The sequence below is a fragment of the Culex pipiens genome, chromosome 2 (assembly GCF_016801865.2).
Source record: "Culex pipiens pallens isolate TS chromosome 2, TS_CPP_V2, whole genome shotgun sequence".
In the NCBI taxonomy this organism is placed as follows: Eukaryota; Metazoa; Arthropoda; class Insecta; order Diptera; family Culicidae; genus Culex; species Culex pipiens.
The window spans coordinates 178,054,085-178,126,173 of NC_068938.1; the positions used below are offsets into that span (position 1 = coordinate 178,054,085).

At 40.1% G+C, this 72,089-nt stretch overlaps 1 protein-coding gene across 2 annotated transcripts; it reads right to left on the reverse strand.

The window, feature by feature from the left end:
• Positions 1-16,112: 16,112 nt before the first annotated feature.
• Positions 16,113-45,841, reverse strand: LOC120414951 (MOXD1 homolog 2-like). Of its 2 annotated transcripts, none has more exons than XM_052708747.1 (7): positions 45,251-45,841; positions 35,981-36,431; positions 23,032-23,187; positions 21,582-21,860; positions 20,285-20,470; positions 17,636-18,463; positions 16,113-16,986 (listed from the first exon to the last, which is right to left on the reverse strand). In XM_052708747.1, exons 2-7 carry the CDS (start codon positions 36,242-36,244, stop codon positions 16,678-16,680), a joined length of 2,022 nt encoding a protein of 673 aa, XP_052564707.1. In that variant the 5' UTR covers positions 36,245-36,431; positions 45,251-45,841; the 3' UTR covers positions 16,113-16,677. The 2 variants fall into 2 exon arrangements, with proteins under 2 accessions (XP_052564707.1, XP_039432215.1); XM_039576281.2 differs by having other exon boundaries at positions 35,981-36,439.
• Positions 45,842-72,089: the final 26,248 nt, after the last annotated feature.

The following is a 72,089-nucleotide window of genomic DNA, read 5'->3' on the forward strand; positions in this document are numbered from 1 at the left end:
TAACTTCCCCACCAATCGTTACAGAATACTTTCTCTTTGCTCTCTCTCTCTCACTCCAATCGGGTAGTACAGCGAATGGTTCAGAGAGACCAATTGCGTTATGTCGCTCAGTCGCTGAGTCGAAATAGTTTGCGATCGGCTTTGTTTTGCTCAGTTATTAAACTGCTTAAAATCTATGTTATCAAAAATGTTTTGCAATTTTGTTGATAACACATACATTTACTAGCAATTTCCATCGAACTGGTATGTTGATAGATTCTCTCCTCTCTGAACGTATTCGTGTGTGACTCGGGTCGACGGACGGAGTGGACAAAGAAGCTGGGAGAAGCGATTGAGCAAGTCGCTGGCAGCCTGAGTGAAGTGTTCGCTCGCGAAAGGTTGCGAGCTTCAGTCGGCAAAGATTTACTCGGCGATGAGTAAGTGATTTGTGATCTTTGACCGAAAATCAGGACCCCATTTGAAAATCAGACCAATTGTTTCTCAGCTTTTCGAAAATACATTTATGCAGGGGTGCTTTTCCATCATGAAGTTTTTTTTTAATTGCAAAAATAAACTGAACATTTTCCAAAGCCTATAACTGATTTTAAATTTGATTTTGCATCTTAAAACTTATGAATCTTTTTGATATTTTATTCGACAGCATTTTTTTTTTTTTCAAAATCCCTTTTACTAAAATTTATATCTCCGGTACAATATTTTTCATCATGCTGTTGTGCAAAAAATGTTTTTTTTTTTTGTCCCCTAAAACTATCAAAAAATTCGAAAATTAAAAAAAATCACATCAAACGATACAGATTTTCGGATATTCAGATGATGAAGATGAGATGATTCTTCTAAACCAAAAAATGGAGAAAGAAAAAATAGTTAAGAGTACAACTCTGATGAAACTGGATTTGCTAGTATTTAATAATAAAAATACAGGATATAAATTATTTTATAACTATGTCATTGATCGCAAATAAAATATGACAGTACAAACAGAAAACAGTTAACAGGTTAGGATACTTTGTGTCAATCACGATCGAAATATTTTCTTTAAAAAAAAAAATATTTCGCTTTCTTACAAAAAAAAACATGTAAATTTACTTACGTGTAAAATGCAAGCATCTTGAGCTGGTTACATTTTTATACTGTATAATTTTACTTTTTTTTTGCAAAACCGTAAAAATCTTTTTTCGCAATTGCATCGTGAAACTCCTTACTTTTCCTGTCATTCTCGAACGACGAAACAGCCTACTTATCTTTACCAAAAAAAACAGATTCGAATAGAAACACTTTTCAAAACAAATGCCGAAAAGTTTTACTTTTCAGCACTGAAATGGATGCTGAAAAAGTTGAACTTTTTTGCACTTGTTTTTAAAAGTAATATTTTTTAACATTGTTTTGATTTAAACGGTGGATTGACTGAATACATGGACTTTGGCATACAATTCCATTCAAAGAAGTTTTTCGGAATTTGCATTAAAACTGTATTGAACTCGTTGTAAAACTTGATTTTTTTTTTCAGCAGTCGTCGTATTTATCCAACTCGGTGAGCCTTCTTTAATAAATGTACGACTCGTGATGGAAAAATCTTTGTGATACTTGTTGCTTGTTGTTGCATTTATATGTAAATTTTGCTTTAGAAATCTTATTAGGCGTCATCCATAAAGTATGTCACGCTCTAGGGGGGGGGGGAGGGGGGGTCTGAGCAAGTGTGACATTGCGTGTTATAAGTATAGGAAAAGCCTGACAAAGGGAGGGAGGGGGGGGGTAAATTTTGGCTGATTTTAGCGTGACGTACTTTATGGAGCCTTAGGTATGCGATAGGAATACATAGATTTCTTCTGTATAATTGAATAAAATATTTAAAATTTGCTGGTTTTTTTGTTGCATAAATATATAAAAGGTTAACAAATTACTAATCTAAAACTACTCCTCAAAATTACACACTGATAACCAGTGAAATCACAAAAAAAATACATTTTAAAAACCCTCAACCACGGTGCCATCATCCTGTCTGTCCTAACCTTTAGTGCGACCCTAGTAAAAACAGTCCCAGCTGTTTAATATATGGAAACTAACTAACTGCAGCTCCTCCGCTCCTGACTTGTGGTGGGTGCTTTCTTTTGCCATTTTTCAATAACAGCATGGATTTTGTCGTCGCGTCTCAGTTGGGAGGGGAAGCAATTCACTCACTCTGAGGTTTTGGCACTTTCCCGAGCAGGAGCAGGACGAGCCAGAGCCACTATACAGTGAGCACTTGAATTAGAGGTCCAATTTGCGTTTCAAAAATGGGACTTGAAGAAGTTTGCTAGTTTGTGATTGTTGCATCTTCAGTTTTGAGAGGTCTCAGGTAAAGAACACTCAACTGTCGATTGTCAATCAAAAGTTTTCAGTTTTGAATTTCCACCAGCCACTGTACTGCCCCTGATCGCATAAATGTCCCATATGCATTTTCATCGATTTTGAGTTATTGATGCAGTTTCGTTCAAACTCGTGTGCTCTTTCCGAAAAGCCTATAACATCCAGTACTTTGTTCTAGAAATCAGGAGGAAATCCAGTTTTTCCGTGAAAACTTAACACGTAGCCTTATGTGTGGGACAAACTTCAAATGCGTTTTTCTCAGCTTGCTGTTTTTGCATATGGGACATTTATGCGAACATGGGCAGTGTAGCAATTGACTGTGGAAAACCTCTGCTTCTTGTCAACCAACTCCCGCTCTAACTATTCCGCTGTGATGTTTGAAGTGTGCACCGGGGGAGAGACAACACGGGTTTTTTGTCATAAAATATCATACATGATGAAAAACCACGACTGCTGAATTGCGTCGTCGGCGACGTTGCATTCGGTGGAGCTTTTCACATCCAGACAATTGTAATGGGGAATTTCGTGTGCAATAACAGAAAATATTGGTTTTACAAATCTCGAGTTTTTTTTGAAAAGGTCCTATAAGCTATTGTGTTTCATATGTTTATAGGACCTTATCAAAAAAAAGTCTGGAAATGTTCCCGTTGGCGTAGATCCTCGCAAAAGACTCGGCGACAGAAGGGTATGTTTTTCTGGGAGTGTTTTGAACCCTCAGACTGAGTTATGTTTTTGTGGGGAAAATTAACTCCAGCGTGCTTTGTTATTCCAAACCAGCGATGATTTTTGTAGAAAAAATATTTCCCTGGGGAGCAGTTGGCAAAAACGTCAAATCGACTAAGGAAATCTCCTTAGCGAATCCACTCGCTAAGTATCCTGAGCAAAGTTGGAGCACATTTCAAAAGTTACACGAAACATTCAAATTATTTCCGATGTGTGCAATTTTCTGTGCCAAGTTTTCCATGTGGAAACCCGCCACTATGGAAAGGGTTGGGAAAATTTGAATGGTTGCAATTTGACCCCTTATGTCCAACAGTCCCACGGCAAGCATCACGGGCGAAGACGTTTCGTCAGCAGCTCAATTGTTGAAAGTTTGAACAACAGTTTGGAAGAAGGGGTTGTACTACGGGGAGTATTCAAAATGTAGAGATGCTCGAAATTAGGGCTGTGGAATCGGAGTCGGAGTCGGAGCCTGAGTCGGTGGAGTCGGGTCTTTTTGGGGCATGGAGTAGGAGTTGGAGTCGGAGTCGTTAAAACTTGAATAGCTGGAGTCAGAGTCGGCTAAATTTTATGAGCAGGAGTTGGAGCAGAAGTTGAAAATTTCTGATATACCCAGAGTCGGAGTTATCTAAAATTTAACAAAATTTATGAACTTATATATTATTCAATATTTGTTAAAATGCAGGTCGATTAGCAGAACTTTTATATATTTTACATTTACTTTTTGAATCCCGAATTGGCTCAAGAAATTTTTCAGATGCCATTATATTTTTAAACATTTTTATTTTGATTGAATACCTCAAATTGTGAAGTCTCACTATGATCACCAAATGACAACCTGTTAATCCTCTATTACCCATGTTTGTGGTGTCATAACTCATAAAATAGTAAATAATTTTGGTTTTGAAGTCAAAACTCAAAAAAATATTCAATGTATTATTGACTGCCTCATTTTGCCTGCACCAATTCAAATTTGACCAAAAATTTATTAAACTCTTGCTAAAAAAAAGTATACTCACTTTTTAATATTAAAGATTTGAAATTTAAGAAGTAACATTATAAAAGGACCTATAAAACTTATTTTTTATATTTTATTCTTAAAATGATTACGAACATTTAAAATAATAACATTTGAAAACCAAATCATTCCAGAAGATTAAGAAACTTTAAAAACGTTATATTCTTATTTTTTTTTAAATTTTCTTGAAATAATTATGCAAATATTATCAAATAATTCTCAACAAATATAAAAAAAACTATAAATTTTTAATTTCCTTAATAATTTTTTTTAACCTATTAAAATTTTAAAAAATAAAATAAAAAATATAATAATTTTTGCCAATTTTTTTCAAAGGAAAAAGGTTATGAGTGCATAAAAAAGAAATTTCTAAGAAAAAATTAGAATTACTGTTTTTTGTGAAATCGTGAAAAATTAAAGTACTTAAAAAATTGAAAACGTTTTTAAAACATTTGTTAAATTGACAGTATAACTACAATATCAAAGTATCAACATGTTCATTTTTTATGTAAATACAAAAAAAAAACAAAGTGTCGTTTTGAACATATTTAAAACTGACAACACGTATCAAAAATAGTTGCAACTAATTTTGAAATAATCATTGAATATATTAAATTTTTCGATTAACTCAATGTTTACAATTTCTCTGCAAAAATCTATATGGTTTTGATTTTTTAAAAATGTTGAACAAAAAATAAATACCATAAATCGATTTTTTTAAGTAGACTTTTAGTCTAAAAGCCGGCAAATTTATTTGATATGTCAAATCGAGCATGAAAGCTAGGTTTCTTTTAGTGCTTAATTTGAAAAAAATTAACAATTAAATATTTGTTTATCTAATTTATAATTTGAGGTTACTTAATTATTTTTCAAATAGCAAAATCTACTGAAAATGTGTTTGAATCTGAAATTATTTTTGATTTTTGTTTCAATAACGCTTAAAACATGGAACATAGAAACTTATAATGTCTAAGAATCCGATAATGCAGTCCGTTTTGGAGTTTGAACTTATTTTAATTGAGAAATACATGACACTTTGAGATTTTTTAAACAGTCCGAATTATCAATGTATTCATAATTATCTGTAGTTAACGTTTGAAAAATTTCAAAATTTGTTGGAAACAACTTCTTGAGATACTCTGAACCAACGTTGCCAGATTATTTTATGGGAAATCTGTATTTTCTTTAAAATAAATCTGTATTTTATCTGTATCTTGTCAAATTCCAAGCCATAGAAGCTTTTTTAGACTTTTTACAACAGATTTAAGCTTTTTAATCATATTAAAGCATAATTCAATTACTAAATTATTGAAATTTTCAAATTAAATTATTTTAAAAAATCTGTATATACAGATTTTTGTGATTTTCGGGTTCAAAAAATCTGTATAATACAGATTTATCTGTATATCTGGCATGGCTGCTCTGAACACTTGTCTACCAAGCATAGTATGATTCCATACCATTATGTTTGTATTTAATTCGTATTTATCATTTTGTAAAATTAAAGTTCAACCTATCAATGCTACCCCGAACTTAAATTTTACCCCGGTTTACGATGTTCGTGAAATTGTGAACTGAACATGTGAGTGATGTTATTAATAAAATTAGATTAGAGATATTCTTAATACGGCGTAGGTGTTCGAGTCGGAGTCGGAGCCGGAGTCAACAATCTGATAAAAGCTGGAGTCGGAGTCGGAGTCGTTTGAAATAAGCCCTGCCTTAAAAGTGTGTGATACAATCGAAAAAATGGTGAATTAACTTAGTCACTAGTAAATTCAAAATTTAAGAAATAATTACAGACATTTTCAACAAAATGGCCATCCCCACCCCCTCACTAACGAGCTTCGCCACGAGAATCTTGGCGTTTTCAAGTTTCTGACACGTGTGTTTCTGGTGTGTGCGTTGTTTCCGCCGAGTGCCAGGTGATTTATGCTCAGCAATTTCGTCGACCAAAATCGCAAAGCATTTGAATCAGAACTTCGATGAATGCCCTGTTCTGTGTTCGAACTTTTTGAGATGTGCTCTCAAAACAGCTGGAATCATCATCAACGGTTTGCCGAAGAATAAACATCGAAACTCAGCACACACATATAAGTTCGTCCAGAAAGTGTCCCGAGGGGTCCTGAATCAAAGTGCGAACTTTGGTAAGCAAAAGTTTTTCGGTGAAGCATGTTGTCATGATGAAAACATGGCCGATGGCCGCTGGCGGCGGGAGCGCCAGCAACATCAGAGCATGCTCGTAACGAGCGTTGGGAAATTTGGGCGAACTTGGGTAGGGAAATGCATTCTGTGGAATTACAGAGCATTCAGTTGCATCGTGGCGTAGAGGGGAAAAGTTGTTGAATGGTGCAGGAAACAACTTGATTCAACCGACAAAAACTTGATTTGACATTTTTTGAGGAAAATAAAATCCTAGAAATCATACATTTTATTTTCTCAATTTCCATCATTTTTCAATCGGCTATCACCGTATCGAAAAATGCTCCGTTTCAAGTCATTAAACGCACAAAACATCTACCACACAAATGCCGGTATTTTCGGAAAAATTCCCCCCTCCAAACGAAAAGTCATGAAGAAAAATCCCCTTTTCCGATAAGAAAGCTCATTTATTCTTCACGCGCCATCAGCATTTGCATAGCAAAGACATCCATTTCCAGATCATTCGGACGAAATCGTTTTCTTTTTCCCCCCGTTAAGGTAACTGTAAGTGTACTAAAAGTTAGCGGGAGCTTGGTCTGTCAATGGAAGGTTGCTGCTGGGAAAGTCACATGAAAAATCGACAATGGCAGTGAAAAGTGTGAAAATCACTTTACACCTAACATTTTTCTTGCTTATCGACGTCATGAGCCAATCCATTTGGTGACTCTACAACTTGGTTTCAACATCAAAATCACTACGATTTACTAGAAGCTGATGTTCATTAAACAATCTTCTTCCCACCACAAACAAACAAGATTTAAGCCCCCATATCTTGATTGAGTAACAGCTATTACAAAATGAGCTGTGGAGCAGGCCAACCGCCGACAGTGCGGCAATAAAATTAAATTGAAAAGAAGGGGAAAAAAGTTTGCGGAAATCTCTTTTTAATTTATTTTTATATCCTTTGCTCAAACTTCAGCTGTTGAAAAACTCTTCTGGTCACTTGGTACACACCACTTTGCATGCTGGTGGGGGAGAATCAACATCCACTGGATGGTTTAACGTTGAGGGAAACATAAAATCTGCTGGAAAATGAACGCGAGGATATCGATGGTCAGACTACAGAATGGGAAAAAAGGGAAAAGTTACTGGCCGGGAAATATATTTTTCCATTATCGTGTGCGATAAGGAAGAGTGGTTAACTTTTTGAGGATTATCCTATGATGCTGAGATAAGTAATTAGGATTATGAAATGGTATTGAATTGTGATTAACTGGAGACAAATAACACACCATTGTATGTGTTTAGTGATTTGATTTATTTTAAATTCCAATCCTACTTAAATTTAAAAAAATCAAATTTCTAGAAAAATCTAGAGTTTCACATATGTTTAAAAAAATAACTTAATCCACCTATGTGGTTGGTGCCTTCCTCACTCTTTACCAAAAATGTGTGATATGATGGGTTTGGACACAAATTTTATATGAATTATTTTAGACCTGGAATAAAAAGTACACAGATATTTCTTAAGTGGTCATTACCTGAGACAGTGTTGCCAGATCTTCAATAGACTCTTGGGAAAGGTCTTCAAATTACTTAACTAGCGCTGGAGTGACGGATCCGGACATAGTTTACATACATTTAAGCGAGATCCAGCTTCAAAAAAGTACATAAATATAACTTAAGTGGTCATAACTCAAGACAGCATTGCCAGATCTTCAATGTTTTGGACTCTTTTAAAAGGTTTTTTGATTACCTAACAAACTATGGGTCGGATGACATATCCGGACATTGTTTACAAACAGTTAAGTGGGATCCGGCATCAAAAAGTACGTAAATATCACATAAGTGGTCATTATTTGAGACGGGGTTGCCAGAACTTTTTGAAAAGGCATTTTGAACGAACGATGGGTTGAATGATTGATCGGGAAATTGCTAACACAGTTAAGTGGGATCCGGTTTCAAAAAAGTTCATAAATATCACTTAAGTCGTCATAACCAGAGACAGGGTTGCCAGATCTTCAATGTTTTAGACTCGTTGGAAAGTTTTTTTCAATTACCTATCCAGCAATGTGTAACATGATGTTATTTGAAACAATTTCTAATCATTTATCAAACATCCGGATATATGAGAAAACACATTGTTATGCAGAACTTTTTAACTACTTATCGAAACTTCAATTTGTATAAAACTCGATCTATGGGACCCTAAAACAACCGGTTTTGGTCAAATAATTTCAGCCAGTGTCGAGAAACATGAGCTAGTTTGTTGGTCACATACATACATACACACAGACATTTAGTCAGCTGTGTGCTATCTTGTGACAACGACCATTTAGTACTATTCGAGAAAATCGATTTTTAAAGTTTGATGATAAATATTTTCAAAACTATGAATGATAGAACCAAACCTTATGAAGCAATCGGTTCGTATACTATCGCTTAACAAACGCTCCAAGTTGGTTCTAATTTGGTTACACCAGTTAAAAGATACAGTAGATTATGTAATCAAAAATCTGCAAAGCACGTGTCACAAGTGTGTTTCGAAAGTTAAATTGTACTACGTGTCACAAGTGTGCACAGAATTCCCATACAAACTAAAATAGACATAAATCAATAGTTTAACCAACTTAATCAGTATATTTTCAAAAACAGAAGATTGCAATGCTTTTAGAAAGTGTGTATCAACATAAATTTGTGAAAAACAAGACAAATTTTCCACATTTTCCAACAACATGTATGACGTGTCACAAGTGTGCACGACCATTTTGATGATAAATTGGTCTATGTCACAAGTGTGTATTGCGATATCCGGGAAACGGAAGCGAGTTTCCAAATTCGGGTTAAAGCATCTTGTAGTGTTTGTTAAGTATAGCAAAACGTCATCATTAACTCATTTTCGACCAAAATGGTTCTGTGTCACAAGATAGCACACAGCTGACGATTTGTTCAATTTTCGATTCTAAGTCGATATGTATACATGAAAGTTCATTTTTCGAGCAGGATTATCGCCTTACCTTAGAGAGGAAGGCAAAACTAAGTTAAAATATGTTAACAAGATTTGACAAATTTCTTCAAGTTTTGGTCTAATATTCATATAAAGCTTGATATGAATAAACAAAACATTTTAAATCTTATTTTACATAAGATAAATAAATTTAAATAAGTAATTCTCCGCCAACTGCAATGAAATCAGAAAAAGTTGCCGCGACCCCACTTCAGTTTGCATGAAACTTTTTCTTAGGGGACAACATTTGTTCCTGATCACGAATCCGAGGTCCGTTTTTTGTTATCTCGTGACGGAGGGGCGGTACGACCCCTTCCAGTTTTGAACATTCGACAAAGACGTGTATTTCAATAATTTGGTGATGGTTTTGGTGTCAAAGAGACAAGACACAAAAATTGTTTCAAAATTCTGCCATTTTACGTTACTCGACTGTTAAAATGTTGTAACATGTCATTTTAAGGTAAATTTGATGTATTTTTCTAATCTACAATAACCCAGAGGAATTATTTCTTTCATTAAGAACAAAGTTTTTAATTCTAAAATTTTATGTTTTTTCTTACTTTGTAAGATAATTTTTTAGATTGTAATAATATTCTACAAAGTTGCCGAGCAAACAATTACAACAATTTTGATATGCAAACATAAGAGGTTTGCTTGTAACCATCCACGATTTATCGCAATTTTATGAAAATAGTTTGTAATTTTGGCCTAATTTTAATCATGAGTAGTTTAAATACAATTTGAGCTGTAATTGGGACTGACATTATTTTTTGAAAGTCTTGTAATTCAAAAATAATTTTACAATATAAAGTTGCTTTACTGAAAATTTAAATTTTAGTAAACTGTCAATAAACCATGAAGTTCTGTATATTTTCCTATATTTTCAAACTAGTTTCCTCCCACTTTTGACCAAAACTTTGTCAAGCAAAATCATTATATGATCTTTCCAAAAATAATACTTCAAAAATATAATCCAACAAATACATTTAATTTAATGGAAATTGCTTGAAAATCTACGTGGGCAGTTTAAAGATAAAGGATTATTTTCATTACTTCATCATCCTAGCAATGGAAATTCCATCTTCTGAATGCGATTAACTATGCTTTTTCCTGCGTAAATAATTCAAACATTTTTGGACTCGATTTGAAATATCTTGGAAAAAAACTTACTTACAACTTTTATTGATCGACTTTTCGCACAAATAGATAACCGTAAAAAAAAAATTCTCAGAATTCTCAAATCTAATAAAATTAACTTACAGTGGTGCATGAATCCAACTAATTACAATTTTCTTTAGTGATTTGTAGACCCAATTGGCCCAAAAACATTTCTTAAAAGAGAATTCACCAAAACAACGATTTCAATATCCAAATCTTTGCTATTTGTAGGCAAAAGGGTATGCAATTCGCAATCTTTATAAATTTTTTCCCTTAATTTTGATCACTTTGCGTGCTTCAGGAAAAAAAATCTTGCACCCAAAATTCAGAATCGATATAATCGTTCTCTCAAAATTTATTGAGGGCTCAGTGCCAAAATCGATAGAATAATGGTACCAACTCACACCATCATAACAAATGAGTTCATTCGTTAGTTGAATCAATAAATCTCCAACAAGTGTCATACATCGACTTCTGACTTCTCCTTGGTCACCAAGCTGTGGTGGCCGAGGCAGCTAAGTCATTGGATTGGTTTGTCAAAGGTCTCTGGTTCGATTCCCGTTGTCGACACTTTTGGTTTTTTGTTTGACGGATGAACTTTTTTTGCAAATGAACCTCGAGAGAATAGTTCTATCGCCCATCTCGAGCTGTGTTCTCTGCGTCCGTGAATGGTACCACTATTCTCTCGACTCGAGACCATCATTCTCTCGGACTAGCGCTGCCAGTTTTGGGTGTGCATTTCCCATTAGAAATGTTATGATTTGAGCCATAAATCCTACGTAGACTAAAAACAATTCAAAATTACTACCCTAAAAGAATAATAATGTAAATCTTTTTTGAAAATTGTTAATATAAAGCATCTTTTCTATTATTTATATAACAGTAGTAAAAGTAATATAGTATGCAATCAATACTTACTTGGCATTTGTGTAACAATTGTCATTGTAACCGTATCCATCCTTTGTCGTCTGCAAAGTTTATCATTTTCTACTTAGCAAACATTTCCAAAAGTAGCCATTAATCTACCAAAAAGCAATCAATAACATTTCCTTCCTTCCAACTTCTCAGAATCGGCTTACAAAACCTCCACCAAAACGAACACGACGGAACTTCGCTCCGCCATTTGAATGGAACTGTCAACAGATTGGAATTCGATTTTAATGGCAACAAATCCAAGTCGCGATTGCTTGCCGTTTTTTCTACGCTTTTTTCCTCCGCATTTTCCCCCCTCAAAACTTGGAACAACACAAAATAAACTCTCGAAAGTAAGCTCCCGAACACGACCAAACTACACAAGTTGTCGTCGTCGTCGTCGGCAGCGGGAAGAAAAAGCATCCACCAGTTTGAAAATTGCAAATTGAATCAGTTTTGATTATTCCCGATTTCCCTCCAAACAAACTGATGCCCGATTCGGTGTTTTCTTTTTTTTTTCGCCAAGAAGCGCGCAGGAGACTCTTTTTCATCCGCGAGGAAAACTCCCTCCTTAAAATGCTTGGTGGTGGGGAGTAGAGAAGAAAAAGAAGCAATAGTTTTTCCCTCCCCAAACCTTAATCCGCTCAGCTAAACAAATATCGAAACATTATTTGACTTGTGCGATGTTTTCACGATTTTTCTTTCGTTTTCCCAGCATTTTCCTGTTGGCCCAAGTTTTCGCCAACGGTTGGCAGTTTTTTTTGTGTGTGCCGGTCCTTTTCCAAATGGTACATTTTAGTTTCTCCCCATTTTCCCACTCCATCAACAAAAAAAATCCCAGGATCTCAGGGAAAACTCCACTTCGCTCATCGTTAGCACTCAGGCGCACTCCGGGACGAGTTGAGCGCCCAAGATTCCACGAATAAACTCGCTCTCTGGTGTATTTATTTGGTCGGAAAATTGCATCACTCGGCAAACAGCCAGAGCCCGGGAAAAATCGCTTCTGACAGGGCGGAAGTGAAAATTCAAATCTTCAGCTGGCATCGCACTTCTTTCCTTCGCTTCAGAGTGACAAAATTTGAGCAAAAATGCCGGCTGCCAGCACATACATTACATTTGCCAGCTGGGATCGCAATGTTTTCAATCGACCGAGGAAAATTTTTTCTTGCCAAGAGGGTCCACCGCAAGTGGAAAATCAATCGTTTTTTTCCCGGCGCAAATTTGTTAAGTAAACGCGCCGCCAGTGGGGAAATTGTGTTTACCCACCACCTTCGATTTTTCAAACGCAGCAGGACCTCGGGGAATGTTTGTGTTCTGATGGTTCACCTTCTACTTAGAATGGGGGAATGCAAATTGAATAAATTTCAATTAAAGTGGATTAATTTTGAACGATGTTTCTACCCAAGAGAAGGAGTGTGCGAGCGAACTTACTTCATCAATTTTGTATTGGCATTTTTTTCTTGTGGGACATTGTAAGGTAAAGATCAAAACTCGTAGTGGTATTTTCTAAACTGCCATGGAACCAGATACAGCCATGGAAAAGTATGAAATAATAATTTAATGTTTTTTAAGTCACATTCAAACAGCCATTTTTGTACAAATATCTCAGAAACTACATGACTCTTTTTTCATTGTTAAAAAAATAAACAATTGTATATTTTTCTGATTTATGTTTTTGATTTGATTTTTTCTGAATTATGGAATCAAGACTAACATTTCAAAAAGGTCATATAATCAATATTATACAAATTTCACAATGTTTTTTTTTTTTCATTGAGAATAGAACCATTAGTTTTTGAAAATTGGCATCAGAAAATAAGGAGCTGTTTGAATGAGACTAAAATAACATATTTTTTTTGTTTTTTTCAAGTTTTTTTATCCGCTGCATTTTAGAAACCAGAGTTGTAAATGTCACTTACTAACTGAAAACTTTGTTTTAAAAATCGAAATTTAAGTGATTAAATTTTGAAAACGGTCCACCTTATCAAAAAATCTGTGAAAGTACTATTCAACTGCAAATTTGATTTTGCATTATACATTGAGATCGAAAAATATGTTCCAGTAAAATTTTTATTTTTTTTTCCAAAAACCATTTTTTTTGTCAAAAAATCTAGGCGGCAAAAGTTTTGTCCATATTTTTCTATGGCTCAAATTTCAAAATGGCGGTTTTTTGTCTCTGGAACGTGTCAAATACTTTCAAAATTATGGATTTGGGGAAATTGTTTTTTTAACACCTAAACTCCCAAGCTCAGGAAAAAAGGGGGAATTTATATGGAAATTCCCCCTTTTTCTCGAGCTTGGGAGTTTAGGTGTTAAGGTGATTAAAATCAGCAAAAAAAAATCCGATGTGCCATTTTCCTGGATAGTCATCAGTACTTTAAACTTTGCCAAAGACACCAATTAGTCGCAAAATTCCTTCAAAAGATACAGATAGTACATTTATGTACCATTTCTGTATGGAAGTTTTTGGACAGTAAATATCCATGCTCTACAACAATAAAATAGCTTTTAAATTTGCTCAGTGCGAAATATTGTTAAAGAATGACATTAACGCATAATTGAAAAGAAATAACAATCTTACAGAAACAATGTTTTTCCTGGCAAACAACTTATTCCAGAGCAAGTCTTACTGAGGTTTAATACATTTTTCAATGAAATCACAATTCAAAGTTTTCACCCTTGGTAGCTCCAGTATAGTATAAATATTTAACATCAAACTGTAATTTCTCAAATACTTTTGAAGAAATTCTCTTTAGAAAATTTAATGATGTCAAATCAATTTTCATTCAATTAGATCACGGTAATTAAACAGGTAAAACATATTTGATTTTGAATCGAAGAAATTAATGTCTAATTTTAAAATAATAACAATCATTTTCGTTAAAAAAGGTAGCCAATCATAAAATAATTTATTTTCATTACATAATTGCATTATTTTTTATGCTCAACAAATAAGCCAATTGAATAATATTTGAAAAATTAATTGAAATCCTATCAATGCCACCCCGGTTAACGGTTCTAAAGTGAGATTATATGCTTTTTAGGATTTAAATCTCAGTTATTTCGATAAAATGATGTCCGGACTTCGGATCTATCACGCGACCTGGTTGGGATTGGGGCGACAGAAGGCCCTTTTCACTGATTCTTCTATTTTGAGGAATTGTCCATCATATCCCAAGTTCAAGTAGTTTTTTGAAGTTGGATCAATCATGTAAATCTAATTGAAAAGCTAAAGTTTTTTTTCATTGAATTTCGAAACAAAAAGTATCCAAAATTGCTTTATACATCATGACAGTTAAGCTCCTATTAAAAATATGAAAATTATCAATGAATTGATGAAAATATTTGTATTCCTGAACTTCAATGTTTTGTACCGCTATGTGGTCCTTAAAATTCAAAATTTGTAAAATGCATAAAAAGCGGTAAATAATGTGTTCTGAATTATTTTTAAATGATTTTAAAAGTTTTTTTTTAAATTTGAATATTTTTTGCTGGGAAAATTAAGAGCGATGGACAAGAATTACAAATAAATTTTGCAATGGTATAAATGTAAAAAAAAAGTCAAAAAAATGTTAACCAAACAGATCTGATAATCACGGATGGATATTCTTTTGATATTTTTAAAAAAAATTGTAATTAATAAAATGATTGACATCAGATGTTATGGCATTACAAAAAAAACCCCCCTTTAGCTTTCTTATTTTGTATCATCAACATTGATAATTACATTCAATTACAGAAATATCCCTAAAATATTTAATGAGACTTAACAAAACCATTTTTTACAGTTCTGTAAAATCTTTTAAAACTATTTTTACACAATTAAAAGGAGCTTTGATTTAATCGTTTGAAAATGTCAAGATTCAAATACGTGACAGTGCGAAATCAAGCTCCAGACTTACAAATGAGACTATTTATCATATTACTTATGAACTTATGATTGATGAAGTAATAAAGGCCAACAAAACAAAACAAAATGGAAAAGCAGTAGCAAAAGAATACATACATATAAATATTTGAAGAATTTCTTGAATTTAAAAGAACGAAAGAAGATTTATTACTTGATAAGATTAATTGCAAATTGGATTAATTTTTTCTTCATTAAAATTCGAGGATAAAAATATGCACAAATATTTCCACCAAAATAATAATTCTTTCATTGTGATTTTGATCTGCTTGAAAAACGATTGTCATCTAAAATAAAAATAAAAATCAATGTTTTGCCCATATTATACTGCCGTTCTACGCATAATTGTCCCATGTTCAAAAAAGTGCAACCGAGAAAAACACGATTGAAATTTTTCGACCGAATTCAGTGTTTCTACGCATAATTGTCCCGGTGGTCCCCATTCACTCTACATGTCCCTAATTGCCCCAGTTAGCTGTATACCACTCTTATTGTAATTCTCTTGCTATACAACAGGTAAACAAGACAAAATGTTTCCGTTTAATTAATGATTCCGTGAAAAAAAATTCTTGGTGGGATAATTATGCGTAGAAGAGCAACGATGGGACAAACAGACTTGGTGTTGTTTTTAACGAGTTTCCGAACAAAGTACTAAATTTTATGTGTTTTACTTAAAGTATACGACAAACTGAACTTAAAAATGTCAAAAAGTCAAAATCGTCCAAAAATTGCATGGGACAATTATACATCGAACGGCAGTATAGGACCTTAAAAAACTCTTGGTATAGAATTTTGGAATTGTGATATTAAAATAAAAAATATAAGAGAGTGTTTAATATATTCATAAGTTTATTGCATTATTTTAGGGGAAACTTTTCGGATTTGTGAAATAAAAAGATGGTAGGTTCATTTTTCAATTCATTTTATCATCAATTTATTATTAGTCCTATTTTTATTTACAAAAATAATACACCGATTTCATCTTCTATTTATGTTTATGTACATAATTTACAGCGTTTAACAACTGGCTCAAATGTGTTTACTAATAGGTTTCAAAAACAAACCGAACGCCCCTGATCCGTCACAAGGGCGTCCACGTTTCGATTTCTAATACTAGACCGTTTCACGTGCTGAATTTTCGTCTGAACGTTCTCCTATAATTCGTTTCTCTACGCCCTATCTTCGCTTGCGTGTTTCTTTTAAATACACGTTTTTAAATACTATGCAACAGAATCTGTTCCTCAAATGACTAGCGATTCCCTTTCCCCCGTTCGAGGGAAGAAGAAATCGAACAAAACTACCTGCGTCTCTCTGTACAACATAACCTCCGTTCCTCTTTTTGCTACCTTTCTCTCATTCTCTTTCACTTCGTTTTCACGCTCACACACGCACAGTCTTGTATTTTCTATGGTCTCTCCGTCCCGTCATATATCACAACACTTTGCTCCGTCCAGCACCCTTGCGCACGCTTTACAGCCGCCGGTACCACCCTAACCTGACCGTGTTGATGAAGATCACGAACAGGGCCACCCGCGAGATGGACGACCCGGGTGCGGCAACGCCGGACGAACTCCGGATCGATTTGCTCCGGGCGGCGCCCTCGATGACGTTGTTGCTCTCGGGGTCCTCCAGCAGCGTCCAGCTCGGGACGTTTGACTCCGACGAGCCGACGAACCGGTTCACGCTGTTGGACGCCGGCAGGCCGGGGGCGCCGCAGGTTGGCGTCGGCCGCCAGATCCGAGTGAGGTTCGGGGCGTACGCGTCCATGTTGTCGGTACCCTGGAAGGAAGGAAGAGAGGGAAAGGGAAGCGTTAGTTATGTTGTGAAAGGTTGTTGATCTCAATTACGGACTTCAAGTTTGAGGTAGCTGATGTAATTATCTTATCAAGAGGAAGTGAAGTGTAGTTATCGTGATTTTTAACATGAATTGAAGGTAAGTGTTTATTGAAAATTCATGCAAATCCAGAAAAAATGGTAAGTACAGCTCTGTCAACTTAGTAAAATTTAATCAATTCTCTTATTCAATGCTTGAAGAGACTAACATACGTCAGAAACTTTCCTGGAAAGCGCTACCATCGGAAAAACTATTGCCCGTTTCTCGTCGGATCGAGGGGACGAGCAAACCTCAATATTTGCATAAAATTGATTTATAAAGTACTTTGGCAAACTATTGTATAATAAATAATCCTCTTTGGCCAAGTTTTTTGCGCGGTTCCAGCGCAGGCAGCTCGGGGAACAAAAGGAAAAGTTTGAATCCGCCCCCCTTGAAGCGATTTTGTGCGATTTCCGATGAGATTGAACAAAATGAGGGGTTAAAAGTTACCGAGATAGAGCGAGGGGTCAACCCCCGAATTAGGTCAATGTGCTTCCGGAAAGTTTCCGGACTAATTTATTCATGTTTGATCTGTCGAACAGATTGGATACCTACCGGGATGGGGGTGTTCCGGGCGCTCCAGCAGAGTGGCTTGAAGGCGCCCTTCCGTATCACGTACTGGAACGCGTTGAAGTTGACCCGCCAGTCGTAGGACAGGAGGCGCTCCTCCAGCGTCATGCCGGCGATTTCCGGTGGGGACGCGATCCGGATGGGGTTCGCGCCCTGGGCCAGCTCGTTGATCCCGACGGCGTGCAGCACCGTCGGTAGACTAGGAATCGAGTGGCACGAGGTGAGCTCCTTCTGGCGCGGGTAGTACAGGCTGAGGACCAGGCAGGTTTCGTCCCTGGAGGTGTAACCTCCCAGGGCGATGGTCTTCCGCGAGGTGCTATCGTACGTGCACTCCGCGATCAACCGATCGCCGGGCAGCGCCTTGACCGGACTGTGCAGCCGGCGGAACTCCTGGTAGTTCGAGTCCACGTTCAGGTCGTGCGCCACCGGCGGGAGCTCCTCACGGTACCGGATCTGCCGCAGGCGGACCTGCTTGCCCATGTGGCTTGTCTGCATCATAACGGCAAAGATGTTAATTCCCGGACGGGGGAAGGCTCGCTGGGTGCACTCTTCGATGCAGTGCCCTTCGGAAACGACCCGCTCCTGGCCCGGTGCGATGATGTGGCGCCAGTTGGGTTGGATGCCCACCGATAGGACTCCGGCGTCGTGCTTTCGCAGCGTGGTCGTGTAGTACAGACGGAGGCCGGAGTTGTCCATGCGCGGCCGGGTCTCGATGGCGTTGCTCTGGAAGCCCATGTAGTGCGTTTCCATCATGTAGAAACGGGCCTGGTACGAGTCCAGCGGGTAGCCGGCTTCCAGCGGGAAGGTGAAGCCCTGTTGGGTGAGAGGAGTTTGATGTTAGTATTGCTCATGAAACTGTAGCAGAAGACAAATCACATATTTTTACCCAAAATTTCTTTTTCTGACAAAAATAATAAGAAAAAATGTTGACAAAACGATAAGGTTCAGAAAATGTTATCCAAAATTCAAGTTTTAAGAAATTTGAGAGTAATTGACTCAAATTATAAGTTTTGATTTCAATCACGGACGTCCAAATAAAGATGATGTTTACGAAACAAAACAAAATGAAACAAACATAAGATTTCAATTACGGACTTCAAATTTGAGCTATCTGGAATAGAAAGCTTGTTGAGATGAAGTGTAGTGTATTGGTGATTTCGATTACGGACTTCAAATTCACGGTAGGAAAGGAAATTTCTTGAAGTGATTTGAAAAAGGTAAGTACAAACTAAGTTAAGGTTGTGAAGTGATAGTTCCAGTGATCTGGTAAGTAAAATTCTGTCAACCCTGTCAACTGTTTATCAATTCAGTCGAGAAACCATGCTTAACACATGTTACGGATGTTTTCTCCTCCGAACAAATAACCTTTTAGGTCAGTTGATCTGTACTACTGAAAAAAGGGGTCAATTACATTACGTATTCAGAGAGAAGTGAGATTTCAATTACGTACTTCAAATTTAAGCTTTCTGAAACAGGTCATTTGTTGAGATGAAGTGGTAGTGTAATGATGATCTCGATTACGGACTTCAAATTAATGGCAGAAGAGGAAATTTCTTGAATTCATTTGAAAAAAAGGTAAGTACAAACTAGGTTTAAGTTAAGGTTGTGAAGTGATAGTTCCAGTGATGATTCCATCAAGTCTGGTAAGTACACTTCTGTCAACCCTGTCAACTGTTTACCAATTCAGTCGAGAAACCATGCTTAACACATGTTACGGATGTTTTCTCCTCCCGAAACAAAGATCGCTGTAGATCCGTTGATCTGCGCTACCGAAAAAAGCCCATCCCACGTATTTGGTATGCGGTGCGCGGTCGCCGGAATTCATATTTTAAAAGGATTTCCGCTGCGCTCGCGCGTCCAAATAATTAAATCCTCCTCCAGGTGAATTATTAATATCGGCCGTGGTCACCGGCGGCGGTCTCCAACTGAAAACCCATTTCGGGAGCCGCTCCGCGGCAACGGGAAAAACTGTATCGGAATAATCCATTTATATTTCATGGTGCAACAGAAGTCCCACAAACTCTAGTGACAACACAAAAAAAAGTCCGCGCGTTCTACCCCGCTCACAGACACAATGGGCATAATGGGCATCAAAACAGAAAAATTATTATTCCAAAACAGTTTTAAGCAGCGCACGTCTGTCATCTTCTCCCGGGCTTTCGACGACATCGACGCCCATTATATTTTTACAGCCGAACGCCCCAAGCTCCGCAGGTTTGCTGTGTGTTTGTGTGATTTGGGGTGAGTTCGTGAATGTATGTGCCCCGCGGCCATCGCTGCGTCTCACTCCAGTAGCTCTGCCGGTAGCACATTCCTTCAAACTGGTCGTCGTCGTCGACGACGACGGCTGACAGATTGATGCTTTCTACTGCCGCGTAAAAAGCGACACACACACAGATGAAATAAAAGCATTATAATGAAGAATTCATAATCGTGAAAAAAGCGACCGCGCTGAATGAAAACAATGATAAATTCTTCAAACGGTGCGCGCACATTTGCGCGTTATTTGGAATTCTGAATAGGTAATCTCTTCAGCGACTCACAAAAAGCTGGGACATTGTCTCGAACCATTCGTCAGGTGACACGTGATTTGTCTTCCCCCTCTTCCCCTTGAAGTACCCTCACGACACTTACCTCCGATCCACGTGACCAGGCGGCCACAATCGAGTTGCAGGTGAACAGTTCCTTCTCGGCCTTCATGCAGGACCGACCGAACTCGCGCGACATGATCTCCAGCTCCGGCGTCGAGCCCTGGCACTCGTACAGGATGATGTGCTTCATGAAGGGGAGGTTCGAGCGGGACTCGATCACGGGTTCGTACTGGAAGAAAGAGGAAAGAAACAATCAGTTTGAGCGTTGATGCAAAAATTTCGGTTCGGTTCGAATCTCCCAGTCTTGGGAGACTTGGGAAATAAAGATTGTTTTTAATTGTTTCGAGATTCGTGAGAATCGACTTAATTAATGGCGCGAAAGGGTGAAACACGGTGAAGCTGCTGCAGTAGCGTAAACTTCTAAACCTCGAAGAAGCAAGAGGAAAAAAACACATAATAAAAACGATTAAGGTTTATGTTTTGGGGGTTCGGAAGTTTTCCCCCACTTCTTGCAGAGTAGCCACAGCGCACCCAGCTGGGCAGTGAAAAATGCCCTCCCCGTTCGGATTGATGGTGGGAAAAGGTTCGGAGGGAAGCCAGTTTTCCCAATGGGGAGTTGTTTTTATGAAGTTGTAAAAATTAAATTTTTAAACAGCGTTGGACCCCACATTGACCGCGGAGTGGGTGTGCTTCCGGATCGTTAATCGTTTGATGGATGCGGAGTTGGGATACTTCCGGGCAAGAATTGTTTAAGGAATCACTCCAAATAAGGCATTTCAGCATTGGATTTTTTAATTTAAGAAGAGTTGAAAGTCGTCACTTCAATTACGGACTTCAACTTTAAAGTACTTTTGGATCTAAACCGGATCAAATTGATAAGGGGTAAGTACGTAGTGAAAATGGTGTTGCTGGCGATTCTTGAAACAATATCAGGTAAGTACAACTCTGTCAACCACAAACCTTTGAGTTTGCTGGATTCAACTCTGTCAACCAAGTCATGCTAGGGTCACCCTTACGGCGACTTTCTCCCCACCGAGACTGTCTGTGCAAAAACATGCTGATTCAGCTTCTGCTGCAGCAGACTACTGTGCAACGAAAAACACGACCCGTGCTCTCTTTCTCCTTTCGTCGCCATTGTCGTTGATGATAGATCATAAAATTTATTGTTTTCGTACTTTGAACCCCGCCGTTCAAGACGACCCCCGCTTCTTCGAGGCTAGCAGTCTTCCAGACAATTGTGTTTGAATTTCAAACGGTCCCCCGCAGGGGGCAAGTAACGTGTCTTCGTCGTGTTCTGATTTGAATAAATAAAATCCGCGCTTTTATTGTGGCCAACCTACCCGTATCATGTGCTGCTTCCGCACGAACTGGTCCAGCTTGAACATCTTGCACCACCGCAGGTTGTCGTCGCCCATCGGGATCTCGACGTCTTTATTGCGAAGCTCCAGCGTGCGCGTCCGCGAGTCCAGCTCGATCGGGACCTGGTTGACGCGCTGCGTCAGGAAGATCGGCACCGAGTCCTTGAACGCCTCGGCCGGATCGGGCAGCGTGCCGATGGCCTGGGCGCCGTTCTTCGGGTCCCGGTTGTGGTACATGTAGATGATCCGGATGGTGTCGTTCTGCAAAGTGATTGGGAAAACGGAGAAAATTGAGTATACATTGTCAAGAGAGTTCGGAGTTCTAGGCGGCGCTAGAATACATTATCCGACGACGACGGTCTGTGTGTTCCGGCGCTTTTTCCCTAGCCGGCACTTATTTCTTTCCAATTATCAGCTTATTCAAATGTAAATTTATTTAAATCTCTTCTCCCTTCCTGCAACATCGGCATGCTGCCGACACGACGAATGCTGGCACAACTAGGCTATAAATAGTAGATGATAGACAGGCCATCATCCTTCCGGAGCACCGACGAGTGCTCAATGAAGCGTTTATTCTACACTCCGGTTCGTGTTCTGCAGGTCGGGGTGGTTCTGGTTTGTTTCAGTCAAAATTAATTTCTGCATTTCAAGTACAGACTTCAAAATTGAGGTCCAAACTTGGTCAGTTAAAAGAAGCTGATATCTCAGGTAAGTACAAGTACAAGTTTATTATTGACATCACAAGTACGGACTTCAAAATTGAGGTTCTAAACAAGATCAGTGGAATGAAACTCATATCTCAGGTAAGTACAAGTAGCAGGTATGCTGATGTTCATTTTCTGGTAAGTACAAATTAGTTGTTAAGCTGTCAATTCTGTCAAAATATCGTTCAGAAAAATGTCTGTTTACATTTCTCTGAACGAGCTTCTTGTTTTCAGAACAATACCTGTTTGTATTGCTCTGAACACAGAAGATTTCTGGCTACAAGTAATTTTTAAGAACCACCCTACCCCTAACCGGATGACCTGCACACTCGAACTGCTCAAAACTTTTCCGTTTTACATCGTCCGGACTCCCCCACCACCATGATCTCTGCGTACACTGCAGAGATTTATCATCTTCCCCCCTCCCGGGCTAGGAAACCGCGCGATTTACGCTCGAAATCAAGCACTTGAGCGCGAGCGATATCTCTGGAGGCCTGCTACAAGGGGTTTCTATAATTTAAATTTGCATTCATAACAGCGCAATTTTGATATTTGCATAAATTCATCACTCCGACTCCAGCTGTGCGCGAGGAGTCCCGGCGGAGACTCCTTTGCAGAACTTGGTCGTCAGCGCGCGAAGCGCTGACCAAAGTTAGTCGGACCGATATAGATATCTCCCACCGCTGGAACACACAGACCTAATTACGCGTCATGAGCCCGAAACTTACCGTGATGGGAACGTCCTGATTGGTGTCGCAGGTGTCCAGCTTGCGCCGGAACCGCAGCACCGTGTGCGTGGCGTTCTCGTAGCCGAGAAGGAGGACGTAGTCCTGGGACGGGTCCACGTGCGGTTCCCCGTTGCTGTTCATCTTGAAGTGGCGGTCCTGAAATTGGATAGAGAGAGAGAGAAAAAAAACTTGGTTAGTTGGTACGTCCCTCAACTTTCTAAACTAGTGTCGGTGTCAAGCGGTAGCAAGTTATTAGTTGACGCAGCAACTTCACCGAGGAAGGGGGCGGAGCTACGGCGGTGCTAATTAATTCGCACCTTGCCGACGCGACCAACCTGTGGGAAGCCCGATCAAGATACCGAAGTCGTTGCCGAACGCGGTAGCGTGGGAGGTTCGCCAAATAATTATATGCGTGAACATGGCGAAGACCCCGGCCGTAATCTTGATTCCCGGTTGAAATTGGACACTTTTTGCTGCAGGCCCGCAACACGCGGTTTTTCGTCTATTGATGGCTTCTGGTGAAACATAAATCGATCACTTTATCGATGGTGTCTTAATTAGACGTTCGAGTTTATAGCTTTTTGCCTCGACGACTTTGTTTCAAGCAGCGAAGATGGCTAACGAGAGGGAATGGCCGTCGTCGTTGGGACAGCAAAAAATATGCACATAATTAAAAGCTGCCTCAATGATAATAAATTGGCGCGCTTAATTTGCACGCGCAGCGCGATCGATTGCAGCTTCTGATTTTGCACACCCGGCCAGGCACTGACAGTGACACATGCTAATAATTAGTACGGCGAAGGAGCAGGGCGATAAAAACACTCTGGCGGTTGCGAACAGGTCGTAAAGTGGGCCTGATTGAGGTTAGGCCTTTCACTGGGTGAGAATTGTGCGTTTTCAACACGGACGATGATGCATCTGCTGCGAAAGGTCAACCAGGTTGCGATGAGCAGTTTAATTACGACTGACCTTTCTAGTACGGACTTCAAAGTAGAGGTTCCAAGCAAACTAAGTACCAAAGTGACTCGCAGGTAAGTCCAAGATGCAGGTTAGCCGATATCCATTAACTAGTAAGTACAATTGTAGTGTTTAAGCTGTCAACTCTGTCAAATCACTCATTCAGAAAAATGTCTGTTCACATTTCTCCGAAACGAGCATCTCATTTACAGAACAATACCTGTTTGTATCGTTCTGTAATGATTAATCCCCCACCTCCTAAAACATCGCTCCGTAATCGCGGGCCTTAAATTTCCATCGATCCATCATCGGCCCGCCATCCACCAAATCGATCCGATATCCGTTCAACAAACCGCTTATTATTCATCGCCGGGTCGTCGACAGCAGTCATGTCACCGCTGACGCGACTCTCGTCAGGCAAAAAAACGAGGTGATTGATTGGAAAAATATCGATTCCCGGGTGTCGCGCGGGTTTCGAAGAAGTAGTGCCCATTGTCTTTGCGGCGGACAATTATGAAGCGCAAGATGCAACCCCGTCGGCGGATATTGGTCCAGCTTGTAATGAAGAGGAAATTGATTTCAATCATGGCGATTGTTTTCTCCCACATTTTCGCTAATCGAGAAAGGGATCCGCTCCCCTTGCGGGGAGAATCTTGCACTATTGCACCCAGCGCAAATTGGTTCTACACGAAATTGATTGGCTTTGGCTCAATCAAGGCTATCAACTTTGTGTTTGCCTCCGTGGTAGCTGGAAAGTGTGAGTTCTCAATTTCCAGACGATGTTTGCACATCGGTGGCCCCATCGGCGCTAATCTCACTCCAGAAATCTTGTGGGGAGGATTTCGATTTGGGTCGGCATGGGATGATGATGGACGATGTCCATTACGTGACCATCGGGGTACCGTCGACACGCAAGGGACGGCAGATAGTCGTAAATTGAACTTCTTTCTTTCCCTGAGGGTGATACCGTGTTAACGGCCACCACACTGTGTTTACAGCTAATAATCAAATATTAAATTGAGTTTTGGGGGCTAATACGGGCTGCTTTCACTCGCAGCTGGGCTTTTTCCACCGACTGTGGTGAAATATGGCGCTTCTAGTGCGGACTTCAACGTGGAAATAACTGGTGACTTTCTGAACTTCTCTTCTATTACGGACTTCAAATTGAATATGACCCCTGACTTTTTTAGATTTTAACGAACATCTTCAGGTAAGTACCCTTAGTGATAGTGTAGCAGAAGTCGTGAAACAGTGTAATTCCAGGTAAGTACTCCAAGCTCAGTCAATCTGTCAAACAGCGCTTCTTCAGAACACTACCTGTTTGTAGTGTTCTGAAATCGTTGCTCAAAGTAGCTTATCACTCTGGACCCTTTCTGAACTATTTCTCCTATTACGGACTTCAAACTGTAGCTATCTCTGGTATTTTTAAGTTACTTTATGAACTGTTTCTTCTATTACGGACTTCAAATTGAATATAACCCTGGACATTTTTAGGTTTTGACGAACATCTACAGGTAAGTACCCTTAGTGTAAGTGTTGCAGAAGTCATGAAACAGTGTAGTTCCAGGTAAGTACTCCAAACTCGGTCAATCTGTCAACCTGTCAAACAGCGCCTCTCCAGAACACTACCTGTTCGCAGTGTTCTGAAGACGCTGCGCTAATCACCCCTGGACCCGCTAACCAAGCCATTAACGGGCCATTTCCACGAACCATCATCTTAAAGCTCGCGCACAAATCGCTTCCCGCCTGCGGCACCGAAACTCTAAAATTAATCACAAAACTTGCGCTCGCAAACACCTCCCCTCACTCTCTGCCGGCGCAAAAAACCGCAAAAGCTTCGCGTAAGTGCCACACTCATCAACGGCCACTACAAATAAGCAAGCACAACCCGGTGGCGGCAGCCGCGCGGTGGCCACGGATAATGATAATGACCGTGCGCGGCAGGCCAAACTTGGCCAATTAATCTCTCGCGCGCGCTCGTCTAGCTTGAGCAAGGTGGCTTCCGCCAGGACGCTTAGTCTTGAAAAGCGCCGCCGCGGATCAGTCGGGCTCTCAAAAGTGACAGTTTGCTTCTCCTTGTGGCTTAGAGTCACAAAACTTCCGGCTTGTTGGCGGCGATGACCCGAGACGACCCTTTTCGGAAAGAATTTTTATTATCTCCCCGCTCGTCATCTGGACGCTCGACTGGATGATCGGGGTGACATTCCGTGGAGCCGTAGTCTTGTTTAGGTCCCCGCTGTAGTGGGTATCGCATTCCACAAGGGAGAGAGCGAGATATCCAGCGGTTTGGGATTTTAAAGTCCAAAGCTATTTAAAGTATTTCCAAGCTTAATTACACTTTAATCCTTTTCTTGTGCCATCGTCTTCTGAGTCACACCAGCGAAGGAGACAAAAAGCCGGAGAAAGGGACATATTTCATTCGGAAAACGAGAACGTGGTTTGGGCGTTGAGTTATCGAGCTTAATCCTGCGTCCGAGGCTTCGAAATCAATTTAAGCATCGCTTGATGGGTGCCGGAATGCTTTAAGGTAATTTTCGATTCACGACTCCGCAAGTATTCGACTTTAATGTTCCAGCGAGTACCTCGCAATGCGAGCTATGTGCTGATCGGTTTCCCAACCTCTGAAGAAGCAGCAGTCGAAAGAAGCGGATACAGTAATCTTAATTAAAGGTAATTATTCTTCGGGCACCCCGAGCAGCAGCAGCAGGTGTATGAGTGCCGACCAACTTTGCTGGTATGTGTGAACCCCTCCACAAAGCAGGAGCCATCTGGAGGCGCACATCCACTTAATCTAATAATAAAATTGTTTTAATTGAAATCTCAGGTACGCCCTGCGCAGAGGATGCTCACTTGAAGCTTCCTCCAAGTGGCCTTTTCACGATGACTCAAAAGAGAGCGAGATCTTCAGTCCAGTCGTTATTCATCCTCTTCTTCAATTTTTCAATTTATCCATTTAATTTTAATGCCACTGTTTATGTGAAGCAGCGCTCAACGGACACACGTGAAACGCACTTGACACAGAATGCTGGCACTTTTTTTTACGGACTCAGTGTGTGGCGTTAAACGAGATTTAATGGCTGCAATGGGGTGAAGCTCGAGTGTTGAGGTGCCACAGGAAGCGTAATCTAGCCGGTTGAATGCGGGAAATGGCACTGATAAGATGGGTTGGGTGAAATGTTGGCCTGTTTAGACCAACTGTGAATGGGCCTTCCAAGTACGGACGTATGAATTGGCATACTTTGCATAGTCTATGGACATTATGAACAAGGTAAGTAAAATAAGTTTATTAGCTTTCTATTACGGACGTAGGATTTGATATACCTAGTAAGAAAAGACGAGTTTTTCGAAAGTGTGAGCTGTCAAATTCTGGTAAGTACAAATTTAGCAAGTAAGTTGTGTGGTGCTGTCAAATTCTGGTAAGTACAAATTTAGCGTGTAAGTTCTGTCAATTTTGTCAATTCTATCAACTCTGTCAAGGTAGGGTAGATGTCCTTCGGCACATCTACGCTGCCCAAATTACAAATCTCTTAAGGATTGTGTAACTTACGAAAACGACCTTTCAATTACGGACGTAAAAATTTGACTGTTAGCTTTCTATTACGGACGTAGGATTTGATATACCTATTAAGATAAGACGAGTTTTTCGAAAATGTGAGCTGACAAATTATGGTAAGTACAATTTTAGCAAGTAAGTAGTAAAGTGGCTGTCAAATTGTGGTAAGTAAAATTTAGCGTGTAAGTTCTGTCAAACCTGTCAACTCAGTCAAAGTAGAGTAGATGTCACACATCTACGCTGCCCAAATTACCAATCCCTAAAGGAATGTGTAATTGACGAAAACTGCCGAATCAAACGAGCGCCATCACCATTTCGCGATTCAGCTTGGTTCAGCATAACAGAAACATTAACCCGACGCCAAAGGCGTCCCTTCCCCTACAAAAAAGATACTCACATTTGCTCATCTGTGCAAGAAACTACTCGGAAGAATTCCACCAACCAGAGCAACACACAAGACGCGCTCCGGTTATGATTATTATGGCGTCGAGCAAGTCAACAATCACCGAGAAGTTGCTCCTCAGGACGACGAACTTTTCCGCAGATATTTGTTGTCGCCCGACGAAGCATTTTTGGTGAGTGGCAAATTATTATTACCCCCCGTCGTAATTGCGTCTGTCCCGTGAAGTAAGTTTCGTGTGCGTGGAAAAAGTTGTAAATTAATTACGATTCAAATCTTTTAACTCCAACTGCGGCGAAAATATCCATTTCCTAATTGAAATCCCTAAACCCCTGCGCGCCCACTCTAGATCCCTTCATTAGACGGGAAAAGACGTGTCTTGAACAATGTCGCACGGGACTACAACGCTCGGGATTACTTGAGTTTTTCCCCCCTCCCAAACTCTGAAGTCTTGGCCAGACGATGCGAGCTTAGTACCGGAATCAGATTTCGTGTCTAATTTATGGACACACGAAACCGACTTCTATTGTTGTTTACCTGAGGGACGCTGCGGTTCTTGCGAGCCAGTGTGTCTACACGACAAAGTTAAAGTCGTCTTGAAGTTGGTGCTCCTACACGAGTTCGATCTGTTCAATTGGTTTCGCCTTCGACTGCAATTACAAAATGGACCATTAAGGGCCCATCGAGTGTGTTTGCTAGCGCGGAAAATCAAGACAAATGGACCGAAATTAGCCTCGTGTTTGGAATCGATTCGGCCAGCCAAAAACCGTTGGATGACAGCGTTGGAACCGCTCTCCCCGGAGAATTGATGTAACCGGAGCGCGCGCGCTTATCTGGCTCAATTTATTTACTCTTTTGCTGGTGTTCTGGTTTTATTTCGAAATACCGTCCCCCTTCAAGATCCATTGTTTCCAGTGAGTGCGTGTGTTTTTTTCGGGGTGCCCCAAGTTAAATCGCTTCTAATAAAAATCATGATTACGGCAATCAAGCTTCTTCGCTTCACGGACAAAAACCTATGCCGCTGACACACCCCACGAGAGTGCGACTCCAACGCAACGGTCGTAAACGGCAATTGAGTTGAATTTCGGTCGATTCGATTCAATTTAAACCCCTTGCTCGACCATCTAGAGCAAAAGGGACACCTCGCCCGAAGGTCGTGTGTTTAATCAATTATGATAAACGCTTTCGTCAAACTTGTGCCGAAAATCATGCTAACAAGATCGTTAGTCCCCGGTGAGAGGGATAAATGCGTGTTTTTCGAAATTCTTGTTCTTACCCCTCCTTTTAGACCAAGAAGTTTGCCGCCAAAATGGGGAGGAGTCATGGGCGCTTCGCGACACGTGTGCGACAGAAAGAGACAGACACTCCTCGTAAACAACGCGCCATCGTTTGAGTTATAATTTGCATAACTTGTTATTCCATTTCGCCCGTTGTTTTCCTTTCACCAAAAGAGAGTTCTCCGCTTCCCAGACGCAACGTTTTTTGCTGTTTTTCTTTGTGATTTCGATGAGTGTTTGATTTTTATTGTTTTTCTTACGCCCGAAAGCAGGCAACCGGCTGGCGCGTGAAACGCGAGTTGACGGTTTCTAGTACGGACTTCAAGTTTGAAGTACCTTGTGGCAAACTGGTGGATTTTGAACAGTGTTTAAATTCAGGTAAGTGTTGAAATTTATTTTTTCGTGAAGGTAAGTGATGTTGTAGTAAAGATGCTGATGAAATGTGGTAAGTAAATTTATGTAAGTTCTGTCAACCCTGTCATTTCGTCAATCTGTCAACCAAAAAAGGGCTTCCCGCACCCAACTCATGACCGATTTTTCCGCGTGGCAGCACACAACCAGCTGGTGCTTTCAAGTACGGACTTCAACTTTAAAGTACCTTCGGAAAAACTGGTAAATTTTGAACAGTGTAAAAAGGAACGAGTTCAGGTAAGTGTTGACAATTTTTCTTAAAGGTAAGTGTTGTAGTGAAGATGCTGATATAATCTGGTAAGTACATTTTAGTCTGTTCAGTCAACCCTGTCATTTTGTCAATCTGTCAACCAAAAAAATCGCTCCCGCACCCAACTCATGCCCGATTTTTCCGGGCGAAGACACACCTTTAACGTCGCCATAATCTTCCCCGGAACGACGCTAAAAACAGCGGAGAATGAAAACAATAACGACTCGGAAATAAAAAGTCGCAAACATCGCGCTTCTCAAATATTTATGAAAATCCTTCACGATCCTGTCGCGCACCAGCTGTCACGTCCTAAGCCTTTCGGTTTTGTTTTTCGCGCGACCATCAGAGTTTTCCGGGGGAATTTTTAATAAGGACGAGCGTCGTAAACGGCGTCGTGACCTAGATTTCTACGCCAACACCTGAGAGCATTTCAGAAATTAAAAGTGTCCCCCCCTAAAAGCGAAACTCCCCCTGGAGACAAATAATCGTTAAGGTCGAAAAACTCCATGGTTTTGGTGGCGCCATTTGCATTTAGATTGAGTTCGCCAAGTGAGCGCAAAAAGTGTGTGGGGTCCGGATTGTGAAACAAAGGAATTCAATTGGAAAGCCATTCAAAGTGGAAATTACTTAAGCAACAAGTTTTTCCGACGCTGCGCGTCAGGTTGGAAAGTTACGAAACGAGAGTATCCTTTCGGAGCCTGAAGGGTTCCGGAAAAACTTCATTGTTCCCAGTTTTTCCGACATCATAATTTGACAGCAACAGAATGTCAGGGGGTTTGGGCTGCTGATCCGTTCCGGCTGCCAACCGGACGATATGTGTCTGTCTGCCGAGCTGAACGAGGATATATCGGTCCGGACGGTTTTGCCGACCCCTTTCGAGTGAAAATTGGAAAATTCTTCGAAACGTGCAAGAATAAGCATTGCCTTCCTGTTTTCTTTCAAAACAATGGCTCACCCTGACTGAGGACGATCTCAATTGACATCGACATGTGTGAGTAGCGTAGCACATCGTTCGGCAAGACCTGTAGCAATCCGGACCAGCAAAGGTGCAAATCGAATTTCGTCCATTATTCCCGGGGACCCGATTGTGTGGACTCGGACTTCGTCTTGCTGGCCAAGTTCGCGCGGATCAACGCCAATCAGACTGCACACAGAGCCGAGGACCGTCATAAAAGTCAAACCGCACACGGAACGTCCGGGCCGGAAGAAGCCAAAACGAGTGCGGGCTGGCCACAATTTGCATACTACACCGTTCATCTCGTCCGACGAGGAAAAAACCGTCTGCTCTCGAGATATGGAAACCCCCTTTCTCATTTTAATACCTCCCCGTTGGCTATGGGGAGAGGGTGAAAGTACGTACACTCTGATGGGTGTCTGGCCATGACTGCCAGACTTGGACGAATTTACAATGAAGAACGCTTCGTCGTGCAAGTTCTGAAATCCTCGCGTAGAGATTCACCAGGTGTGTGTACTTCCGTAGAACGACACACGTACACGGTAGTGTGTTGTGATAGCAAGCTTTTTTGCTGCGTTACGTTGTCCGGAATGTACACAAAGGACGCTCTCTCGGTACGACGGAATTTTTAAGCAGTCTGACGATGGTTTCTCTGGTTTTCCGTTTCCGGCAGGAGGTTCGGGGAGCCACCGGAAGGTGGCAGGGCTGTGAGCTTCAAGATTTGTTTATCCATTTCTGGGGTAAGTGTCGGCGATATTAAATTGTTTTAGCAAGTGGTTGCCGGGGTGGTATGCAGTGACGCCTCAATTACGGACTTCAAGGGGTACTTGTACGGGACGCTTAGTTTAGAATTTTGAGTGAATTTCAGGTAAGTACGAGTGAAATATTTAAGTTTTTTCTTAGTGACACCTCAATTACGGACTTCAAGGGGTACTTATACGGGACGCTTAGTAAAGAATTTTGAGTAAATTTCAGGTAAGTACTAGTGGAAAATTTAGGTGTTTAGTGTACAAAGTAACATTCGGCGTGGAACTCCAGTTGAGGTAAGTGTTTCAAAGTGTTCTGTCAATCTGTCAATTCAGTCACCTTGCAAATTGTAAGTTGCATACAGGACTTACAAAGTCTTGCATGTAACCCAACAAGCTGCCCATTACATCATGCACCACCTGGTACTCCAACCCGGCTCCTCTCGCCGTAAATTTAATATATTTTAATCTCTAAAATGGCTCCATCTTTTTCGCTTTCCCGCAGGGATAGCCCTACGAAAAACACCGCTCATCCAGCGGGGATAAGCGTGTCTCAAATGAATTTACATGAAAATACTGTGTGCAGCAACGATAAACCCCTCGGACCACTTCCGAGTTGCCGGAAATTGCACCACATCCGGAGGAGATTTACGGCTGACGTATGTGTAAAACAAACCAGAAATGGGCGGCAGCTTAAGGATTACGCCGCCGCTGGTGGTCCCCCTAACTGATGGACACTTCTCGCGACCGCTCTAATTAATTCGGTAGTGCCTCCAGCAATTTCGGCCGGGGGTTATTGCGAATTTCGTGACCCAAACTACGCTCGCGAACCGGAGCATTATCATCGTCATCGCTTCGCGATGGTTATGATTGCCATTAACATTATTATTTCAAATAGGTTGAGCCTCCCGGAAACTTGAAAAAGAGAGCGCGAAACGCAAACTTAATCCGCTTTGCCCGCGGTCGGCCAGTTTTTATTAGTTTAGTCCCGAGGCCCGCTTATCGGACCGCGGAACCATTAGCCTGGGCAAAAATAAATATGAAGAAAAACGACCGCGGAGTTGGTCGTAAAAGCCACGTAACATTCCGGCTACCGGGCGTCATCTTTCTTCTTCTTTTTCTGCGCGAGAGCGCTGAGTGCAATCATAAATGCAGTTCTGCATGAGGGAGGGGCGGGCATTTCACGGTCATGTGGGACTGTTGAAAAGCTGATGAGAAAGGTAAATAATAAATGAGAAATGGTTCACCCTGGGAAGGCTCTGTTTTAATGGGAAAGCGATTTGTAAGTTTGCTTTTAATGCCTCTGCACAAACTTTACGAGCTGGAGCAGGTTTGATTGGTGAGCGTGTTAATGTTGGCATAATTCTGCAGATGCACGCGAGGTTTCACCATCGCCGAGAAGTCGTGTGTTGAAGTCCGGTGTTATGAGCGTGAGTGGGTTGGCTGTCGTGATGTGCAGATCAAGATGCAACTGGGCTCCGTGGACTTCAATCACAGGAGGGCTTTCGGAAGCCGTGGAGAAAGGTTTATTGACTTATTTTACTTCTGTCATCGGGTGCTGCTTACTGGTTTGATCGAGTGTCACCAGTTGAGATTACTAATACGGACTTCAACTCGATATAAGGAGGGTTTTAAGCTGACGCTACTATTACGGACTTCAAGTAGTAGCTAAGGCTTCCACTTGTGGTTGCGTTCATTTTCAGGTAATTGTTTCAGCGTATATTGTGATTACTATTACGGACTTCAAGAAGTACTTAAGATAATATCTTGTTTGAAATTTCTGTAAATATCAGGTAAGTGTTTCAGTGTTCAATAAATTTCACGATGCAGCAGTTCCAGCTAAATATCGAAAAGTGTTTCAGTCAACTCTGTCAATCTGTCAAATCTTCGAGATGTTGCTCAAAACCCGATTGATTATTCAATGTCGAGTTTTGAACAAATACCTCAATGTTCAAGAAAATACTGTCTTCCGACGGTCATTTCTCGCAACAAACTCGCAATTCCAAAAACCATTCAGCTCAATTTAACTCCAAAAAGCCACTCAAATCGAGTATGATTTATGACCCCCTCCCAGAACTAGAGAACAGTTCACTACCTTTCCCAGCGTATGACCCGCCCGGTGATTTACGGCGGCAAATATTGAAATTTACTGCCAACCGAGCTCTAAAATTCAAATTCCTCTTCAGGGAGTCCGGTCCGTGGTCAGACCTACGCTTCCAGGAAGATCCCGAAATGCACATTATTGCAAAAAAGAAGGAGGAAAAGCGGATCCCCAGCACAAACATTACCGGGGTCTTCCGATTTATGATCTGTGTGAGTGCGAGCCCAAAACACATCCAGCGGGAAGCCGATAAACAGAGATTCGAAGAGGCATTAATTTGGGAGGAGGGTTTTCGGGGTTTTTCGGTCGGGCTGACCTGCCTACCGACATCGGTAATCATAAAGTAGGGAAAACGGAAATTTTTCGGCGAACCTTGCCTCCAGGTAGAGCGGTGGACTCGAAAATGTGTGTCTTTCGATTTTTTTTCTCGAAGACCTTGAGAGTGAATGCAAATTCTGCTCTGGCTCTAATTTGTTTGATTTATGGCCAGAGCAATAAATGCGATTTTTTTTTTCGGAAGGCCCTCCGGCAGCTACCGGGGACCTCTCTAATGATAGTCGTCGCAGTTCTTTATTTTTCCTTTCGATAATTGCAGCGTACGAAGGCGGTGTGTGCGCGACGAATCGATGATCCGACCCATGAAATGACCCTTCTTTTCAGAGCTGGGGGACACACTTGAGTCGATTTGGGACGGTTTCTCTTTGTGTCCTGCAACGGAGAGCAACTTTGAAAACGAATCAAATCAGCATTACTAAGCGATTGCCCCGAAACAGCCGAAATCAGCAAAAGTAAATAAAAGTTCGACCTCGACAAACTTTCCAAGCGGGCATCAGGCAGCAATCAGGAAGTTTTCCTTTGGAGCATTTTTATTGTTCCAGCAAATGTTTGCACTTGGCATTAGCGATGGTAGTCGAACATTCCGTAGTCGGCAATTAGTGGCGGTGCCAATCCAGCACCATTTCTACACGGTATTAACACGAGCCAAAGCAACAAACATGCATAGCTAATCTACGCGAGGTACACGCTGTTCGACAAACTCCCACAGTCCTCGCGTGGAACTTGGGATCGATCATCGGAGAGTTCCTCCAACCCCCGCCATCACCAAGAAATATCTAAGCCATGTTACGTTACAAGTGTTGATTTTTCCCCTCCCCATCGCTTTCAAATCTCCCAACGAGAAAATTCCTTCATTTTGCAAGCAACGTGTTCGAAGACATTTTAGCGTGGGCGTCCGCTATCCGGAGATCGTCGGAGCTAATTTATTTCATGTTTCTGCCGACACACTCGCGACAACCATGTTGTACATTCAGAGGGGGGGTGCCAAACGGTGTTCAATAGCAACACTGGATTGCCGGCGCGCTTTCAATTACGGACTTCAAAGTTGAGGAACCTCTGGCATATCGGGGCAAAGTTTGAGGTGTTCCTGAGGGGTAAGTACAGGCATTTAAAAGTGATGTTCCAGCAAGTTTGTAAGATTTCTGGTAAGTACATCCTGTCAATTTCTGTGAACTCTGTCAAACTAGTCAGTGTAAACCGTCAAAAGCCATCAAGATGCGATGTTTGCCGAAAAAAACAAAAAGTTCCGACCCCAACTTTTATCGCAAACATCCAATCAAGACTGATGAGCAAACGTTGAAATAGCGGGAGCAAAATAAAGTCACTTGTATCTGGGCAGATCAGCCGAGTGCTTATGAATCTTCGTTAGAGAGGCATTAATTAAATTATAAACAGAGCGCCAAACGAGACCGCAATCTTGGCCCTTGCTCGCCACTCATAATGGGCTCATAAGTTTTTATGAATAAATTAATTATTTTTCTTGGCCCATTTGGCACTGCTCGAAATTATGCCAAGTTTTCTCGAGGTACTCGCGCCCCATTGCGCATAGTTTCTGGAGCGCGACAATTAGCGAGAGATTTCAAGATTTTGGCGCAGCTTCAAGCGAGCAGCCTTGAACCACTTTGTCAGAACGTTGATCCCAAGTCACGTTTCGCGCTGTGCACGCACAGGGAGGGCGGGTCTCGTCTGAATTAGCTTCAACCAACAAGCGCGACCGCGAACGAGGTCTCCTTAAGGGATTTCGATAACAATCTTCACGTCTAAATTATCTCCACGAGATCGCGCGCTCGATCTTTGGGTAAACGGGGGGGTCGCCGACTCAAAATTTCGGGGTGGATCCCCTTTAGCGATCCACTCGTCGTCGTTTGTTTTTTTCTCCTCCGAGGTAGAAACTTTCTAAACCCGATAATTATCTAGGGTTCTCCACCCCCCGAAAAATGGTTAGTCTTAGCTCGTCACTCACCTGAAAGTGAACCTGTCCGTTATCGACCCAGCCGATCACGACGTCGGCGCCGTAGATCGACCCGTCGGTGGAGAAACCTAGCCCGACGTAGCCGAGCGTCCGGGCCTGCACCTCGAACGTGATGTCCTGGTTGTTGATGCTCCACAGCAGCCGGTAGTTTTCGTCCAGGTCGACCGCGTGGTCCCAGTGGGCTCCGCTGACGGTGGTGGCCACCAGCAGCAGGACCGCGGCCAGAATGGCCGCCGGCACTTTGGTTGAGCTCATTTTAGAACTTTTTTGTTTCACTTCGTCACTGATTGATAGATCGAGATCTTCTGATATCACACTTGATTTTTTTGTTTTCCTTCTCTATTCACTCCGTCGAAATAACTCAATTTTTGGAGAACCAATTGGGATGGTCTCACCGTTTTGCACTCATACTGACGGTGGCATTTAGGCACTGTTGTTTGCACTGGTTAGCTGGAAATAGAGAAAAATTGGCGTTAGGAAAAGCTGTCTAAAAAAGTGACTTCAATTACGGACTTCAAAGTTAAAGAACCTTCATGAGTCTAGTTATAATTTGATTGCAGGTAAGTTAGGATAGTGTTACGTTTCTGTTACGGACTTCAAGGTTCAGGAAGCAATTCCTTGAAAGGTTTTACTTTGATGGCAGGTAAGTGTGTGTTTAGAATAAACCGGTAAGTACACTTAATTGAAGTCTGTCAACACCTAAAACTTCAGAATGATACCTGTTTGAATCGCTCTGAAAGTTTTAGCCTTAAATCAGTTTAATGTTACTCTAAGCTACGTCTTTCCGAGTTCAACTCGTTCCCCAAAAAACTCCGGATTACGCGAAAAACGACAGCGACAATGTGCTTATCCCCCTGGTGCTGACAAACAACCCGCGGGGATGCGATGACGCACGGTGATCAGCACCGTCGTTACATGCGTTTCATTGTAGAGGGACGGAAAAGCAAAGTTTCTTTTCAAAAGCAGCAACTTTTTCGCGCACAAGAATAACACACGAAACTCTTTTCTTCCGCATCAAAAATTTTACAATCTCACGTAACTTTTACGCGTCCTGGCTGCTGCTTTTTTTTCGAGGGGGGGTGGAAATTTTAAAGCTTCTCAGAGGCAGAGAGGTGCCAAAAGATAATTTGTACATTTTGTTGAGTCAAAAGTTGATGTGCTTTTTTTGGGTGAGTGTGTTGTAAAATTTCCGAGCGCTACACATAAGGGGAAGCTTTCGGGCGAGACTGGAACGAGCAAAGTTGGTCTTTTTGGCAGAACGCGTGACGCGTCGTCGAGGATGTCGAATTAATGGAACCGAATTAAGGGAAGATTTTGTCTGCCGAGAGTTGGATTAAAAAGTTTGCTCCGGCAAATTCATTTCGTCGTTCCGGCTTCCCGGATCAGGGCTCTGATGGGAAATAGATTAGCGAAATTCCAGCCATAAATTTGCAGCCCTCGGTAATTGCTTCGTGTGGTATGAGCTATCGGGCGCGTCTTCGACGCGGGATTGCTCAGATTCCCGTAGATATTGAATTTCCATTATCTACCGCGTGAATCCTTCACGAACACCTTGTGGGGAATCTTCACCACTTCAAAAGCGAGGTGGATATCAAGTGATTACATATCTTTCCCGTTTTCCCGCCATTTAGTCGGAATTTGCAATGCTAATCCTCGTAATGCCGGGTGGTATCGGTTGAATCTACGCAAAATCCTCGCACCCGGTTTCCGGTGTGGCCCCCGGCAGTAAACGGCACATTCCGCGTCGGTGAAACTCCGGAATGCGTAAATATGTGCGAACATAGATTTCCACGTGGTCTGGCCACCCCCGACATACGCTCCGTTCTTATTAACGAGGAAATATTTCCGCACACACCACAAGGCTGAAAAGGCCGGGGATGCCCCGATAAAGTATTGATCGAGGTTTCTGGTTTCCGGAGCCTGAAAGGCAATAAAACCGAACGATAAGGGTTCAAATTTCTCCCCCGGGTGAGACTCACAGGACCGCTGCTTCAAACAATGGTTGAAGAGCTGGTACGTGCCAGCAGGTACGCGCTACCGGTTAGGGGGTTTGCAAAACCACTTAAGTAGATCTCGAATGATTCGCACCCGCTGAAATGGTAATGAAATGCCTCTTTGGAAAATCCTTTTCGGATTTTTTTTGGCTGCTGACGCCTACGCAGTGGTTCTTGAGGAGAAATTGATTGAACCACAAGGTGGTCAGGTTCAGTGGCGCCCCCACGTGCCAGGTCAGTGGACGGTGGGCGTTGGGATTCGGGGCATGTTTAATCAGGCGGTCTAGACTTCATTAGTTAAGAAATTACTTTCTTGGAAGGGTCTTTCAAGTACGGACTTCAGAGTTGATTGGTATTCGCTGAGCAGTTGAGGTCATTGACTCACAATGCTGATGTGGTAAGTATTAATTACGGTGAGCGTTCAATTACGGACGTAAGAATTTGTATACCCGGTTGAATTCCCCGTGAAAAATGATGTGTGAAGCAGCCCTTTTCTGGTAAGTACAAGTTAGAGTGTAAGGTGTATGAAGCAGCTATATGAGGTAAGTACAAATTAGGAGTAAGTTCTGTCAACTCTGTCACAGATAGAATCTTGTCAACCCATGGCCAAGGTGCTGACCGCAAACGTTAATCGACCAGTGACCATTAGCGCTCGCTAAATCGATCCGTTTGCTACCAGCACTAGAACCCCGAAGTTCTACCGAGCCATGCCTAGCCATCAATTAGTTCAACGTGGACGGCCCACATTGTCGCGGTGACAACCGCGTCGCTCGGGCTATGTTAATTGGATTCAATCCCAAATCTGTCAAGTTCTGTCAGCCTGTCAACTGCAGAGACGACCGCAGGTCGTCGTCGTCGCCGGCCAGTGCCCCTAATTATGTAACGGATACTTTTGGTCGGTCCAATTTCTCGAAAACTGTACCTGCCGTTGCTGCCGGCAGGTCTAATCGATTCGCTGGAATCGATTCCCCATTCAAAGCATCGTCTTCGACGGACCTCGGAGAGGTGATCACTTCTCGCAGATAACACAGTGCGAGGAGGCCTTTGTTCTGCGTGGAACCGAGTCCAATCTGCGTGACCATAAATGAACTAGTAAATGTGGCCGTCCCGCTTTCTTCAGCGCTTCGTCTTTCTCTCTGGGTATTGAGTTTCTCCTGCGTTCAGGTATTTGACCAAAATTAACTCCGGAATAACGAGGACCCCGGCGCGCTACGCAAACACAAAATCTGGTCAGCTTGTGCGTTGGAAGAATGACCGGGCCAAAGCAGAACCAGGATAATAAAACAAGAAATATTTTTTTACATCAATATTCCGGGGCCCCTTTTGTATTCATAATTCTTTTGTGTGTTTTGACAGCGTTCATTCTATTATTTATAGAGAGCAACACGACGTCGGGAAGAAGAGATTGTTTCCTTCTTCGAAGTGGCGGAATGCAGGATGCTGACGAACCAACTTTGGTTCGGTCCAAGGGAAAAACCTCAACATGTCAGCCCCGACTCGTCGTCCTGTTTGTTTATGTAAAATATAAATTTCTGTTTGCACACATTGTCCCGCTAGCAAAAAAAGAAAAGTCTTATAAAAGCAAAGATGATCATAAAACTTCACACCTTTTCTCATTTCCTTCGGTGTCATTTCGCACGGATCTTGTTTTGTTGTCCAAGTCCTGCCAGCCCTGCCTCAAAATATTGTCATCTGCTAGACAAAGGCGTTCGCCGTTTCTTGCTCTTTTCCGGGGCCCAGTAAAAGATGTCCTTTTTGGTCCGAGGGCTTACAGGGGATTGAGGGCGGAGAAGTGCCAGAATGATAAATCAAACAAACATTTCAGAAAGAGTGCCAAAAATCATGTACCCTCTGTCACACGTTGGCAGTTTCATTCAGAAATTGAGTTTCGTTCCGAGAAATTTAGGTAAGACCCCTAGACGCTCACCAGACACAATGGACCTCGGTGCCATAAATCCTGAAGGCATCAGGAGACACCCAAGCCCAAAATATTTATATTAATGAATCGAAGAAGAGCGAACGACCAGAATCCCATAAAGAACGTCAGAGCTGTTGCGCGCTCGAGAACTTCATTTGACTTCCACGGAAATTTGCTGGGCGGTAACCTGGGCTTCGGGATGATTTATCGGGGCCGAGCCCAACCGTCTTTTTTCTTCCCCCGAAACGAGTTCGAAATTTATGAAGTTATGAGGAACTCCCAAAAACCGAACGTTGATTAAATGATTTCTGGTATGTGTGTAGTTTAATTATCTTTCGGACTCGGCAACCTCCTCGTTAATGGGTGTAACTAATTTTTGGGTTTTTTTCTCCCGTCCAAACTCCAGGTCGAGACTCGACTTTGTTGTGTTTAGACAGCCCTCTCCTTTCTTACGTGTGATGATGTTTTGTGTGGGGTAATTAAATGCACGAAAACTCATCTCTGGCTGGGTGGAGGTGAGCCACTTTTTAATTGTAAAAGCAATTATCCCAGATCGTTAAATTAGTTTCGACCGATCTCGGGCCGGGGCACCTGAGCGCTGGCGTGAAACCCCTTTAGGCTTATTTTTTGGGTTCTCCTCAAAATTATCCTATTAGAGCGATTAAATAATTCACCGGCTTAAAAGCCAACGCGACGGCGACGACGCAGTCGTCGAAAATAGACGCAATAAAGAATTTACGACTGGTTTCAATAATTATCTAGCGGAGAAAGAGTGCATGGTGCGCTGAGTCACTTCTTCGACGACGGTGTGAACGAGATAATTGAGCTGCGCGCGCGTAGAATTTTTCCGATGGCGTCGCACTTATCAACGGTCGGGGTCCGTCCATTCATGAACGTTCTGTCTGGACAGATTGAGATAGCGCAAACTGGTCGGTGACGCCACTTCGATTACGGACTTCAAGTGGGAGGTGAGGGAGTGAAATTTTTGGTTGAGACAAATTAGCTTTCTTTTACGGACTTCAGGTTGCTGGTAAGGAAGTGACATTCAGTGCTTTTTTTGAAGATCATCGGGTAAGTAGAAGTCATGCAGGTAAGTCGACTTCCAACGGTTCCGGAATCTTCAAGGGTAAGTACATTCCACCTTCTAACACTAACACTCTGTCAGCTGTCAACTGTCAACGTACTAACAATTAAACCAGAAAACAGGAAATCGATTTCCATTAGCCATATACCCACATGTTCCCAGCTAATCTCGACCAGCCCGTCCTAGTCACGTAACCCAAGACTCATTTGCAACAGGGAACCATCTCTCACTGCGTGAACCACATGTTGCCGCCGCCGTGAGTCACCGAACCAGAAAACATTTCCGTCTCTTGTACCCGCTGACACTAAATGGTGATTTATCAGGAAATATTTGAGGCTTTTTCTGAATATCTCTCCGGGCTGCCTTTCGGCCGTCCAAAAAACCAGTTTTGTTTGTTCGCTCGCTCTCTCTCTATCCGGCATCGATCTACATTAGTAAAGTTTTTAACTTTTTTTCCCTTCCACGCCAGTTCCATGCCGGATTCCTTCTATCCCACAGCATCCGAAGCGAAGAAGACGATCAGCTCGAAAGAATCCACTGGGAAGAAGCGACGAGACGAGAAAGCACTCAAGTCCGGATCACGTTCACGAGATTTCTCCGGCTCTCTATTCTGGTCGGTTTTAAGACGGTCAGAAGAGGTAGCAGCAGCCTCGGAAGGTCGAGGCTGTGCTTTGAAATATGATACGTTTTTTGGACCGGCTTGAGATGCTCGAGAGAAATTGGGCGAAAAAATGTGGTAAATAAAATATGGCGTAAGGTTCAACGAGAGCCTGCTAGAAGTTTCAAGGTTAATCCGCGTGGAAAGGCTCCCGGGTATACACATTAATTTTCTATAAGTCCCCGTTCTGCGGAGGTATTGGATTACCGCCGTTCTGGGCAAGTGTCTGCGGTGGCAAGAAGCTGTCAGCCTTAAAAATGGTCCTCGCCGTCAGCAGCGTGGCGTATGATGTTTGACGTGCCACTCGCATGCTTTCCTTTTTGTATGTAAATATTTATACCAAACAAGGACCGCGGTTGCCGACGATCTCGATCTCAACCGGCTCAGCTTCCGACACCTGAGAGCCGTGGTGAAGCGAATAATTAAACCCGTTTCGCCGAAAGGCGAGGTGTCAAAAATGTTCCGATTAACAGCACTCACATTTGCATAGCCTGGCAGAGCATGTTGAAATGTTTTCATTAATTGAGTACGACGTTTTTGAGAGCGGGGTTTTCAAGACGTGAGAACGGCTCGCGCGAGAAATCAATCACACAGCAAAAAGTGCGAACGACGATAATTAGAGACTTGTCCGGTAATACGATCCGCGGCTGGAGGTTGCCAAACCGCAGACTATCTGCGGCAGCCGGTTAATTTAGTTAATAGCTGTGGCCAGCAGGACGACCTTGCGATCTTGGCAGCACCTCGAAGGTGCTAATTATAGCGCCCCGAAAGGGCGTCTAATCGAATTGAAGTCAAATTATACACAGTGACTGCGATTTATCGCGTTGAACCGGATTTGTTGAACTCGATCGCTCGAGAGAGCGAGGAAAAAAAACTGGAACGCAGCGTATTACGAAAGCCTCGCAATCTGACGTTCTGATCTCGGCGCGACGCGGACACTTGTTGTGAGAAGTTGTGTAATGCGATACGCGAGCTTGGTGGGCTTGGGAAGCTTGAGAAATGATGCAGTAGACCGCTGGATGGAGTGGAGCGATCAGTCAAAACTGAAATTTCGATTGCGGACTTCAAGTGGCAGCTAATGACCGCAGTGTTGACGCAACTTTTTAATTTAATCAAAGTTTGTGAAACCGAGCCTTCAAGTACGGACTTCAAGTTGCAGCTCAAGCTGCAACGATGTTCCGATACTGATCAGTCTCAGGTAAGTACGTGAAAAGTGTCGCAGCTGCTGCAGTATCTTCAAAGACCCGACCGGGGTAAGTACACATGTTCAAACCGCACTAACCACTGTCAATTGTCAAATCTGTCAGCTGTCCGTAAATTACTAACACTCAAGAATACGGCAAGCAAATTGGGCCGACTGCGTGCGGCCCCGAACCACTCGAGCAGCCAAACCGCTCAATTAGTCCGCAGGGAACATCAAGGACACAGTCATCGGCGGCCCCCGCACTGAGTCACTTTGAAGCTGCTGCTGCACCGGCTTCTGCCTGCTGGTTTCCATCATCCGAATCCACTTGAGGCTTAAGTCGGTGGTGCACAGCAACGACAAAAGGAAGTGCTTCATTATCTTTATGGCCTCCAGATATCCCTGCGTTAGTGGTTTGCCAAACAGGCAGCGATCTTGCGCACGATCATCGGAGGTCGCTTAGAATAACAATCATAACTTAAGCTGTGTGTTGCGCTCTGAGAAAACCATATGGCATGAGATCACCGAGCACGTGAGGAGGTTTCAACTTTCTTGAACAGATAAATATTTACGCTGCGCTGAAGATCCGGGGATCGTCGCACGGCAACGCCCCAAACTCCTACCCGTGTGACGAAGTTAATCCAATTTCCGGCGGAGTTGAACCTTAGGGCTTCGCGGGTCACTGTTTGTTTCTAAAACAATCGGGGCTCGTAAAAAAGACTGGGCGCTTTCCGTATGACGCGCACGTAATTATGGATGCAGAAGGGTGCGGGCGCACTTCAACTAGAATAATTTATAGAATTTTACGATTGCCGTAAAAAATTGTGAAGTCGTCTTCAGTAGACGGACGTGCGTCCCTAGATTGGACGCGAAATTGAATAGACGAACGTCGCCGTGCGGAATTAATTGAGAGCTCGCACAACGGGGGGGAGGTGGGGGTTGTCAGGTCGGTCTTCAAAAGCCACTTCAGCGCAGATGACTTTGCGAGAGGGCGTAATGAAGATGATGATGTTGATTTGTCACACGCGTGCGCTGGACCACGTTCTATTTTTAATGATCGATATTAGTTGGAGCTAAGTGGCGAGGTCGACACCTACTCGCCAGGAAAAAATGGCTTGCAGCTGTTTCCCGGTGGGGTCAGCTCGACGCCGAAAAGCGCGTAGGCCTGACGATTATCGACGGATATTTACGACGCCCGTCTCCGGTGTTGCCGCAACAGCTTGGCTCGACTCGGTGTCATAATCCATATCTCATCCCGGGACATCACATTTCGAGTTGATGGCGGTGCCACCAACGAAGATGTTCAAATTAATCTTGCAACGCGGACGTCACGACGGCTAATGGAAATGTTCTACCTTGATGGTTCAAGGTACGGTCGATCGGTCCATTAGGCGCAACCGCGGTAGCTGATCAAGCTATCAACACGTGCGTGGAGTCGACGGGCCGCCAACGCGCGCCGTTTGTTTACAGTTTCTCCCTGAAGGTGTCACCACATGCCGACAACTGGAACGACGCGCGGACCACTTGGCGATTATGAAAACATAAATATCTCTATTTTTAACCGCCGAGGGACAGACCGTCTGACAGTCTGAAGCTGCGCGAAATTTATACTCCGACAGCTGCTGGCGTTGCCAGCGCGGTCCACCCACGGGCAAATTAGCGATCTCGATGTCCATAAATTACCACCTTCGGAGGACCTCGATTAACCTCCAACGTTTCGGGGAAACATTCCAAACTTTTTTCTGTGGAATGTGCGTTTCCCAACCTCAGCACAATTATTCATAACGTTAACTCGAAATTGATTTCCTAGATCTCTCTCCATCGCTGCGCGATGAGCTGAAGATCTTCAACGCGCTGCTTCGCGAGCGATTGAACTGTGTTATTACTTTTGTTTGTTTGCTTCGTACGGAGCCCTCCTTGAATCATCCAGCTAATTTTCATATGATTCATCATCTTTTCCAACTCCACAGCTTCACCGTGGAATTCTTCGGCCGCGGCGGTTCCCATTTCTTCGTAATCTAATTGAATTCCACCAAAATTGAGCACAATTACGCTCCCACATGGAGTTGGAGCAGCTTCGCTGCTCAACCTTTCAATTGTTTCCGAACACTTGGGCTGCTGCTGGTCAGCAGCATTCCTCACAGTTTTTCAAGTAGCACTCTCCAGAGTTCCCTCTGGGAACGAACACACTAGTTTGTCGAGGAAGGGGTCATAAAACCACAACCCCGCTTTTATGGATTCGGGGCCATCATCACGTCACGTTACACACTAACAGGAAATGCCAACCAGACAACATCGCCACAGTGGACTCTTTTTATGACGTCCGTAAATTGTTTCCGATCTCGTTTTTTTTTTTGTTTGATGTGTTCTCTTCACTGCCGTGAAAACGGAATTAGCATAAAAGGCACTTTCTGGAACACCAACCTTGATAAGAGACTGGAACAAAGTAGTGAGGGGAAGTTTTTTCCCAGTAAACACAACAGAACTCAGCACGACGTGGTCTTGAGCCAATATTTGCCAGCGCACTGATAAGCTTTCTTCGCTAAGCTGGAACACTCGAACTCTGGGTACACTTGAACTATTTGCTTTGATAAGCTCGTCTTCACTGCGGCTTGCAGAACACTGATATCACATCTTTCTTCCCCGTGCAACCACTGCTTATCACCCGTTGCGTAGTCGTAATCCGTAATCGGTTTAGTCACACCACCTGGGCACCGGCCCACCGGCTCCAAAATCCATCAATCATCCAGGCCCGGGACAGCTCCGCGTTCCGCAGCGCGTACACCAAACTTCGATCCACACCGCAGTATCGCAATTACCGCCCCACAGCTTCAAACAGATCATGCACGAACACGTCTTGCACACGCGATTCCAACCGTCGAACCGCGAACCAGCACCGCAAAGCGAACGTACAATAACAAGAGGCAGACACAGACACAAAAAAAAACGGAACGACGAGCGGCAGCAAAACCTCGACTTAACTCTAGCAATGTCACGACGAAACTAAAACTCATTTGGCCGAACGGCCCCGACACCGTGTTCAAAGAGGGGGAGAAAGCAACAGAAAAAACACACTATTATTCCATCATCATAACGCTGCTACCACACACACACACATCAATACAGCAACATCAACAGAACAACACGAGAACGCATCGGTGCATGGAATTGCTGCTAAGCCTGGTACACGTCGATAAACAAAACCGAGTCTTGCACTCACACCACTTTCTGCACCCTCTTCATCGCGCACTCAACATTCATGCTGCTGAAGAACCCTCTTGGACCGTCGTCGTCACCATTCACTCACACCACCCTTCCCGGGCTTAATTCCTGCTGAAATCGCACGACTTCGACAGCCCGAAAGGGAACGAACCTGGCCGAAGTGGGTTCTCCCACCACTTTTCCTTTTGGGTGGAGGGGGTAACCGACCGGCCAAGCTGCTTGAGCTGCGCCGTGTCGGCTTCCCCCACTCCCAAATTTCTGGAAGCCGATCGTTGCCGAAGGCAACCCGAACTCGACCAAAGTGGTGTTGGTGAGATCGCGCGCCAGCGCGATCGTGTCGTCTCGAGTTGAGCGCTGCTTTCGTCGGCCATTCTTGGGCTGTCGTCGGGCGCGCAGGAGGGCTGATCGCGGCTGCGACTCGCAGCAGGGAGTGCAGAGATGACGATCGTCGTGAAGAAAAGGGGAGAGGGTTGGTGAACAAGTGCGCGGATCTGCGCGGATGGGTTTCTCTCAAGGTTGTTGGGGGTTCGTTGGAGTGGAATGAGTGGTGCTGCTGGCTGGGAAGGTGTTTTTTGGACATGATTTTGGACTTTGAGAAAGATGTCGTGCAGTGTTTTGGGGGTTCTGAGAACATGGAATAAATTGTAGCGGTAGAATGTTTTGGGAGCATTTTATGAGTTGACGAACAAGAAAGAACAGGGTTGGAGTGAAAGATTTTTCGTCTGTTTTCAATGTTTGGTTCACTCTTAAAAAGTATTGGGGCAAGAAGGCCGTTTTATATATTTTTTTAAAGTGCGTGTCTCTCGTCTCGAGGGGAAGAAAAAATAAATAACATAAATGCAGAAATGGTGATCAAATGAAAAAAGTACATTTTGTAACTATTCAAATTTTACAAAATTGGTTTCGCAGAGCACAAATTTGAAGTAAAGCAAGAAAATAAAAAAAAATAAATCAAGATTCAATTATCCCAAGTTTCATCATACAAACCTTCCGATAATCGAGGCTTCGGATCATCGAGTCTGGACTATACTCATTAAAGTATACACTCTAAATAAAATAACCCATTTTAAAACACTTATATGATCAAAACTCAACTTTGACTTTCTGTTTTGGACATTGTTGATTCGACCTTTGGTTGCTAAGATATGGCCTTGCAAACAATGAAATTTACCAATTGACCCTAATTTTTAATAGATGGTATGTTTGAAATCATTATGCTTAATTTTTATATCAGAAAGCAAAAATTATGTTAAATTTCCTCAACTCCTTGAAAAAAACCTCTTCAGATTTTTAAAATCATGGCTTACATTTCAAAATTGTATAAGGGTAATTCTCCGCCAACTCACACAGTAGTTGCCCCGACCCCTCTTCGATTTCCGTGAAACTTGGTCCTAAGGGGTAACTTTTGTCCCTGATCACGAATCTGAGGTCCGTTTTTTCATATCTTGTGACGGATGGGCGGTATGACCCCTTTCATTTTTGAACATGCGAAAAAAGAGGTGTTTTTAATAATTTACAGTCTGGAACGGTGATGAAATAGAAATTTGGTGTCAAAGGGACTTTTATGTAAAATTAGACGTTCAATTCGATGGTGTACTCAAAATTCCAGAAAAAAACTTATTTTTCATCGAAATAAACATTTAAAAATGTATTTAAAACTCACCCATTTTCCGATCCTCGACCGTAAAATTTTTTGGAGCATGTCATTTTAAGGGAAATTTAATGTACTTTTCGAGGGTTATTTTTTCATTTAGAACAAAAATTTTCATTTTAAAATTTCGTGTTTTTTCTAACTTTGCAGGGTTATACCCCATACAGATATCCCAATCCAATGCATAAGATTTGACCGTTGTTCCGCCATAGTTGAACACGAATTCAGCGAAAGTGTTTTTAGAACTTTTTCGGTGCAAAAGTGTTCTATTACAGTTAGTTTTTTTTTGTACTGCAACCGTTTCTCTTGGATAGTATTTAATTTAAATTTGTATTAATTACAGCCGATTGATGCTAGTTGTCCCTCAGGATGTGACTGTTTTTGCTGTATTACTAAAGCCACCTGACAAAAGACGAACCATTTTTTGTAAGATTTATTTTTGTTTGTTCGCTTTATGTAATTCATGTATGTTTTTAATTTAATCATGTATTATGTCTTGTTTGTAGAACCCTTGAAAATGATATTATATATATCGAAACGTCGGGCATAAAAAACAAAATTTCGTTTTACTTGCTACTGGGACTGATAAGCCGAGAACTAAATTTGAGAATTGATCCACCAGTCGATAGCACTCCTCTGTTACTTGTACCATGGCGATGACTACTAGCACCAGTTTCTACAACGAATTGAACAATGAATTCGGAAGTCAAGTCAAAGATGTGTTCAAGCATTACGCCTCCAGCAATCGGAAACTCGGAAATATGACGAGCCGAAGGAAATTTCTCGTCAGATGCAGACGGCAAGGCATCTTCCCTTGCCACATCTCGCACAGTTTTAAGTGTGTTTTCTTACTGCTGGAGAAAAACAGTCCATTCACGAAACAGCTGCACCGCAGCATACACAGATTTAAGCGATCTGTGCTCAACATAGAGATCAAGCATACCTATCATAGCATCCGTGTGATCCAGGATGAGCTACGCACACTGAGGGGACAAATTAGCTGTTTGGTTCCTGATGCAACATCTCAGAGCTTTTTGCAGGGTTATTTTTTAGAGTGTAATAATGTTCTACAAAGTTGTAAATCCATAAGGGGTTTGCTTGGAAACATCACGAGTTATCGCGATTTTACGAAAAAAAAAAAAAGTTTTGAAAAAGTTGGTCGTCGTCGATCATGGCCGATAATGGTCACCCGCGATAGACATGGACGACGAAACAAAGAGAAACACAAAAAGTATTTTTTTCAAAACTTTTTTGTTGTAAAATCGCGATAACTCGTGATGTTTATAAGCAAGCTCCTTTTGTATATACATCAAATTATATTATTTGGTGAAATGTTTGTCATGACAAGTTCTGTTTTTGCTCATGTCATAATTTTGGAGTTTTTTTTCTATTTTTTTTTCTCGTAAATTGTTAACAAAAAAAAATCTATTTAAATTCCTGGGTGACTATAAGGCTTTCTAGGCCCAGTGAAAAAAATATAATTTAACCAAAAAATGACGAACTTCTCGTCACAGTGTCCTGATGCAAACAATGATCGAGCTCGAGCTGTCACAGCCGTCACAGCCCTGTGAAGTATGTTGGCTGACATATCGGGCAGTCAGTCAAAAAAACCAGCTAGAAGTCGCCTGACAAGAAACTTTTGCTAGAAAGAGATAGGAAACCTGACGCAAACAATCGTCCAGCTGTAATGTAAACATACTTTGAATGTATTGGTAAATTTCTGGCTAGAAAGCCTTATGGCCGAGCCACGTAGCCCAGTGGTAACGCTTCCGCCTCGTAAGCTGTAGATCGGGGTTCAAATCCCAGCTTGGACCAACACAACTGGTGATCTTTTCTCTTCCGGATTCGATTGCTTAGTAAAGGGAAGGTAGTGTATCGTCACAAACTGGACCTTATCAAGATACCTTAGGAAGACAACATATGGAATGTTAAAATAAACCTTAACATGTTAACATTAAGTTGATTTATAAACTGTCTTTGAATCCGCTTTGTAAATGCCAGGAACAGGAAAAGATTTACTTTACTATAACACCTAACCTCCCAAGGTTGACAAAAAGGGGGGACTTTTTTTGTGTAAATCCACTCTTTTGCTCGAGCTTGGGAGTATATGTGATAATGGTCATATGGTTATAAGGTTGGAAAATGAATATTGTTATATCAAATGCTTTTTTTTAATTCTGAAAAGTAAAAATTATTTGTATATTACAACATGAATTGAAGTTTTAAGTTATGATTACTCATTATTCATTTTCAAAAATCTCAAGGCGATCAATGTCACTCCTACAAAATTCACTGTACAACATTGTGTTTTGGGTAGGCAAGCTATCAATTCACAATTCAAATTGTAACAAAAAGCTACTTATTGCTTGCAATTTTTACAATCATTTGTCAAGAAACGTAAAAATTAAATTGATAATTAAGATTAATTTAAATACAACAAAAAATTAATACGAAACTTAAACAATAACATTCATCTAATTTTGTTTGACCATGACCATTGCAAATAAATTACAAGTTATGTACGTTTGGGTAAAAATGGGTAAAATAATATTGACGAAAAAAGACTAACATTTCTTAATGGTCAAATTATGAATATTCGCTGAATTTCAGCAATCAGAGGTCCAATCTTCAATATATATTGGGCGACTTAATTAGAAATGTCCTTTGATAACTTTTCGAAAAAAAATGAAAAATTTCAAGAAGGACAATCATGGACAATATTAAAAAAAAACGAGAAACTGGATTTTTTCCTTTAAGGTGAAGCCGTTGATCATTTTCGAAGAAATTTGATCATCACTATAAAATATTTTGTATTAAATTCAATTTAGCGAATTTCAGCACCAAAAGGAATCAGCATGTGCCGGTTGTTGCCTTCTTGAAGCCACTGAAGGAATTTTTGATCTAAATCAATTGTGCTTCAAAATTTATATAATTTTGTGGCACAGTCATTGACCTCCTAGTTGGCAATCATTGATTAATGACGATTTCCATAACTTTACAAGGAATGGGATAATTGTTACCAAAAGGAATCAGCATGTGTAGGGCACTATTCTAAACAACTTGTAGAAGGAATTTTGTCAAAATATTGAAAGCGACGCAAAATTTATATCTTTGAACGAAAAATCATGACAATGATGGAAGTCTTCACGTTAAAATTAAATTTTAAGTGGCTATTTCTTGAAACCGGTGCACTTTATCACAAATATGCAAAGTACTTTTCGAAACAAATTTTACATTACGAACTGAAGTCAGACGACATTATGGGTGAAATTTCTATTTTTTTCTAAAATACACATTTTTTTTTTTCAAAAAATTATAACTTGGTGGCATCATTTTTGTCCATAGTTTTATATGGCTCAAAAGTCGCGTTTTTTTGTCTCCTAAAACATATCAAACAATAAAAAAATGAAATATGGATTTTTAGAAATTGAATTTTACTGAAAAATGGTAATCAAAAAAGCGGCAAAAACATATCCCGTGTACTTTTTTCGGAACAGTCCTTATCAATACTTACAACTTTGCTGAAGACACCAAATCGATCAGAAAATTTCTCCAACAGTTACAGATTTCCGAATATTTACATATCTTTTTTTTAAGAACAGCTAGCAATATAATATAGAGTCCCTTATATGGGTGAACCAAATGAGCAATTCTCTCAGATTTCGGTCATTCGATTTTTTTTTGTATTTTTTAAACCGACTGAAACTTTTTTGGTGCTTTCGGTATGCCCAAAGAAGCCATTTTGCATCATTAGTTTGTCCATATAATTTTCCATACAAATTTGGCAGCTGGCCATTCAAAAATGGTGTATGAAAATTCAAAAATCTGTATCTTTTGAAGGAATTTTTTGATCGATTTGGTGATTTTTTATTTAACTTTTTGTCACTAAAACTTGATTTGCAAAAAAACACTATTTTTATTTTTTTAATTGTTTGATATGTTTTAGAGGACATCAAATGCCAACTTTTCAGAAATTTCCAGGTTGTGCAAAAAATCTTTGAGCGAGTTATGAATTTTTGATCAATACTGATTTTTTCAAAAAATCGAAAAATTGGTCGCAAACATTTTTCAACTTCATTTTTTGATGTAAAATCAGATTTGCAATCAATAAGTACCCTAGTAAAATTTTGAACTAACTAATGGTCCGATTTTTAATGTTAAAATATGAAACATTCGTGAAATTTTTCGATTTTTTCGAAAAAAATATTTTCAAAATTTTTAAACCATGACTAACATTTCAAAAGGGCCAACAAATCAATATTACGCCCATTTTAAATGATAGTCTTGGTTTAAAAATTGTGAAAATATTTTTATCAAGAAGATCGGAAAATTTCTCAACTGTTCCATATTTTAAGATTGTAAATCGGACCATGAGTTGCTGAGATATCGACATTGGGAAATGGTGTGTTGTTTGGGTGGGACTTAGCAAACATCAATTTTCCTGTTTTTTAACCTTTGCATGGCAATATCTCAGCAACTTAGGGTCGTATCAACAAAATTCAAAAATGCAAAATATAGAGAATTTACTCCGCTTTTCAAAAATATTTTTTTCAAGGTTGGGCAAACATGTGCACTTATTTAAAAAAATGAAAAACTGCGACTATTTAAAAAAAAAAGTCACCTTAAAATGGATTTAACTTGAAAACTGTGCACTTTATCAAAATTTCACTAGAGTTCTTTTTGATTTCAAATTTGATTATCCATCAAAAAATTAAGTTAATATTTAAAAAAAAATCAGTACTGATTCAAAAATTCATGACTCGCTCAAAAAAATTTTGCACAATCTGGAAATTTCTGAAAAGTTGGCATTTGATGTCCTCTAAAATATATCAAAAAATGAAAAAAAAAATAAATAAAAATAGTGTTTTTTGCATATCAAGTTTTAGTGACAAAAAGTTAAATAAAAAATCACCAAATTTTTTTTACCGTGCATCATTTTTATTCATTGTAGTCCATATCCAAACCTACAACTTTGCCGAAGACACCAAATCGAATTTCGTATCAACAAAATTCAAAAATGCAAAATATAGAGAATTTTCTCCGCTTTTCAATAATATTTTTTACAGGGTTGCATTTTTTTTGATTGCAAATCTGATTTTACATCAAAAAATGGAGTTAAAAAATGTTTGCGACCAATTTTTCGATTTTTTGAAAAAATCAGTATTGATTCAAAAATTCATAACTCGCTCAAAGATTTTTTTGCGCACAACCTGGAAATTTCTGAAAAGTTGGCATTTGATGTCCTCTAAGGCCGATGCAAATATTTAAAAAAGTTTTTGTCCCTCGGCCCTGGCCGAGGTCAAGGGGGGGGGGGGCAAAAAAATAAAAAAATATAAAAATTTAAATAACAAGCCATAATCTTCACATTTAAATGAAAAAAGTGTTTTAAAATGCATTTTACACTAGTTCAGTTGTTTTTCAATGATTAGGCCGATGCAAATATTTAAAAAAGTTTTTGTCCCTCGGCCCTGACCGAGGTCAAGGGGGGGGGGGGGGCAAAAAAATAAAAAAATATAAAAATTTAAATAACACGCCATAGTCTTCACAATTAAATGAAAAAAGTGTTTTAAAATGCATTTTACACTAGTTCAGTTGTTTTGCAATCATTAGTTTTCAAAAAATCTAAGACCTGACAAAAACAAAAATTGTATCGAAAAAAAAGATTTTGCATCGAAAATTTTCAAAAAATCTTAAGATTTTTTAATAAACCCAAACATGCTAAAAATGATTTTAAATGCAGAATAATGTATTTTAATTTGATTTCAGTTGGTTGCACTTGAATTTTCATTGAAATTTTGAAGTTTATTGTAAAAATATTTTTTTTTGCCCCCTGATTTTTCGGGCCAATTTTGAAGGGGGGGGGGGGGGTGACAAAAACTTTTAAAAATATTTGTACCAGCCTAAAACATATCAAAAAATTAAAAAAAATAAAAATAGTGTTTTTTTTGCAAATCAAGTTTTAGTGACAAAAAGTTAAATAAAAAATCACCCAATTTTTTTTTACCGTGCATCATTTTTTTCAGTGTAGTCCATATCCAAACCTTCAACTTTGCCGAAGACACCAAATCGAATTTTCATACATCATTTTTGAATGGCCAGCTGCCAAATTTGTATGGAAAATTATATGGACAAACTAATGATGCAAAATGGCTTCTTTGGGCATACCGAAGGCAAAAGTTTCAGACGGATTAAAAAATACTAAAATAAAAATTTAAGAAAAAACACCGATTTCGTAGAGAATTGCTCAGTTACAAAAATGGTTTCTTTGTTCATAGGGAGAGTCCTCAAAAAAAAAAAAAAAAAAAAAAAAAAATTGAACCAATTTAAAAAATAGAAATAAAATCTTGATAAAATTTCCGGCTTTTGTAGCGAACTTCTGAATTGCTTTTTTCTCAATATTCATCTTGGATTGAAAATTCGCAGATCATTCAAGAGAAATGAAGTGAAATTTTTCTAAGGACTCCGAATAATCGAGTCTGTAATATTGCTCCTTTCTATAAAAAAATCATTCAAAATTAAACAAAAATAAACGCACATGCTTGATCGTTGGTGGTCGTCCACTTCTCTCACTAAGCCAAACTGCTTGGATTAATAATAACAATAACACAAATTAACGCGGCATATAAACCAAACCAATAACAACTAACCTAAATAAATTCCTGCTCCGCTATCCAGACAGCACCAGCAGCTTGGGCCACTCTGCTGACTACTTGAGCTGGCTGCTGCTGCTAAGTCCAGTATCATGTTCCACCGATAATACGCCACTGATTGCCAAATGGCATCGCAAATTAATTCCCCAATAAAGCATTCCATTCCAATCGCTCTCCTCGCACACAGAAAGCCCCCTTTTGGCCCAGGTCCTCACTTGCACGGGGCACGTCCGAGGATGTGTGTGTATTTTAGTTTGTTTATTCATTCTTGTATTAGTCTGCGGATAGCAAAAGTGATTCAAATTTCGCGTCTATCGAGGCTTATCTCCGGCTGCTGCTGGGGTTGGATTAAACGAATGCGTTTAATCAATTAATTTTGTACATGATTTTGTTTTGCCAAGAACGACGCGAAACGAGCCACCAACTTGCGATCAACGAGCGAAGGTCTACCAAGAAGGAAGGAGGTAGGGTAGCGTAGTCATCAATGAGACACTTTTGGTTTTCAACTTTCAATGATTTTTGTATTTTTATCATCTGCATTTTTCTATGAGCTTTTTGTTACATTTTCTTTCTATTAAAGTGTTCTAGCATTGACCAAAATATGAGATCGATCTGATGTCTACAGCCAGAGTTATTCAACTGTCTCATTGTAGACGCACTTGGCAGGAACAATGAGACAGGTGGGGAACAATGAGACACTCTATAAAAATCAAAACTTTTCGAGCTAAACATCATGTTTTTGTGTTGTATCATTGCAGGTGACTTGGCTTGAACATTTTAAAGCAATTTTGCCAACTTGAAACTTTAATTAACAAAAGTTATACTAAAAAGTATCTAAATTTTGTAAAATCCATATATTTATACCAAATAACTTTATATTTTTGGTTAAATGAAGTTTAAACTCAATAAATATGCCAAAAATCACTTTAAATTCATGTTTTGAAAGATTTACAAAGATTTTGAAAAGTTTAATGAATAAAAATCAAAGTGTCTCATTGTTACCCATGGGCTAAAATGAGTGGGGAACAATGAGACAGCCCTGGATTCTGGGTATATTCTTAATTTTGGTCAAAACTGATGAAAGGATATTGTAGTCCAACTCATTCCCTATGAATAGTCGAAAGAAATCTGAAGAAAAAATAGTTTTTGTGTTAATGGCAGCCTATGAGCGAAAATGTAATTTTTGTCCATAATTTACTTTTACACCCCAGAATCAAACATTTGTGAATAACTTTGCAAGGGAGCGCTAATAACCAAAGCCACTATTATGGCAAACGTGTATCAAGTAGACACACCTTTCCCCCAAATATGAGCCTGATTGGTTGAAACTACGACTTGTGAGAGCCATTTTATCATTGTTCCCCGTGTCTCATTGATGACTACTCTACCCTATGCTGCTGGGGTTGAGCTGCCCAAACACCTGGGTCATTTTATCTGGCAGGAATTGTTGGTAAACGTTGGTCCTAGTTGAGGATTTATTTTTCATGTTTTTTTTGTGCCAATTTATTTTCATTAAATTGTTCAATGAATTCCAGATATTTTTATTGAGGGCAGATAAAAGATAAACTTTTGTTTTTTATTGTTTTAATCAAATAAAAAAATCATGAAAAATCGATTTGCTCTTTAGTGAAGGTTCCACTGCATACTATTTTTAATTTTTTTAAGTAAGCTAGGACAGAAAAAAAAACACTTTTTTTACAAAATATCCATTGTGGTGTACCCCTCAAGTGCCCAGGCAAATCATTATCTGCGTCGTGTGCATGTTTTCAGTTTCAAACTTCTTGGCAGAGGCTCCCAGTTTGGTGAGGTCCTCTCCTTAGTCTCGCACCATTTGTAAGAGATGCTGCGTCCCGCCGCGGGAGTTGCTACCAGAAGGCGATAAGCCAACAACTCCAGACAAAAGCTTCTTCGTGGCGGGAAAAGGTGTTTTGAAGGTCATTAGGCGCACAAGCGATACGCCAGCTGAAATTAAGATAATCCTTAAAAGTGGTACTTATTTGCATTTGACGGCCGACGATGTGGCTGAAGGTAAGGCCGTGGGGAAGATCTTTGGCATTTTCCAGGTTGGAGCAAGCTATCAGGTGGTTGTTGAAGAGAAAACAGTTTCAATGCGAGCTCAAACTTTGGAAGTATTGGGAACAAGAGTTTATGTAAGCAGTTTTCACCTAAGCTACGAAAAAAGCATTGTTTGTGTTCCAATTCAAAGTTGGATATTTATTGTAAGAGTATTCATGGCGTTTTTCCATTTTTATCTGAGTTTATCGATAACGTACAGCGAGTTGTACTTTTTTTTTTTTTTTTTTCTGTACTCATTCGGCTTGAAGAATTAGCATGATAAATTAATTAATTTAAAAGTAACGTAGAAAGAAATATCATATTTTATTCACAATACTGTTTGCCGCCTATGAGCTAATTGGCAAATAATTAAAATTTTAGAACATCCAAAACATTCAAAATCAAGCCGTAACTGTTTGCCACTATCAGAAATTCGAATTAAAAAATACTGGCAAATATAGTTTCCTACTGCAGAAAGCTCACCAACTTACAAACCCATTCTGGATCTGGCAGTAGTGAATCAATCCCATCTTCCGCCACTATATACTTTGTAATCAAACGAGTTAAGCCGCTTAAATTATTGCAATCCCAACCGTCATAAACTTCATCTTTAATAGCCCTTCTACAGTCGAGCATTTTGCTCTTGCGCTACCGCCTTTGACTGCACGGGCTCGACTTTGTGAAACTCTTCTTGAAAGTAGCGGCCACTCAAAAGAAGTCTTATCTGGTCCAATTTGCACAGCAAAAAAGAACCCTTTGCTGCATCTCACCTTGTTGAGGAGGTGCTGCACGAAATTGCTGCATTAATTCTATGCTTCTCTCCCCGGTGTGTGCTCACATAAAAATGCAAGCCAAACAAATTTGAGCTGCAACTTTGCAAAAGGTCTTGGGTTTCCCTTCGGTTGGCGGGGGAAAACTTTGAACGGGGATTGACATGTGACGAAGCGGCGAAAAATGTTCCAATCGATTCGTATCTTTGCGGCGCGGAGATTTAATCCTGCGTTCATTCTTTGGGGGTTTGCAATACCGCGCAGAAAATGTATGTATCCGTTCTGAGGTGCACACACTGTGGTGGTTCTCGACGAAAATGACATTTTGTTTAATATATTTTAATTAACACTTCTAGTTATGAGTAGAAAAAATTAAATTAACATTTTTTAACGAAAAATGACTGTATTTTTACGCACTTTAAATGGTGACATAAATGTATAATTTACCACATATTTTTGTATAGTTTACCACAAATTATTGAGTCACTTGACTGTAAATTAGTTTTTCTGTCCTCACTGAATGTTTTACCAAGATATTAACAGGGAACCATCCATAAATCACGTAGACCCTTTTTTGGAAATCCCAACCCCCTTCCACTCCGTGGCCAAATGTCTATACAAAAAAAACATGTTTTTTAACAAGGACAATCGCCAAACCCGAACCCCCCACCCCGTCCCTCAGACAATTTGACAATTTTCAAGCGCTAAGTTAACTTTCAAAATTGCTACTCGGTTTTTTTTTTCTTCTGAAAATACGAAGTTCATTTTCAGGTGCTACGATTTCTTGAGATGAACTTTTGGGTGAAGAATCTAAAGAAATACCCGTTTTTTTCAAATTATGTTTCAATATATCATAATTAAGCACATTATTTTCATGATTAATGTTTTTTTATTATTAAAAATCGGCCATTGTCATGCATACAGAATCCATTTGAGAACACTTTAACCGATAAATGAGCACCCAAACTCAAAAATGGTTCATACCTTGATATATTTCCGTCATTGGCAACATGAAGTTTTGCCAAAAAATCGCAACAGGGATATTGCCAAAAAAATCGGGTAATTATTCTTTGAAAAATATTTGCAACGGATTCATATTTTTTTTTCATAATCAAGGATAACATATTTTCAGCAATATTTTTTCACTCTTAACATCAAGTTCGAGTTCAGTGATTCCATTTTAGTAACATTTGTTTTGTTGTTTATTGTATTATTAGGTCGTTGCAAATATTTTTGAATATTTTGTCCCTCGACTCTGACCAAACCCCTGTCCACAATTGTTTTGCAATCATTTCCAACATTTCTAAGTATCAACGAAATTTTTTAATTTTTGTGAGAAAAAACAGAATTTGCGTTGATGCTCATTTTAATTTCACAAAAGTTTAAAATATTTTTAAACCAGCTTAATATAATTATCAATGCAGAAAAAGGCATTTTAGATTGTTTTGAAATGATTAAACTTCCAAATTCATTGAAATTTTGCAGTTTTATCAGTAAAAAATTCTACGACTTTTGGTCATGACGCTACTAGGTTGGTCCTAAATTTTCTCAGTTTTTCAAAATCTATCTCCGCACCCTGATGAGATAAGGACATACTTTATTCGGCAATTTTGTAGTGCTAATCATTCTGAACAACTTTGCTGGAGACACTAAATTTCTATCTCTTAATCTGTTCATTCTACAGCATTTTATATGATAATTGCTAGGGTTACTCTTTAAAAAGTGTTTTAATTCTATAACTTTCTTGAAATATTTTTGGCGATTTTGGTGTTTTGGGAACATATTTGGTGGACTGAAAAACGTGTCTTTTGATGAACGAACGAAGTTACTAGCTTGTTTTGTTCAAAAGTTTGAGCAATTTTACGTTTTCAAATAAGCCTTTTTCAAATATTTGTATCTTTTTTGGTGGTGTTGCATTTTAAAGCTTAAGACTTCTTCTTTATAATAATTTAAAATTCTGATGGGGGCTATTCTATAACCCAAATAAAAATTATACGTCACATTGTTTAATTTCGGCTGTATTATCTTAATATTTTAATGTCTGGTAGTTTTCCTCATCATAAAAAAGCTAAATAAAAGCCCCAAAAATGTTTGAAACTTCGCTTTTTATATTAAATTGCCATTTCACTAATTAAATATATCTAAAAATAACAATCTTTTAACAATTTTTATTTGAGTTATCGAAAAAACCCTCTTGAGATTTTTACATCATCGTAAAGAAGAAGTCTTAAGCTTTCAAATTTAAAAAAACAGAATGTTATTTGGTTTCAAACTTAAAAAGATGCAAACATTTGAAAAAGGCTTATTTGAAAACGTAAAATTGCTCAAACTGTTGAACAAAATAAGCTAGTAACTTCGTTCCTTCGTCAAAAGTCGCGTTTTTAGTCCTCCAAATATGTTACGAATTGGTGCCAAAATAATGCAAGAAAGTTATAAAATAAAAACACTTTTTTGAAGGGTAACCCTAGCACTTTTCATGTCAAATGCTGTAGAATGAACATATTAAGAGATAGAAATTTGGTGTCTTCAGCAAAGTTGTTCAGAATGGTTAGCACTACAAAACTGCCGAATAAAGTATGTCCCTATCTCATCAGGGTGCGGAGATAGATTTAGAAAAACTGAGAAAATTTAAGACTACCCTAGTATCGTCATGACCAAAAGTCGCCAAAAGTGTCACCTCATTTTCTGATCTATTTATTTAAAAATTATTTAATTTCAAAATTTTTTTGTGAAATGAGCAAAATTATTTATTTCAAGACTTTTTTTAAAGTGATGGTTGAAGTTTTTTTTTTAATTGAAAAGATCAGAAATTTTCACAAAAGTTTCATCTTATTTCATTGTAAATCGAACCAAAAAAATTTAGTGGGAAGGGCCTCGTGGCGCGGTGGTTAGCGGCTTCGGCTGCCGATCCCTAAGTTGCTATGGGGCACGGGTTCGATTCACGCCTTATCCTTCTGGAGCTTTTTCAGTCTGCAAAGACGGTGTCATTGTTTTTTTTTACTTTTGTTTCAAGAATTATTTTTAAAATGCAAAAAAAAAGAGATATCGCAAATATATTCTCAAAAGTGGCTAAAACTTGAGATCGGCTAAAACGATTCGGTTTTGTAAATTGCCCATTTTTAGACATTATTTCTTTTCTAAATTCATAACATCAGATCAAGATTTTGCACCATGGCTTAAATGATGATTTTCTTAGTCGCCTTAAACATATAAAAATCTGAAATTTAAGAAAGTACGTATTTTTGCTTTTAACGTTTAGTGATAAAAAATTATATAACAAAATTTGTGTGTGCCTATTTCTTTCTGTATAGTCCAGGTAAACTCCAACTTCGCCTTCTTCTTCTTCTCAAGATACAAAATTTTATTTACCAGAATAAATTTTTTGTATGACCAGCCACCAAATTTGTATGGAAACATGTAGGACCTGTACCCTGTATCTTGTCAACGTGAGTAAAAAAATATGGTATTTTTAAGAAAGTTGTGCCGAATTCAGTCAAACTTGCTGTAGATAACAAAAAAAAATGTTCCGATTCAGTTACCACACATTTTTCTAAAAAGTGCTGCAAAAAACCTCAAAGAGATCGTTTTTTTTTTGTTTTTATATGAATAGCAAACAATTAATTTTTTTTCAAAACATTTTTTTGTACAGGAATTGTTTAATCAACTTCTCAATTACAAACAATTAAAAAAAGCCTCTAGAGTGACTTGATCCCTGCAGTTACTGAAATCACCCATAAAATCGATTGATTAGTTTTGCTATTCGTTAATGGATTCCTTCAGCATAGTACCTCTACCTCTTGAAAACTCAGCTCAGCTGAGAATATTTTAAATTTTAAATATTTGTTATACTAAATTTGCTATATTTTGAACTTAAACGGACAGGAATTATGTAAAACTGTTATAACTTACATAAAATCAACAGATGGAATAAGGTTGCTTAAGATTTTTTTCCAAATGTTGAAGAGAGTCACCAGAATTATTTAAAAATGCATGTATAAAATATATATTTTAAAACGCTTGGCATGATTCAAAGAACTCATCTCTAAAGTTTTTTTTGAATAGGTCATATGATCATATGAAAAACAATAGCTTATAGGACCTTTTTTTTAAAAAAAAACTCTAAATCTGATCAAATACCCACAAATCAGCTAAACATATTTGAATGATTAAGCTTTCAACTCATGCCAAAAAGTTCACAGTTTTGTGAAAAATTGAAAGAGCGATACAAAAAAGGCAATCAAGTCACTCCACTCTCCTTTTTAAAAATAATTATGATGACTTCTTTCAACATAGAGAATACAAGTTTCATCCAAATCTATAAACGCAAGGAAATTAACTTTTTTTTTGTAATTTTTATCATTTTTGTTACTAAAACTTTAAAACCTTAACATGTGGTTTTCCAAACACAATTTAACAAAACTCACATTTTTCCAAAGAACCGCCCAGCTTTGATCACGAACGCCGGCTTCGCAATTCATCAGACCTGCAGTCAGGCAGTAGTGGGATAAGATCTATCGGAGATGAATCTCCGTTCGCTCACTGGCTCGCGTTCGCAAAACATGCGACAACCGCGAGGGACCGACAATCTGTCAGGGTGTCTTCGCCCCAAGTTTGACGCGCCCCAAGACGATCCGAGTCCCCGGATGGGATTTATCTGTTCGATGCATCTGCATCTGGGTTGCATTCTCCGCGCTGTCAGTCAGTCAACGGGTTCGGGTGCATCGATGCAGATTAGCCGGCTGTCAGATTTGAATTTATCTCGTACCTCGCGAGTATTGACAAATATATGAGTTTCTTGCGGGCGCGCGCGGACGGGTGATGTGTATGACGAGATTACGACGTAAGAGGATCTCCTTCTTTTGAGTGCAGGTAAGCTAGCGTTTGTTGAATGAAATGCAACATTGCGTCTTGCGAGCTGAAACGGGTGTCTTGAGATGTGATTTGCATTCAATTATCGCACTCTAGATTTGTTGAAGCTGATGTTTAGAATTTATTGAAAACAAATTCAATCTTTTTTTTCAAATGTTCTCAAACGTTCTGCCCATGTTCGCATAAGTGTCTCAAACTATCAATGTCTAGTACTTTGCCTCAGAAACAAGCATAACATGAAGTAGCTTTCTGGTTATAAAATCTTAGATTTAATCAAAGTGGCATCCCACTGCTACCCTAAAAGGATTGTCCACCGATAATGAAGATCTGCCCAACCCCCAAATCATCCCAAACAAAGACGCAAGACCTCAAATTGTCCCTAACCTAGAATCATGAGAACGTTTCACTCCCGCACCGTTTATCGAGTGGCCCAAACCTCCGACGGGACAGGGGGCACGTCCATTTGGCCCTGCCCAGGTTTCTCTTAATTAAAACCGCTTCATCATTCCCACGTGGAGCGGTCGCCGTGGACTTCCGAAATTTGAAGAGAGACAAAAACACAACAAACAGCAATATTTTCACCCTTCTTGATTTTTGTCTTCTTCACCTTCAGAACTTTGGATCGTGGCCTAGAATTTCCCATGGTTAAGGGTTCTTCGAGAGCGGGGCTACCGGGGGCCGGACCTTGTCATCCTGCAGTTTGTTCTGGCGTCCCCGGGAGCGAACCTGGAATTATGACCCATCAACGCACTGTTGCCAAACGATTTTATTTTTGTTTTACATTCCACACTCATAAAAATGTTATGGCGATGAAGGCGTGCACAACGCGTCGGCAGTTATCTTCCCTGTTTTTTTGTTCTTTCTTGTTTTGTTTCCTAGGAAAAAAAGCAAAAATGAAATTATTAAATAGCATCATCCCGAAAAAAAGTGATGAGAAAAGAGACAAAACAACAAAAAGTGGGACGGAGAGAGGAGGCAAGAGTGGGAAAATAAAGATGTTTATGACTTTCCCTATTAAAATTGCTCGGTCTTTGCTGCGTGGCCTAGGTTATGCAATTTGATGCCCCGGATTTCAGGAGGAGGTTTATGGGCTGGTGTTGGGCGAAGCCGGGGTTGTGACCCCGAGCGGTTTGAGTTTTTTTGCGATTCGAAGAATACGCAAGACACCCGGTCGAGGAGGTTGATCGAGTTGCATTTGAGGTTTGTATGTGGGTCGCTTGTGATTTTTACTTTGTTTTTGTTTCGGTTTTGAGCTACAAATCATTGAAAAACGTGTCTATGTAAAAATCCAGAAATGGGTCGTACCGCCTCACCGTGACAAGACATCGAAATAGACATCAGATTAGTTATCAGGGTTCAAAATCATCCCTTAGAGTACAGTAGTACGGAAACCGATGATGGGTCGGGGCAACTGCTGTGTGAGTTGGAGGAGGACCTTAAAAGTAGGGGAAAGTGGGGAAACTTCAGCACGTGGGTAAAAAATAGCTTTGTTCTAGAAAGTTGTGCAAAATTGACTCAAACTCATTGTAGAAAACAAAGAAAAAAATAATAAAAATGTTTGGATTGAGTTACCAGGGCTGTGGAGTCGGAGTCGGAGTCGGAGCCGGAGTCGGTGGAGTCGGGCCTTTTTGGGAAGCTTGGAGTCGGAGTCGTCAAAACTCGAACAGCTGGAGTCGGAGTCGGAGTCGGAGTCGGCTAAATTATAGGAGCTGGAGTCGGAGTCGGAGCCGCAGATTTCTGATAACCTAGAGTCGGAGTCGGAGCCGGAGTTATCTTAAATTCAACAAAAAATATGTTTTTTTTATTGTTCAGTATTTTCTATATAACAGCTTAATTTACAAATCAACTTATATTTTTAATTGATTTATCAGAAGCCATTATGTTTTTGAAGCTTTTTATTGTGATTGAAAAGCTCTAATTGTATTATTACACTATAATCACTTAATGATAACCTTTTACCCAAGTATGTAGTATCATAATTCAAAAAATAATAAATAAAAATTGGTTATGTACTCAGACTATATTTATGTGCCCTTTCAATTCAAATTTGACCAAATTTCATCCAGTTATTTCTGAAAAAAGTACACACAAAGTCATCTTTTACCCCAATAGCGAATGTCTTAGAGGTTTTCAGTTCAATCATTTTTTAGGAAAAAATTACGAGGTACATAAAAAGATTAAAAATAGTAAACACTGTTTTTGCAGATCGAAAAAGAGTCATTGACAGTTTAACTTTTGTAAAAAATAATCAACGATAATAACAATCTCTTACTTGGAACTCAACATGCGCATTTTGTTTATAACTGAGTACAAGAAAATCAAAGTGTTGCATTTAAAATAATTGAATCTAACAAAAAATGTCAAAAGAAGTTGCAACAAATTTGAAATAATCATTGATTGTCGATGTTGATGTTGATTTTAGGTAAACTATTTTGATATCGTTGCAAATTATCGTTGAACAATTCTCAAGAATTCAGTACAAGAATTAATAAAAAAATGTATAGAACAAAATATAGGATTTTAATTTATTTTTCAAATATTATAGATAAAAAACAGAATCAAAATATTATCAACTGGTACGAATTGATGTGAAATATTTGTGACCTAGAAAATATTTTACTTGTGAATATTAGTTTTTTATTATATTTTAATTTTTTCATATATATTGTGATGGAGGCGCAAGATCATCCATAAAACTTCGTTTTAGGTGAAGATTCACGAAGTGTCGTGCGCCTCCTTTTAAAAGTATATAAAATTTTAAAATTAAAATAAATTAAAAATTTCCAGATTAAAATATTTTCCATTTCACAGATATTTGAAATGGACATCTTAAGCGTCCTTTCCACGAAGAAATTGTTTAGATACATTGATTTAAAATAATAATCTCCTTCAGCCATGGTGGGATGTCCATGTACGTCTTAAAAAAAACCAAAAAAAATGTTTCGTTTAAAATTGTCATTTAAAAAACAAGGTGGAAACCCTCATACGGCCTAAATAGGCTTTTATGACCTACTTAAAACCTAAAATGTTACTAGGGCTGTCACTGTGCTTCTTACAAATGTCAGCCTGAAAGTGAGCAAATTGAATTTTAATGTTCAATAGATCATTAAGGCCAGGTTTCTTTTAGTTATTCATTCAAAAATAATAGATTAATATTTAAATTTATTAGCTTTGAAAAACAAATTTTCAAATTTGAGGTTAAGCAAATAAATCCAAATTTACTTACAAAACTGTTCTTCGCAAAATGCCTCTAAAACTGAAGATATTTTTTGATTTCTGTTTCCATAACGTATAAAATTTGTAACCTAGAAACTTTTTTTCCGTTTATTTACTTTACTTTACTTTTACTTAACATATTTTCTTGAGAAAAACATGACGCTTAGAGAGTTTTTAAATAATCCTATTTAACAATGTTTAAAAAATAATTAACTTATAATAGTTATCTAACTTTTGAAACATTTAAAAATATGTGGAGTCGGAGTCGGAGTCGGAGCCAACCATATGTTGAAAGCTGGAGTCGGAGTCGGAGTCGGAGTCGGCTAGAGTTGGAAGGCCGGAGTCGGAGTCGGAGCCAACCATTTGTTCAAAGCCGGAGCCGTAGTCGGAGTCGGAGTCAGCTAATCTGAGAAAGCCGGAGTCGGAGTCGTTTGAAATATGACCCGACTCCGCAGCCCTGTGAGTTACACACATTATTATAAAAAAAGCTGCTAAAAACCTCCAAAAGATATTTTTTCATTGTTTTGTTATGCAAAGAAAAAAAAACTTAAAATTTATACATGAAAAGAGGAATTGAGTCTCCCCACTGTCACCTAATGCTTCAAAAATTTTGGTTCCATGTAAAGGAATTTTGAAATTATTGGCTAAGACCATAAATTTATTTCTGATTGATTGACCAAACCCACCTAATCACATCAAGGTGTATCAATTTCCAGCATCGTTAGTGCATGGCTATCATTACGCTTAGCCTGTGCCTCAATGCTCAACGCCAACCAGGCAAATATTTTTCCTCAATTTCCCATCATAACTATACCAGGAATCAATTCCTTGATTGAGCCAAATTAGCGTGAACATTCCACGGCCGGATGGAACTTCCACGAACTTCCCTACGCGCCGACGGAATCCCTCCTACCTTGCTTGGTTGGCCGCGGACGATTAATTCCGTACTTAGAGTCCCGCAACGAGAACAAATTACAATTTAAACAGCCGTGAAGAGAGCTTCGGAGGAGTTCGGCTCCACTTGCTGCTGCGGCCTAATGAACGTGAAACATAAATATTTATTCCCAGCTCGAATCAAGCGTGAAAAAAGCATACCGAAACATATCGTTAACCGATTTTGGATCGCGCGCGCAACGTGGGCTTCAAGTTTATTTTGGACTCAAAAATTTCGAGACTTTCAAAGTTCTGCCTTCCTCCGACGCAGGGAAAAGGGAGAGTTTCGAGGCCAAATCTGTAATTTATGTGCGTGCACCCTAAGCTTCTTCGGGGAGGTTGAGGTTCTCCAGAACTAGACCATCGACAAAAATCAAAAAGGAGAAACTAAGGGGTTGACCCCTCGACTTGCGTCAAAACCTTTGTTGGGACCTCAGCGAATCGATTCGATTGCACTCTCTCCCTTGAAGATGATGATCTTCTCAGTGGGTTGTGCTGTGTGTGTGAGTCTGTGTGGTTTCGGAGGATTAGTCCAAATTGTGGAAGGTTCCCTTAAAATAGAGAGATAAAAAATGTGAGATATCTCTGTTTCTTCGTTTTTGGGCGAGAGAGGCTGAGAAATCCCTTTTTTATAGGTTATCAATAACGGGATGAAGCTCTCGGGCAAGGATTCTCCAAGTACAACAAAGATTTGATTCCGGCTGAGGGCTGTTTGGAATCGTTGCCTAGTGCGCGTAACTTTGAAAAGGTTCAATTTACGACCGATTTGATGTCAGCGGGAAGCACTTTTGAAGACTGTTTATTTCTGTTTCTAATGGGTGGATCAAGAATCAGCTGCTGGGAGGGGCTGAGTGACTTTTTGTCATGAGAAACATGTTTTCATAAATTTTGACGTTTTATTTCAATTTCTGTTACAGTTTCAATTTCATTCGCGATATCAGTCACAACTTCAGTCACAATTTCAGTTTAAAATTTCAGTCACAATTTCAGTCACAATTTCAGTCACAATTTCAGTCACAATTTCAGTCACAATTTCAGTCACAATTTCAGTCACAATTTCAGTCACAATTTCAGTCACAATTTCAGTCACAATTTCAGTCACAATTTCAGTCACAATTTCAGTCACAATTTCAGTCGCAATTTCAGTCATAATTCCAAACACAATTTCAGTCACAATTTCAGTCACAATTTCAGTCACAACTTCAGTCACAATTTCAGACGCAGTTTTAGTCACAACTTCATTCACAATTTCAGTCACAATTCAGTCACAATTTCAGTCACAATTTCAGTCACAATTTCAGTCACAATTTCAGTCACAATTTCAGTCACAATTTCAGTCGCAATTTCAGTCATAATTCCAAACACAATTTCAGTCACAATTTCAGTCACAATTTCAGTCACAACTTCAGTCACAATTTCAGACGCAGTTTTAGTCACAACTTCATTCACAAGTTCAGTCACAATTCAGTCACAATTTCAGTCACAATTTCAGTCACAATTTCAGTCACAATTTCAGTCACAGTTTCAGTCACAATTTCAGTCACAATTTCAGTCGCAATTTCAGTCATAATTCCAAACACAATTTCAGTCACAATTTCAGTCACAATTTCAGTCACAACTTCAGTCACAACTTCAGTCACAATTTTCACAATTTCAGTCACAATTTAAGTCACAATTTCAGTCACAATTTCAGTCACAATTTCAGTCACAATTTCAGTCACAATTTCAGTCACAATTTCAGTCACAATTTCAGTCACAATTTCAGTCACAATTTCAGTCACAATTTCAGTCACAATTTCAGTCACAATTTCAGTCACAATTTCAGTCACAATTTCAGTCACAATTTCAGTCACAATTTCAGTCACAATTTCAGTCACAATTTCAGTCACAATTTCAGTCACAATTTCTGTCACAATTTCAGTCACAATTTCAGTCACAATTTCAGTCACAATTTCTGTCACAATTTCAGTCACAATTTCAGTCACAATTTCAGTCACAAATTCAGTCACAATTTCAGTCACATTTCAGTCACAAATTCAGTCACAATTTCAGTCACAATTGCAGTCACAATTTCAGTCACAATTTCAGTCACAATTCCTGTCCCAATTTCAGTCACATTCAGTCACAATTTCAGTCACAATTGCAGTCACAATTTCAGTCACAATTCCTGTCCCAATTTCAGTCACATTCAGTCACAATTTCAGTCACAATTTCAGTCACAATTTCAGTCACAGTTTCAGTCACAATTTCAGTCACAATTTCAGTCGCAATTTCAGTCATAATTCCAAACACAATTTCAGTCACAATTTCAGTCACAATTTCAGTCACAACTTCAGTCACAACTTCAGTAACAATTTTCACAATTTCAGTCACAATTTAAGTCACAAATTCAGTCACAATTTCAGTCACAATTGCAGTCACAATTTCAGTCACAATTTTAGTCACAATTTCAGTCACAATTCCAAACACAATTTCAGTCACAATTTCAGTCACAATTTCAGTCACAATTTCAGTCACAATTTCAGTCACAATTCCTGTCCCAATTTCAGTCACATTCAGTCACAATTTCAGTCACAATTTCAGTCGCAATTTCAGTCACAATTTCAGTCACAATTTAAGTCACAATTTCAGTCACAATTTCTGTCACAATTTCAGTCACAATTTCAGTCACAATTTCAGTCACAATATCAGTCACAATTTCAGTTCAGTTTCAGTACAGTTCTAACGTCATCTTCCAAAGCTAACATCTCAATTAATATTCACCACAGCTGATGCCATGTGTTGACTTCCTCAAAACAAACAATTTCACCTCTTTCATAACAAGCATGTCTCCCACAACATAACAACGGTGACGACCATCAATCATAATACGGCTTTATGGCACCATGTCCGGCTGTAAAGCATTTTAGCCCCGACACAATCTGACACCCCGATCAGGATCAACTTTTCTCGACCTCGAGACTCAGGGCATCCATGATGGCCTGTTGGGCAATCCCTCCGGGGGACAATTAAAAACAAATAGTACCATGTTTTGATATTCCGGTGTGCGGTCATATTTTTACGAGTTCTGCTGGCCCTGTAAAACTTTACTGCCCCCTTCCCGGAACCTCCTGGACCTACGAAACGGACGGATCTACCGTCGGAGATAGAACAGGGCAAATAAAGGCCATATAATATCTTAATTTAAATTATCGCAACCAGACAAGAGGGAGAACACGAAAATAATTAGTGGGAAAAACATGTGTTGAGGACACCGCTCACCACACATTCGGGGGTTCTTCCTGCCTTGGTCCCAACTCCACGGGTCGTCCTGAACAAGGCCACAATTTATTGCCCCATCGGATACCAGTCGTAATGTCACACACGTCGGTCGGGACAACCCGGCCGTATCCTCGGAATCATCGACTGAAAATGATAAAGAAAAAAAGAGAAGCTTCAACAAACGCATCCGTCTCGGCTTATAAAATTAAGGTAAAGAAAAGTCGCATCAGAGGGAGATTCCCAGTCCCGGCGACTATTTGGACAGCCGTCTGTCCCCTGCTGTCTCCGCTGGATGAGCGAGCAGTCGACGATTCTTTCCGTCTAATGATTATAAATTAATTCCAGAAAAGGTATCACAACAACGTCACCCGGGAACAAAGGTGTCCGCGCGGCCCGGCTCGATTCCTGAGAACCCCCGGTGCAGCTCCGAATGTCAGAACGCGCTCTCGCTCGGAAGACCCGCGGAGAATGTCCAATTAAATTAATCCATTCCACTCCGTGGAGGTTGATGGGTGCTTAGTCAGTCGACTGGAAGAAGCAAATCAGACCTCTGAGCAAACGGACAGACAGACAGCAGAGGGTGATCCATATTTTGATGTGTTATTGAAATTTATTAAGACAAACAGTGCAGCAATAAGCAAACACAGTCGAAATTCTTGAGCTCATTAAGCTCACAGCGAGTAGTCGAGGTCGTAAAAGAGTTGCTTGCTTTTTGTGGATTTGCCGAAGAAAGAGAAGTCAAAACCTCACTGAACTGGGTAGATTCTGGACATTCTTTCAAAATCTAAACTTTCTGACGAAATGCTACAGATCTTCAAATAACAGGCTCCAACGTTTTTCAATCATCACCTCTAGAGGTCATCAAATTAGCCAGTAGACGCCCGAGAGGGTATAATCTGAGTTCCACCCGCCCCGGACGTGTCCGCGTTGTGTCCAATTTGTCCACCCTGACCGACTGACGGTCATCGCGGCCAAAAGTGACGCATCATCCCGTAACGACGAATGACCTCACTTCCTCACATGAAGGGTCAACTGAGCAAAGTCAATTTCGGACTCGTTGTGCTTGGAACCAAAATAGAAACAACTAGGGCGAAAATAGGTACAACCACCCCTTTCATCGCTACCGAGCCTCATTAAACTCGATGATCGTGAGGGTTCGGTTATTTCTCTCTGTTTGTTCCCAACAAAGGTGCCACTTTTTCGGCATCTCAGCGCAGTCAATACCCCGAAAAGCTCAGTGGTCTACTTGAGCGCTTGTTTGCGCGGGAGCTTTTATTTACATACCACCGGCACCTGAGCCGAGATTGCCGGATTGGTTGCACAAAAAATTCACTTGTTCTCGAGAAACTGCCCGGTTTGTGCCCCGTCATGACAGCTAACAAACCACCGCTGTTGGATTCTTTAGGGGGTCGGATCTGAGATCCGACTCTCGCGAGATTTATTCCCTTCTCGAGGAATCGAGCGCCTTATATTTACCCTTCAGAGTGTCTGACATTATTTGCTCAGCGGTGGCTCATCCGGTGGACCGCGGCTGATTGTAATTGAATAATTACATAATCACTATTAATTTGAGTGATCGGTGAATACATTAGCGAGAGCCGGGCACCTTCCTTTGAACTTCACACGATTTGGCTGACTAATCAGTGGAGGTCGTACCGTCCAGATGTTGGACTATTGGGAGCGCTTTTTTGGGACCGTGTCGTGACTTTTGATCAGCTTTTTTGTTTTGCTTGTTTGAGCAAATCAACCATTCGTCATTATTTGCTGATCTTGAAGTGGCTACGATGGTTTGAATTTGAATGATTTTTCGGAGAAGGAGATCGTACTAATTGCTAAGTTGTTTGTTTGAGCAAGTGGATTCGCAACTGCAAAAGAATTTTGACAGGATGTGACGCAAAAGTTGCTGACAGACAAGACAGACAAGACAGACAAGACAGACAAGACAGACAAGACAGACAAGACAGACAAGACAGACAAGACAGACAAGACAGACAAGACAGACAAGACAGACAAGACAGACAAGACAGACAAGACAGACAAGACAGACAAGACAGACAAGACAGACAAGACAGACAAGACAGACAAGACAGACAAGACAGACAAGACAGACAAGACAGACAAGACAGACAAGACAGACAAGACAGACAAGACAGACAAGACAGACAAGGAGGACAAGACAGACAAGACAGACAAGACAGACAAGGAGGACAAGACAGACAAGACAGACAAGACAGACAAGACAGACAAGACAGACAAGACAGACAAGACAGACAAGACAGACAAGACAGACAAGACAGACAAGACAGACAAGACAGACAAGACAGACAAGACAGACAAGACAGACAAGACAGACAAGACAGACAAGACAGACAAGACAGACAAGACAGACAAGACAGACAAGACAGACAAGACAGACAAGACAGACAAGACAGACAAGACAGACAAGACAGACAAGACAGACAAGACAGACAAGACAGACAAGACAGACAAGACAGACAAGACAGACAAGACAGACAAGACAGACAAGACAGACAAGACAGACAAGACAGACAAGACAGACAAGACAGACAAGACAGACAAGACAGACAAGACAGACAAGACAGACAAGACAGACAAGACAGACAAGACAGACAAGA

Coding starts and splice junctions, on each gene's coding strand:
- LOC120414951 (XM_052708747.1), bottom strand. CDS start 36,244: ATGAGCTCAACCAAAGTGCCGGCGGCCATTCTGGCCGCGGTCCTGCTG. Junction 20,471..21,581: donor GGAAGCAGCACATGATACGG/GTAGGTTGGCCA, acceptor TCTTTCTTCCAG/TACGAACCCGTGATCGAGTC. Junction 18,464..20,284: donor CCTGGTCACGTGGATCGGAG/GTAAGTGTCGTG, acceptor CTCACCCAACAG/GGCTTCACCTTCCCGCTGGA.